We start from the raw sequence: 72,089 nt of genomic DNA, 5'->3' as shown, positions 1-72,089 counted from the left end.
AGGAAGAGAGGAGTCCAGTTGAATATGTTCAACAATTTGAAGTTCCTCCTCAACGACTGGCTCATCTTCTTGGATGGGAGTCTGATCTTCTTCGTCATCAGCTTGCACCCCAACAGCTGAGTATTCCTGCTCAATAGCTCGTATTCCCTAATCTTTAATTTTCTCCTCAGTAGTGATTGGGTTTTCAGTTTGTGCAGTGGTGGAGGGAATAGAGGAGGCAGCTGGATTTTGTTGTTGATCAGTAGAGGCAGAGACTCCTCGAGCCTGAAGGAAGAAGGCATTCTTAGGGACTGTAAAATCCAGAGGTGTTGGCTCTTGAATTTTGACCCTGAAGATGGTCTTCTTTATGAGTGACTGTTCATCTGCTTCATCATCATCAACAGATTCAGAGGCCGATCTCTTCTGTGGCTGCTCAGTGGGTTTTGGCTTAGGCTGAGTAGAAGAGACCCTGATCTTCTTTCCTACTGGCTTGGGAGACTTGGCTATTGACGTTGTATGTTCAACAGCCTTTCGCTTTTTCCCTTTGCTGGGTTGGTCAGACTCTTGTTGGTCAGCTTCAGCATTTTGGGCAGCCTTACCCTTTTTGTTCTTTGGCTTCAGCGGCTGACTGTGTGTTAGCCCGTTCAAAATCACCGAAGTGATTTCAGTCCCCACTTCCCTTGTTTCCTTTGCAAAGCTGACCTTATGGTCCTTGAGGATTGTAGTAATTAGGGATCCCATCCTGAGTAATCCATGGCTCCTCTGAAATACACCGATCAAAAAGACGGTCATGTTCATCGGCTTCTTCTCCAACATATGCCAGATGAAGCATTGTTCGAAATTGGATGTTGATGAGGTGGAGTTGACCTTTGGGAAGAGATAGTTGGTCAGTATGTAACGAGCTTGACGTTGGGGATGACCAAGAGAAGTTGTTGATAATTCACCAACGAAACCTTCTGGCTTGCAGTAGGTTGTATCATAATCGATGTACATCACATCGTTGACTCTCCTCATCTTTGTCCCCTTTTTCTTCAGCTCCAACAGAGTGGCAAGGTACAATGGGTTGATGATGATCTTGGTGCCTTTTACGTAGGTCACCATATAATCCATATCGTCATCAGCAACAGTCAAGTTTTGATAAAACTCAGTGACGAGCCTCAGATAGGTCAGCTCGGGTAAGGAAAACAGTTTTACCCATCCATTTCCAGCAATCCACTCATAGAAGGGTTGCTCAGTTTCAACGAAGTCCTTTGAGAACCACCTAGAGATGTTGATCTTAGGGTTCTCAAGATTTTTGTAGGCAACAGTAAAGGTCCTTTCCCTAGGCTCCTTGTTCTTCTTCTTTTTCTTTTTGGGCGTAGAAGACTCAGCGCGAGGATTTTGCCCCAGTATACTGACCTCAGTCATGGGTTGGTCGTGCTGACCATGAGCAGGTCTATCTTTGTCTTCAGAAGAGGTGTCACTGACCTTCTCCTGTTGGCTTCCCTCAAGCGAAAAGGGGTTTATTTCTGAGTCCTTGTCTTCATAGGTTTGAGTGTTTTCGGAAGAGTTCTGAGAATCTATAGACATCGTGTTCTTGGGTGTTCTTGAGAAATCGCAGAAGTATTTGAAGTTCGAGAGAGAGAGAGAGATTAGTGCGAATTATCAAGCGTAGAAGGTAAATAGTGAAAAACTTTCACTATTTATAGCCGAAGAGGAGTGATTTGATAGGTCAGGGAAACGGTGGGAATTCGAACCATTCATCGGCAGTTATTACTGACATTAATGACAGATTACGGTGCATGGTTTTCTAATGATGATGCTTACATCATCCTAGTCACTACTTAAATACGCGTGCAAACCCTAATTGTGCAAATTGCTTTACTCAGCAATTAGTTACTCAGCATGCAAGACATTCTTTATAGCTCAGCATATTAAAGTGATAACATTGAGATATTATCCTGAGGACCAAAAGGGATATTCACCTCAAAGTACGCTGCGTAGTGGTCTCCTAAAGGAAGCTGGTTGGCGGATCTCCCCAGATCAGCTCAGAGAGATCCGCTGGCGGACCTATGGGGCGAATCTCTCCCTTCGCCTCTATAACGGCTGGCCGCTGACTCTGCCATAAAAGATCATTAATAAGTTATTAATTAGCTAATCCGCCAGGTTCAGAATAACCCGTAACTGCCATTAATGAGGCATTAACGGAGACTTTCTAGTTACCTGAAGGTTACAACTTCCCAGCTATATATAGCTTGATCCCCTAGGTTATCAAGGTACACACACATTCTCACCATTCTTGTCAATTCTGTTGGTTTCCTTGATCCATCTTACTGACTTTAGCATCGGAGTGTCCCCGGCCGATCCCAACGGCACCTCACAGGGAAGTGCTCCGATCAAGGATTTTTCCTCAAGTTAACATTGGTGCGGTGAGCGTGGAATCCTTAATCAAACAAAGGGTTTTTTCGTTCACGCTGAAAACGCAATGACCAACGGAGGTGAAAATCCCTCCTCAGGGATTGAAGCACCGTTAGTTACACCATCTAGTTCTGGTCGCACCGATACAACCGCTCCAATAACGCATGTCGACAATAACATGCCTACCGCTGCTTTTATCAATATGTGTGCATAAGATATCGAGGCGCGATATGGACTTGAGATAGGAAATCGCCTTCGAACATACATGACTCTTCCTCCACGTTGGAGTATGACGTCTACTTCAACCGTTTCTTCTTTGCCTTTGTTAAGCTTTGGCCTTGGACCAGGTGCCCATAGCTCCTCGTTCCTTCAAGCTCACAACACAGATTCCATGTTAACTGCCACGATATCAGGTGGCGAGCGACCAATTAATCGGGAGTTATTCCCTGGTGAAGGAAGTCAAAGAAATGATACAACCCTTCCTGGCGGATCTGGGGGTCCAGGGTTGAATCTTGGTGGGTCCGATATACCTAGGCGTAGAAGCATAGAAAAGAGAAGGATAAGCGGATAAGGTCACCTTCGCCCCGACGAGCAAGATCCTCCCGTCGTGGCAGATTGCCCCCATCTACTGGTCGTAGGCGAAGTAAAAGGCCAGAAAAGGCATCCCATGCAAGTGGACCACCACCGCCGCCGCCTTCAGGAACTGTTGGACACATCACGTCAGGAGGCCAGGGGGGAGGAAGCGGTCCGACTCCCCCAGGTGGAGGAAATGGAGGGAGAGGTGGTGGTGGAGGAGGAGGCGGAGGAGGAAGTGGACGCGGTAATGAAGGAAGACGTTCGCCATCAGATCCATCGTCTGATTCAAGTTCTTCTTCTTCTTCTTCTCCAAGCAGATCGCCACGAAGAGGTCGTCCCAGGGCGGATCCGGAAAATTTTGATGATAGGGTAAGGGCCCTGGTGCTCCATATGAATGAAGAAAATGCCAGGCACAACCCGTTCGCCAATAGAGATTCGCCTTTTGCAGCTTGGATTGAGGCGGAGGAGACGGAAAGAGCTTTTAAGATTCCCAATCTCGCAATATACACAGGCAAAGATAATCCAGAAGCTCACGTTCGAAAGTATCGAATACTGGCCAGGCTCAACCGAGCCACCGAGCCCGTGCTCTACAAAATGTTTGTCACCACGCTGGGGGGCCCAGCCTATTTGTGGTTTCAATCTCTACCTCCGGGCTCGATAAACAGCTTCGATCAATTGAGCAGGGAATTTTGTGCTAAATTCGCCGGTTGTATTCCTGCAGTGGTGAAATCTGGAAAGCTTTTTGAGTTAAAGCAGAAAGCGAATGAACCCCTTCGGGAGTATGTGGACACTTTCAACCAATTGTGCATACAAATCATTGATGTGGTTATCTCCGTAGCTGTGGAATGTTTCGTAAGAAACACTACCTGCAAGAGTTTGCAGGAAGATCTCATCCGAAAGAAACCCACCAGCATGGCGGAGCTGATGGAGCGTTGTAAAGATTTTATAGAGGTGGACGACATTCGTCGAGGTTCACCATCATCGCCAAAAAGAGACAGGGGCGAATCTTGTCTTCGAGACCGGGACAAAGACAAGCGTCAGGATCCTTCCTCCCGAAGCAAGCGAAGAGATTCTAGGAATAAATCAACGTTTGTCACCTCCTTTACACCTCTCAATGCTTCTAAGAGTGAAGGTCTTATGTGGATCGAGAACAGCCAACACAAGCGGAGCATTTCATACCCCGAACCAAAGGGGGGGGGGGAAGTATACCAATAATGGTAAAAACCCTAAAAACTATTGTAAATACCACAGAAAAAATGGCCACGACACTGATGCATGCTGGGAATTAGCTCGAGAAATTGAGCGTCTCATAGAAAGGGGCAAATTGGATCGTTTCATCCAAACGGAAGGCAAAAGAGGAGAAGGTGACAGACCCAAGGAGGACCCAAAGAAGAAAGGAAAGGGTACCATCAATGTCATAGCAGGCGGACCTGGGTAAAAGCCAACGTTGAAAAAGGCAAGGACTACTGCCCTTGACAGGACGTCATTAAATCGCCCCTTTTCAGATGCAGGTCCTGAGATATCCCCCCATGCAGATGCTCTGGTCGTCACTATGATGGTTGAAGGCTGGGAGATGAAAAGGGTAATGATTGATACTGGAAGTTCATGCAATGTCATTACCCAAGGAGCTTTCGCCAAACTCAGGATTGATCCTGTTCAAGTAGAGCCAACCGTGGTCGATATCTTGGGAGTAACGGGACATACTATTCAAATAAAAGGCCATGTTACTTTGGACTGTGAGCTTACAGACGATGATCAAGTTTGGAGGGGAGATTTAGAGTTTTCGGTCTTGGATGGTCAGTTAGCTTACAATATCATCCTCGGACGACCTTTTATCTCTGAAGTTGCAGCTCTTATCTCCATTCGCCACTTAACACTTTACATTCCCACGGCCAAGGGAGGTGTGATGATCAGAGCCAAAAGGTGGCCCAAGAGACGTATTCGGCATTATTAATGATTCGCCCCCAATCTAAGGAGGAAGATGAAGAGGAGCGTGTCACAATGGCCTTGGGCGAGACCGAAATGTACCTTATGGCAGATGGAAAGCAGGTGCGAATGGCTAAGGGGCTCAAGGGCGAGATTAAAGATGCAATCACCAAAGTGCTCTATGAGGCGGAGGATGTCTTTGCATGGAAAGATGAAATTCTCCCCGGAATCAGTCCAGACGTAATCACTCACAAACTCAACATTGATAAGGATGCAGTTCCTGTGGCTCAGAAACAGAGAAATCATGGCCCGGAAAGGCAGAAGGTGATTGAGGAAGAGATCGCCAAGCTCTAGAGGGCGGATGCCATCGAGGAAGTACTTTACACTCAGTGGTTGGCGAACGTCGTGTTGGTGAAAAAAGCTGGCGGATCTTACCGTATGTGCATTGACTTTACAGATCTCAATAAAGCTTGCCCCAAGGACAACTATCCTTTGCCATGTATTGACATGCTTGTAGATGGAACCGCCGGACACGCAATGTATTCCTTTACTGATGTGAAGTCAAGTTATCATCAGATCCCTATGGAGCCCTCAGATAGAGTCAAGACCTCGTTCGTAACACACCAAGCCACTTATTGTTTCAAAGTTATGCCCTTCGGGCTTAAGAACGCAGGTGCAACTTATCAGAGGATGATGAACAAGATATTTGCAGATAGTAAAAGGGGTAATTATTCTGTCTATGTAGATGATATGATCATCAAAAGTACGACCGTAGAAAAGCATGCATATGATATAAAGGAGGTACTGGACGTACTCCGACGCCACAACATTAAGTTAAACCCAGAGAAGTGCACTTTCGGGGCAACCTATGGAAAATTCTTAGGGTTCATGATCAGCGAAAAAGGAGTTAGCCCAAATCCTGACAAAGTTAAGGCAGTCCTGGAAATGCAAGCGCCACGGAATATCAGAGAGGTACAACGCCTTAACGGGCGTATCATAGCCTTGGGCAGGTTTATCTCTTGTTTAGCTCGTAGATGCCAGCCCTTTTACGAAGTCATCAAGAAACAAAAAGCATTCGAGTGGAATGAGGATTGTGAAAGAGCCTTTGAAGGAATCAAGCAGTTCCTCACAGAGCCACCCATGATGAGTCGACCTTTGAAGGGAGAAGATCTCTACATGTATGTATCGGTCACGGACAAAGCCGTATGCACGGTCATAATACGAGAAGAGGATGGCCAGCAGTTTCCGATTTATTACGTGAGCAAGGTTTTGAAAGACGCCGAAACCAGGTATTCAAAACTTGATAAAATGGCACTGGCTGTTGTAACCACGACAATCCGCCTTAGGCCATATTTTCAGGCGCATACTGTAGTGGTTCGAACAAATATACCAATGAGAAAGGTGTTGCAGAAACCAGACACTTCGGGAAGGTTGATGGAGTGGGCAATTTGCCTTGGCGAATTCGATGTGAGGTATGAAAGCAGGCCAGCCTTAAAGAGTCAGGTCTTGGCGGACTTCGTGAATGAATTCACTAACGAAGGGATAGATCATCCCAAGCCTCCGATAGAGGAATGGTCAATGTACACCGATGGAGCCTCCTCGGCGGATGAAGCGGGTGCAGGCGTTGTGATCAAAGGTCCCCAATACATAAAATTACGATGCGCAGCAAAATTAAATTTCCATGCCACTAATAATGCTGCCGAATATGAAGCTCTGATATTAGGATTACGCCTACTCCAAGAAATCACCCCGGAGCGGATCGTAATCTATAGCGACTCTAAACTAATGGTCAACCAAGTAATCAAGAATTACGAGGTGAAAGACGAGGTTCTGGCCAAATACGTAGCGGAAGTCAAAAAGTTGCTGGATCACCTTGAAGCTAAGGAAACTAAATGGGAGCTGATTCATGTACCAAGGGAGTCCAACACAGAGGCTGATCATTTGGCCAAAATGGCCTCTTGTGAAGAAAACTGGACAGATCTGGATTGTCCCTTCGAAGTTAAAATAGCTCCAGCATTTGCCTCAAAGGAGGTATCCCTACTCACAACGGCAGAAGATGATTGGAGATCGGTCATTCGCCAATATCTGTTAAATGGAACCTTACCTGAAGACAAGGAAGAGGCACGGCGGATAGTCAGGAGAGCAGCTTATTTCTCCTTGATCAATGACGGCCTTTACAGAAAGTCCTTTAGTCATCCTTGGTTGAAATGCATTCTACCGGAAGAAGGGCAACAGATCCTCAAAGAGCTACATGAGGGATCATGTGGGGCACATGAAGCATCCTGAACAGATTCGCCTCCGTTTATTATCCCCAGTCCAATGGAATGATCGAAGTAACCAATCGAACGATTGTGAAAGGGATAAAAAAGAGATTGGGAGAGCATGATAAGAAGTGGGTGGATCAACTAACAAGTGTTTTATGGGCTTATCGCACCACCCCAAGGACGGCTACAGGGGAAACACCGTTCGCCCTTTCTCATGGCGTTGAAGCCGTTATTCTAGTCGAAATACAGGTCCCCAGTGACCGAGTGGCCTTTTATTATGAAGAGGATAATGGCAAACGACTAAGGGAGCACCTAGATCAGATTGAAGATCGCAGGGATCAATCCTATGTACATATGGCAGCATACAAACAGCGGATTGCAGCTTACCATGATAAAAATGCCAAACTTGTGGATCTAAATGTGGGAGATCTCGTGCTCCGTAAAGCTGATAAAGTCCAATCTCGAGAAGGCAAGGGCAAGCTAGGACTTAACTGGACGGGTCCATATCAGATAGTGGACAAGATTGGACCAGCCACGTTTAAAATACAGGACATGGAGGGTAATACACTACCACGCACGTGGAACCTCCAAAATCTCCGCAAATACTTTGTCAGAAAATGAAGTGTGTACACGGTCTTGAGTACTCTTTTTCCTTTAATAAGCTTTTTCCCATGTGGTTTTTCTTATTAAAGGTTTTAACGAGGCTCACTTATAAGACCTACTTGCTGTAATAAGGTTTCTCCCATTAATAAACATCATTTGTTCTATTATCTATGTTCTTTTTATTGTTTACTGCAGCAATATCAATATTCCAGTCTTAAAAAGAGGGGGGGGGCATCCAATGCTCTCCACATTTGCGATGTATCGCTATCTTAGAGATACGTCCTCGATGCCCTTAAAAACATAAGAAGATCAATCTTATGGGCGGATCCGCCTCTAGGCGGATCCCAATCTCCAATAGAGTTAAAACGATCCTTGGACGCAAGGTCTTTACACTCTCTTATCCTTCCCAGAAAGGAATTCACAAGTCCTACGGGCGGATCATTTCACCTCAAAGATAGGTAGCAAATCGATCCCCTGGGCAGCTTTACTTCCTCTAGAAGGAATAGAACAGCTTTGAAACCTTCACAAAGGTTCATACAATGGAGTATGGCTGGCCACCTACTCCAAATCCTAGGTGTCTATATATTTCCTTACGCAAACGTAAAGGCAAAATAACATAGTTTCCATAAAGGATCAAAACAAATTGTACTTAGAAATGTTTTTACAATATCCCAAATAAAAGCAAGCTAAACAACAATAGGAGCATCCTCCTTCGCGCTTTCTTCGCCCACAGTGCTTGCTTGGGGATCCTCCTTCTCCACATTCGCAGATACGCCATCAGGAGATATCTCCTTATTCGCCAAAGATGCGGGACCAAGTGGAAGAGCCCGGTCAGGAATTGGTTCTGCATCCGCTTTAAGGGGCACTTCATCAAGCTCATCCACCAAGACTGTAGTAGAGGGTTTGGTTTCCTCCATAGGTCCCTTCATCCATCTCCGAACGTAATCACGGAGGTACTCCTTAGCGTCTAGCATTTTATTGAACTTCGCCACATCTTCCAGTTCAGGGACGGCGAATTGCGGATCTGTGAAGTTAATCTCAGGATGCGCCAAGGAGAAGTACGCCATAAGCATCTCGCCGTAATAAAAAGCTTGCACACCCGCCGTGTATTCAGCTTCTCCAAGGGCGTCTTCGTGGCTCTTGGCATCAAATGCAATCTTTGCCTTTAGACTCTTAATCTCCTCATCCCTGAGAACTAAGGCGGCTGTGGCAGAAGCAAGGTTTGCATTCGCAGAAGCAAGACCTGCATTAATAGAAGCGATAGTGGAATTAGCTTCCACTATCTCTTTCTCCAACCTCTCAATAGTTGCCTTATCTGCCACATTCTGAAGGAGCTCATTTTCCATGGTGCGAAGGCGAGCATACAACTGTCAAAACAAACGATTCAATCAAAAAGCAAAAGGACTAAGGAACTAATACTTTCTACATCTTTTCTAAAAGAAACTCACCGAAAGGAGCTCCGTCTTCCCCTTTTGAGCATGAATTGAACCAGGAATCTGGTCATAGTTCCTCTGCACTTCGCCCACTTGACCCAAGGCCTCATCCAGATCATTTAGGATGGATTCCTTCTCGAAAGAGCCTTGGGCTCCCAATTTGGCGGACCAGTATCCACCAATATCAGGCTTCACCGACTACACAAACATAAAAGAGTCATACTCCGGTCCGAAACTTGATGAACGAAAGGAAATCAAAAGATAGACTACTTGTGCAATCTCCTCAGCAGGTTTGGCAGACCTCATGGCGTCCGCCATAAGCTTAAGGCCCCCAGTGGTGTTGGGCTTCCTCCTCTTTAGTGGCGGATCAACCACCTTCTCTGCGGGACGTTTACCCGTATCAGCTTGAGGATTCACCGCTTGACCTTTCTTGCGTGCTTCAGCCTCCAAAACTTCCTGCGTGTCTCTGCAAGAGCGTGATTGGCCTTAGATACACCCCTGCCAAAGAAAACATTAAAGTAATCAAAGTTCACGAAGAAATGAAGGGTACCTTGGTCAAATTGCGCAATCTTTGAGTAAATAAATTTATCCTTTTCCCGGCGAATCAATGGGATATCACTCATCATGAAAGCTAAGGCATCTGCATAAGTCCATGCATCCGCCTTAATCTGCTTCATGAGCTCCGCCACCTTCTCATCACTGTTCGTTAAAATTCGCATGTCACCCATCATATGTAGCGGCCTGGGATTCCAAACTGAAGGAAAGCCCAATGGTTCGCCATCCTTTATCTTCACGTAGAAGAATTTCTCATCCCAGCAATGAACATTAGACATTTTTTCGCTAAAAGGCGAATAAGCTCCAAACTTGGCGAACGTGAGATAGGATTCGGACTTCCTTTTTTAGGGTTTATGAAAAGCTCTAAAGATACGGCCCGTGTATACAACTCCTAAATTCGAGGCAAGGTAGCAGTCTAAAGCAATGTCCAACCAGCAGTTAGGATGTAGTTGGCTGACTGTGATGTCAAAGTAAAAGAGGATGTCCGCCATCATCTTTGGAAGAGGAAGTCGGAACCCTCTCTCGACATGACTACTATACATTGTGAGGAAGCCGCTAGGCGGACAGGAAGGACGTTGATGAGATGCGGCGAGCTGGGTCTCATAATTTTTGATCCAGGGAAAGCGATCCGCCAGATTCACTAGATCCGCGGCATTCATGCGAGACGGAGTGGACTCCGCTCGGGGATTCTTTTTCTTGGGAGGTATCGAAGAAGAGGCCATTGATCCCCGGAGCCACCTAGGGTCACCGGCCGGAGCAGCACCGGAGGTAAAAGTAAAAAGAGAGGAATTCCTAGTGGAATGAGTCTGGTAGTGATTACGCGCCGAGTTATCAAACTCAGCTAAATCGGAATTAACCGTGTCCTCGGAAGAATGGGAGTTCTCCGACGACGAGGTAGTCCAGCTAAAATCTACTTCAATTTCAGGAGGAGGAGAGGAATTAAAAAGTTCCGAAGTTGATCTAGAAGATGAAGACGAACTTCTAAACATCCAGGAAAAGTTAAACGAAAAGAAAATAAACTTACATGAGAAATCGGAAGCTTGGTGCAAAACCCAGAGGAAATCCCAGAAAAGCTTTGAGCGCAGGAGAAAAATGGGGAAATGAGGAGGAAAGAGAAAGCGTAAGAAGAAGAAAGAAGTGTTCTTCCTCCTGGGACAGTGTGTCCACTACACGTGTCAATCATCCAATGGCACGGAACAATGTGCTCATTAATGCAAGTGTCTATGACGGCGCGCGGAAGTTCAAAAGCCCTAAAGGACTTTAAGGACATTTTGGGGGGGCTTCTGATAACATTGAGATATTATCCTGAGGACCAAAAGGGATATTCACCTCAAAGTACGCCGCGTAGTGGTCTCCTAAAGGAAGCTGGTTGGCGGATCTCCCCAGATCAGCTCAGAGAGATCCGCTGGCGGACCTATGGGGCGAATCTCTCCCTTCGCCTCTATAACGGCTGGCCGCTGACTCGGCCACAAAAGATCATTAATGAGTTATTAATTAGCTAATCCGCCAGGTTCAGAATAACCCGTAACCGCCATTAATGAGGCATTAATGGAGACTTTCTAGTTACCTGAAGGTTACAACTTCCCAGCTATATATAGCCTGATCCCCTAGGTTATCAAGGTACACACACATTCTCACCATTCTTGTCAATTCCGTTGGTTTCCTTGATCCATCTTACTAACTTTAGCATCGGAGTGTCCCCGGCCGATCCCAACGGCACCTCACAGGGAAGTGCTCCGATCAAGGATTTTTCCTCAAGTTAACATAAAGTCACTCAGCATGCAATTTTACTCAGCAGGTAGTAATCACTCATCATAGTTTTATACTTGGAATTTATTGAAGAGGATTAAACATACCGATGGCTTCTCTCAGTATGCTGAACTGCTCACGAGCTAGTGGCTTAGTGAAGATATCAGCAAGCTGCTCATCTGTTGGGACATAGGTCAGCTTGATCTCACCCTTGAGTACATGATCTCTGATGAAGTGATGACTTATGCTGACATGCTTCATCCTGCTATGCTGGATTGGATTCTTTGATAGGTCAATGGTACTTTTGTTGTCACATTTGACTTCAATTGTTTCCGTTTTAACTCCATAATCATCCAGCTGTTGCTTGATCCAAATGACTTGGGCAACACAGCTTCCATCAGCAATGTACTCAGCTTTAGTGGTTGACAGGGCTACTGACGACTGCTTCTTGCTGAACCAAGACACAAGGCTGCTCCCTAGAAAATGACATCCTCCTGAGGTGCTTTTTCGTTCAAGTTTGTCTTGTCCATAGTCAGCATCAGTGTATCCAATGAGTGAACTCATCAGTGTTAGGATACCATAGACCTGCATTTACTGAGCCTGATAGATATCTAAGAATTCTCTTAACAGCTATATAGTGAGAATCTTTAGGGTTAGCTTGATAACTTGCACAGTAGCATACTGAGAACTGAATATCTGGCCTACTTGTTGTTAGATAAAGTAGAGAGCCAATCATACCTCGGTACAATTTACTGTCTACTGACTTACCATTTTCGTCAGCGGAGAGGACAGTATCAGTGCCCATTGGTGTAGATATTGACTTACAATTTTCCATTTTGTACTTCTTCAATATCTCCTTGGCATACTTAGTTTGACTGATGAAGATGTCATTCTTGCCTTGTTTGATTTGAAGTCTAAGGAAGAAGTTGAATTCTCCCATCATTGACATTTCAAACTCAGTCTGCATCTGCTTACTAAATTCCTTGCACATAGACTCATTAGTAGCACCAAATATGATGTCATCAACATAGATTTGTGCCAGCAGGGTATCTTTACCCTTTTTCTTAATGAATAAGGTTGTATCAGCTTTTCCTCTGACATAATTTCTATGTCAGCAGGAAACTGGTCAGTCTTTCATACCAAGCACGTGGTTCTTGCTTCAGACCATACAGAGTCTTTTTGAGCTTATAAACGTGGGTTGGGAATTTAAGATCCTCACACCCTGGAGGTTGATTAACAAAGATCTCCTCATTTATAACTCCATTTAGAAATGCACTTTTGACATCCATTTGAAATAATTTGAAGTTCATAAAACTAGCATACGCACATAGTATTCTAATAGCTTCTAGCCTTGCCATTAGGGCAAAGGTCTCACCATAGTCAATACCTTCCTGCTGACTGTAGCCTTGAGCTACAAGTCTTGCTTTGTTTCTGACTACGTTCCCTTGTTCATCCAGCTTGTTGCGGAAGACCCATTTTGTTCCTATGGTCTTCTGGCTTCTTGGATTTGGCACTAAGTCCCATACTTCATTCCTTCTGAATTGGTCAAGCTCCTCTTGCATTGCACCCATCCAGAACTCATCGTTCTCAGCTTCTGAAAAGTTCTTCGGAAGGCTACGTTGCTGAGGTACCTCTTGAGTTGACTTCTTGTCATGAGGTTTTTGTCAGCAGCATCAAGAATGTTGCTTTCAGAATGTCCTCTTGGGATTCTGACTTCTCTTGGTAGTGTAATGTCTTCAGTAGCTTGTGTTTCAACAATCTCTTCAGGTATACATTGGTCAGTGAAAACAGTTTGAGTTTCGTTTTTACCTTTGGTCAGCCCTTGAGGGAGTGACTCAGTGGCTGCACTTTGGTCAGCAGGTGCTGAGCTCGGATCATCCTCAGTTGGTTGATTGACCTTCTCTGCATGGTTAATTTCATCGAATTCAATATGTACAGACTCTTCTAAGACCCGAGTTCGTTTGTTGAAAATTCTATATGCTTTGTTGTTTATTGAATAGCCTAAAAAGATAGCTTCATCAGCTTTTGAATCAAACTTAGCAAGGTTGTCCTTAGTATTTAGAATAAAACATTTACAACCAAAGGCACGAAAAATAACCAATGTTGGGTTTTCGTCCTTTCCAAAGTTCATAGGGGGTTTTCCTCAGTATAGGTCTGACTAGAGCCCTATTGAGTATATAACATGATGTGTTAACAGCTTCTCCCCAAAAGTACTTTGGAAGCATATTCTCACTCAGCATTGTCCTGGCCATTTCAACCAGAGTCATGTTCTTCCTCTCAACTACCCCATTCTGTTGAGGAGTTCTAGGAGCAGAAACGTTATGGTCAATGTCGCTGGCCCAAAATTCATCAAACAACTGATTCTTGAATTCTCCACCATTATCACTTCGAATGTGAGCTAATTTTAGGTATTTATCATTTTCAAGTTTTCTAACCAGTGTTGAAAACATCTCAAAAGTTCCATCCTTGCTACTTAGCAAGATGACCCAAGTGTACCTAGAAAAGTCATCTACAATGACTAAGGAAAATCTCCTACCACCCAAGCTCAGCGGCTGGACTGGTCCGAAGAGATCCAAGTGTAGCAACTCTAATGGACGCTTGGTTGAGACTATATTTTTACTTTGAAAAGATTTCTTAGTTTGTTTTCCATACTGACAAGCATTGCATAATTGATCATTTTCAAACTTAAGTTTGGACAGTCCCTCAACTAATTGCTTTCTTGCTAATTTGGCCAGGAGGTCCATGCTTACATGACCAAGTCTCTTGTGCCATAGCCAGGAATTTTCTTCCTTTGACACTAAGCATATATTCTTTGAAAACTTCTTTTCCAAATTCAGCATAAAGACATTGTCAACACGGGGGGCAGTTAAAATCAATTTATTTGTTTTGCCCTCGAGTATTTTACATCCAGTGGCATCAAATATAACTTTCCTACCACTGTCACACAGCTGAGCCACGCTCAGTAGGTTATATTTAAGTCCACTGACTAGGGAGACTGACTCAATAGTAGGATTACCACCAACGGTTCCTGACCCTACTATCTTACCCTTTTTGTTGTCTCCAAAACTTACACTTCCTCCTCGTTTATGCACAAGTGTGATGAACTGAGTTTCATCACCAGTCATATGCCTCGAGCATGCGTTGTCAATGTACCACAACTTTGACTTCTCAGCACACCTCAGGCCTACCTGCAATATAACTAGTTGTCTTTAGGTACCCAAGTCTTTTTGGGTCCTCGTTTGTTAGGCTCAGCAGGTGATACATCATATTTAATTTTATGTCGGCACACCTTGGTAGTGTGGTCATTCTTCCCACAGAAGTCACACTAGACCTTCCGTTGGGGATACTTTACTTGCTGGTCAGCATCCGGGTGCTGAGCATGCCAACACACTTTTGTTGTGTGTCATTTCTTCCCACAAAAGTCACATTGGACATTTTGCTGGGGAGTCCATCTCCGCTGACCAGTACCTGAGTACTGAGCGTTCTGATAGTAATTTTTCTTATTCGGAACCCTGAGTTGGTTCTGAATAGATGTGATGTCCTTCATCAGTTTTTTAGAATCTGATTGGACCTCAGTGACAAACCTATGCATGATCTTTAAATTTTCAACTTGCCTGGTATTGTCCTGGAGGAGATGTCGAAGGTCACTGAGCTTGACCTCCTCAATCTCATCACATCGCCTGCTGAGTGCTTTTACTTTCTTGTTACATTTGTTAACAAGTGTGTAGAGATCACTCAGGGCATTTATCACTTCATTTCTGAGCAGAGGTAGAGACATTGCCTCAGTAGAGTGTTCCTCATTGTCAGATGCACAAGAGGGTTCAGCGTGCTCAGAAGCACAAGGCTCAGCAAGCTCATCAGCCATGAAGCAAATGTTTGCTGACTCAATGGCACCAGCTTCTGATGATGATGACTCATCACTGTCACTCCAGGTGGCCACCATTGCCTTTCTGCCGTTCTTCTTCTCCTTCTTCAATGTAGGGCAGCTTGATTTGATATGCCCAGTTTGATGACATTCAAAGCATATGATGGGCTTTGAGATTTCCTTTTTGTATTTGTTGTCGCTGGACTCAGCTTTGTACTTGTCATACTTCTTGTATGGCTTCTTTCCATACTTGTCATTTTTCTTGAACAGCCTTTTCATTTTTCTAATGAACATGGCCATCTCCTCATCATCTGTTGAGCTCCCATCAGTGGAGTCAGCTTTCATGACAAGAGACTTATGCTTCTTGTCTTCAGATTTTTCCTTCACCTCAAAGTTCTTCATGGAGATCTCATGGGTCAGCAGAGATCCAATGAGCTCATCATACTTGTAGGTGGTCAGATCCTGAGCTTCCTCAACAACAGTTTTCTTTGCTCGCCAGCTTTTAGGAAGGCTCCTCAGTATCTTCTTGACTTGCTCTTTCTCAGTGAAGTTCTTGCCAAGTCTCTTGAGCTCGTTGATTATGTTGGTGAATCTTGAGTTCATCTCAGAAATTTCTTCACCATCATTCATCTCAAACAGCTCGTACAGCCTCTTGTGCTGGTTCACATTGGACTCCTTGACCTTGCTGGTTCCTTCGTAGGTGACCTCTAGCTTCTTCCAGATTTCTTGTGCTGACTCACCACCTGAAATCTTATTGTACTCTGCAGCATCTAGAGCACAATGAAGCATGTTTATAGCCGAGGCATGATTTTGCAATTTCTTGAGATCATCCTCTGACCACTTAGCCTCTTCCTTAACGACCTTTTGGCCGTCAACAGTTTCATACGGAACAAATGGGCCTTGGACTATAGAAATCCATGCACTCATATTTGTTGCCTGAATGAAATTTTACATCATGTTCTTCCAAAAGGTATAGTTAGACCCGAAGAACAGTGGAGGCCTAGAGATGGATAGTCCCTCAGGGAGTATCTGAGTTGTCTGATTTCCAGGGAGGAAACGAGTGCTGTTCTCGGCCATTACAGGGATTAGCTCAAGATAGTTATATCTTGTGCATTGAGCTGGTTAATCTCTGATACCACTTGTTGGTCCCGTGTAACGTGACAAGATTAGTTCCAAGGGGGGGGGTTAGGAACTATTTAAAAAATGTCACGTAAGGCTGACTTATATTTTAAACTAAGACTTTTATGAAGTATGATAACAACCCAAATTATTCTTGAATAAGGAATAAGGGAAAATTAATAGAAATAATGGCAAACCATTATTCCTTCTAAAAGAGATATTTATACATGATTAATGTGGAATTAATGATAATTAATGCAGGGGAGAATATGCAAATAATGAGGAAAAGGAATGAGTCTCTAGCATTATGCCACGCCACGTGGACCATGGCGAGATACGCCATAACGAGATACGCCCGATGAGAGCGAGTAGCGGAGACCCGCCATAGCTCTCAAGGAGAGCGTACATACGCCTTGACGGATCAAAGAATACGAAAAGGGATATTCATCTTACTGACAGAATATTATCCCAAGGACCAAAAAGGATATTCACCTTGAGAACGTCGCAAGAAGAACCGGATGGCGGATCTCCACGGTTCAGCTCAGTGAGATCCGCTGGCGAACCTATGAGGCGAATCTCCTCTTTCACCTGATTCATCACAGTAACGGCTAACCGCCGACTCGGCCATAAAGACCATTAATGAGCTATCAATTAGCTAACCGCCAGGTTAAAGGTAACCAGTAACCGCCAGCTTAAAGGTAACCAGTAACCGCCATTAATGGAGCATTAATGGAGACCTTCTAGTTGCTGAAGGTTACGACTTCCTAGCTATATATAGCCTACATCCCTAGGCTATCAAGGTACACTTTTACTTACCCTTTGTCAATTCAGTTTGCTCTCTTGTTCTTCCTTACTGACTTTGGCATCGGAGTGTCCCCGGTCGATCCCAACAGCGCCTCACAGGGAAGTGCTCCGATCAAGGATTTTTCCCCGAGTTATCAATTGGTGCGGTGAAGGTGGATCTCTAACAAACAGAAGATCACAATATCTTGAATGTATAGAGTTTCACAAAGAACAAAACAATGGAGTCAACGGAATAGAAATCACAATCTCAAACTTTGGCTCAATCAGTACAACAAATCTATCCAAATATACAGTTCTCCATATATTGGTGGGAAAGAGTTTTCTACATTGAATCTGGAATTTTATGATGAAAAAGATAAGTTTCCTCCCCTTTCTTATTCCATTTTTAATTAAAGAAAATTGAGATCCCTCACTCTTATAAAGTGCTATGAATATCATTACATGTTATTATGATAAATCTAATAAACTGTGAAAGATGAAGTCATAAACACAAATCTTTCATTAAATCTTGCATGCTTACTATGCCCTCATATTTTTATGCATGACAAGTGTAATATGATATTATCATTGAATTAGTACAAACGCATGTATAAGACCCGTAATCTTGGGATTTACAAAAAAAAATCATCCATTCAATGTGATTTTGTCATTTGATATTAAAATATCATAAAAGGGCTCATGTAATTACAAATGATTTAAATCTGGTCGGTCTTTTGGATGAACATGCATATAACTATTAGAAGAAATTACAAAAAAATCATATTTGGTTTTTCCTTGTACTATTCACCATCTATATATGGCTTTTCTTCCATATAGTACTTTTAATATCAAAAATTCATATTTTTGAATATTGTTTTGTCAAACAGTTATTTCATTCCCTTTTTTACAAGGATGTGTCTATTCATATAAAAACTGTTTATTTGACATTGTTAGAATTTCTGTTACCAATACAAGAGACTTGAAAATATTGAGTCTATTTGTAATTATCCTGTAATTGTCCCTAACTATTAAGGCCATTATGGGTTGATGAATTACCAAATTGGATAAACAAAACTTTCATGTCCTGAGCTAACTACAAAATAGTGCAAGTGTCGGTTTCGGACCAGAACATTAATTTATGCAAAATTCTTAGGATATACATGAGAATTCCTTAAAAATTGGAGGATTGTATGTGAAGGTAGGTGAGAGTGGATTTTTCTTCCAAAATTACCCTTTCTCTTTTATTTTATTCGTACAAATGAAATGATATAAGAGTAATTTTATATATAACTATATTATCACTTACCTTTCTTTAATTACACCTCATTCAAATGAGGCTTTAATGATCTCTGAATGCCATTAATGTATGAATGCACAATATTAATTGCAAGTAAATAGCAACTATGTAAGATATCTTACCCAATATAGAATGTCATAACTTTTATGACGTTTAAAATAAATATGCTATCTCGGATATTAATGGGCATTGAAATACAAAAGGCCATTATTCTTAAACCATTCTCATTATGGTTACTTATTAAGAATTCATTATGATATTCATGTGCAGTAGCAATCTTTATGGTTATGACCGTTATACGTGATATTATTATTAAAACAAGCACGATTAAAATTCTATTATGAATTTGTTTGACATATAATATTTACTCGGTTTTATCCTTTGACTAAGTTCATTCTAGAGTCAGGGACCAGCGTGAAGGAATTATTAAGTTGATTCCAAGATGAACTAAAAATTCCATAAAGAGAATTGCATCATACATGATATTTGCCAACAAGGCAAATGCAAACATTCTTTTGCTATGAAGTATGTTCCATGGATCAAGCCATTGATCCCCAAGGTAAGTGAATATAGCTTTTATGACTTACCATAATCTTTTAATAATGGACAGAGTATGCCCCACTTCTGGAGTTCTTTCAGTGCTAACCCACAGGTACAAGGGAGTTGCTAATACTACAACCAGTGCAAACACTGATATGAAAAATAAAGCTCAATCCAAAGAAGTGTATATGCAAAGTCACTTCAGAAAAATTCCTTGACTATGTCATTGGCCAAAAAGGAGTTAGAGCAAATCCAGATAAAATAAAAGCCATGCGAGGAAAAAGGTGAAAAGAGCGCCTAAATGACAGCCCCACTATGGGTGAGAAAGATCCAGAGGTTGAACGGGCGGATCATCATACTAGAAATATTGTCAACAAGCATATCAAGGTATAAAACAATTCCTAGCAGAACCACCCTTGATGAGCAGGCCAATCTGAAGGGGAGACCTGCATTTGTATCAATCTGTCATGGATAAAGCTATATGCACCGTGGTTATTCAAGAAGAAGAAGGCCAGCAGTTCTCCATCTATTATGTTAGCAAAATGTTGAAGGATGCGGAGACAAGATATTCGAAGCTAGATAAAATGGCTCCAGGCGGTTGTGACAATATCCATCCGCGTCAAACCGTAGTTCCAAGCATAATCTCAACATGATCAAGATCAAGATCAAGATCAAGAGTTGGCTTCACCACCACGATTCAACACTGAACGCACGGATGATGAGATTGAAAGGCGAGTGTATGCCGCTCTATATAGACAAGAGAACAATGCAGAAAGGTACGCCATCAAGTTAACATGAATTCGCCATTCACAGCACGGATCCTGGGGTACGAAGCGGACAGAATGTTTAAAGCTTCCAACTTGCCACAATATAAAAGAAAAGATTCAATATAAGCGGGACATTACATATCCCGAACCCAAAGGAGGGGAGCATATAACCGTTGGAAGAAACGCCAAAGCGTACTACAGGTTGGCCACCACATTGGTTGGCCACCACACTGAAGCTTGCTGGGAGCTGGAAAACTAGATAGCTTTGTCCAGAATAACAAATAACAAGATGACAAGCAGAAGACAGATCCCAAAAATAAATTCAAAAGTGTCATTAATGTTATAGCAGATGGACCAGTGTATCAGCCACCAGTGGAAAAAGCAAAAATATCCGCTCTAGATAAAACATCCCTCCATTGCTCCTTTTGCAGAAACAGGTCCAGTAATCTCTCCACATACAGATGCGTTGACAATTGAAGGATGGGAGATGAAATGAAGCGAGTAATGGTAGACACGGGAAGTTCTTGCAATGTCATCACCATAGGTGCATTCGCCAAACTAAAGGTTGATCTGATCCAAATAGAAACAACCATTGTTGACATCATTGGAGTGACGGGTCACACTATCCAGACCAAGGGCCAGAGGTTGCAGCCCTAATTTCCATCCGTCGTCTGACAATGTACATTCTCACCAGCAAAGAAGGAGTAATGATTAGCGGGAACCCAAAAGGTGGCTAAAGGGACTTATACTCGGCGTCACTATCAATCTGCCCACAATCTAAAGAGGACGAAGGTGAGAAATATTAACTTGTCACTACAGCTTTGGGTGACACAGAAACGCTCCTTATTGCTGATGGAAAGCGGGTGCAGATCGCCAAAGGATTAAAACTTGAGATCAAATAGGATGTTAAAAAAGTTCTCATTGAGTCTGAAAGCGTATTTACATAGGAGAATGAGATCCCCACAGGAGTAAGTCCAGATGTGATTACTCATAAGTTAAACATCATTGAGGATGCGGTTCTAGTTGCTCAGAAAAGACGGAACCATGGGCCCAAAAATCAGTATTTTTACATATTCTTATATGTGCATTAAACTGTTATAGTATCCTATATTTTATAATTTATTCTTTCTCGCCATACTTCTTATATTCATTTGCCTAGCTTTTAGTGCTGATATACGCCCAGTGGCTGGCGAATGAAAAGTTCCACAGGTGGATCAATTACCTCAAAGATAGGACAATTGATCCCATCACGGGCGGATCCCCTTTCCATAAAGATAAGAAGCACAGACCCTCAGGAGCTTTCAAATGAGCTCAACTCTCTCCTCAAAGACAGGAAAAGGATTGACCACCATCAAAAGCGGGTTAAAATCGTCTCAAACATGAGATCATTACACCCTCAACTTTCTCCTCAAAGATAGGAGAACACTCTCATGGGCGGATCCATCTTTAGATGATCACCATTCGAGAAAGAGTTAAAACATTCCTTGGACGCAAGGACTTTACACTCTCTCACTCCCTTCCCAAAGAAGGGTTCACAAGTCCTACGGGCGGATCGCTTCACCTCAAAGATAGGTAGCAAGTTGATCCCCTAGGCAGCTTTACTTCCTCTAGAAGGAATAGAACAGCTTCTAAACCTTCACAAAGGTTCACACATTGGGGTACGGCTGGCCACCTACCCTAAACAATCGGAGAAATCCTAAACCAGATTCTAGAAAATTACTTGCTAAAAGATATAATGCATTAGTAAAAATAGTTCTGGAAAGCAAAGGGTTCATCTCCAAATAATGAAGCCTCGTCTTCATCTCCAAGTAATGAAGCCTCGTCTTCATCTCCAAACAATGAAGCCTCGTCTTCATCCAATCAATGAAGCCTCGTCTTCATCCAACCAATAAAGCCTCGTCTTTATCCAAACAATGAAGTCTCGTTTTCATCAAAGTAATGAATCCTCATCTTCATCATAGAAATAACAAAGTCTCGCCTCCACAAAATGCACAAAAGTCCCTAAATGGCTGATCATTCTTACTGATCCCTAAGGGCGGGTCATTCTCCTCAATATGGCAGAACTGAAGAAAATAAGTCCCTAAAGGCGAATCATAATCCTACGGGGTAGGAACAAATGGTCCCATAAAGGGCAGGTTATTCCTTTCTAAAGGAAATATAAACTCTCAAGAAGCCCCTAGAGGCTAACAATGGATACGGTTGGCCACCTATCCACGAAGAAGCAAAATCCCCTAAAAGCGTATCATATCCATATATGATCCCACATAGGGCGGATCTTGTTCATAAGATCCCGCATAAGGAAGCCCCAAAAGGCGCATCATTTCCATATATGATCCCCCATCTAGGGCGGGTCCACTTTCCTCCAAGATAGAAAAATAAAACACCATTTAGACAGCCCTAAAGAGCTTTTTATACCTTTAGGGGGGGCTTCTGATAACAACCCAAATTATTCTTGAATAAGGAATAAGGGAAAATTAATAGAAATAATGGCAAACCATTATTCCTTCTAAAAGAGATATTTATACATGATTAATGTGGAATTAATGATAATTAATGCAGGGGAGAATATGCAAATAATGAGGAAAAGGAATGAGTCTCTAGCATTATGCCACGCCACGTGGACCATGGCGAGATACGCCATAACGAGATACGCCCGATGAGAGCGAGTAGCGGAGACCCGCCATAGCTCTCAAGGAGAGCGTACATACGCCTTGACGGATCAAAGAATACGAAAAGGGATATTCATCTTACTGACAGAATATTATCCCAAGGACCAAAAGGGATATTCACCTTGAGAACGTCGCAAGAAGAACCGGATGGCGGATCTCCACGGTTCAGCTCAGTGAGATCCGCTGGCGAACCTATGAGGCGAATCTCCTCTTTCACCTGATTCATCACAGTAACGGCTAACCGCCGACTCGGCCATAAAGACCATTAATGAGCTATCAATTAGCTAACCGCCAGGTTAAAGGTAACCAGTAACCGCCAGCTTAAAGGTAACCAGTAACCGCCATTAATGGAGCATTAATGGAGACCTTCTAGTTGCTGAAGGTTACGACTTTCTAGCTATATATAGCCTACATCCCTAGGCTATCAAGGTACACTTTTACTTACCCTTTGTCAATTCAGTTTGCTCTCTTGTTCTTCCTTACTGACTTTGGCATCGGAGTGTCCCCGGTCGATCCCAACGGCGCCTCACAGGGAAGTGCTCCGATCAAGGATTTTTCCCCGAGTTATCAAAGTCTTTTAGCACAGCAATGCTGAGTAAGGTTAGAGGAAGATTTAGTCAACTGCTGACTAAAACTGTTTCTACCGTGAGCCAGGAGATAGCACTTAAGTCTATTCCTGAACTCAACTCTCAGATTACTCAACTCAGCGTATGTTCGTTAACGTTTTACTAGGCAGTACTTAGCAAGCAATATATATAAAGGAGCAAAGGGTTAGAGATATGTTACTCAGCAGACTTATCCTGGTTCGGCCTCCTTGCCTACGTCTAGTCCCCGAAATCCTTCCGAGCTTTTTGAATCCTCTACTGAGCTCTTTAAAGGTAGAGCACAAACAGTTTACCAATAGCTACTGAGTATACAAGAGTACATTCCTCTATTCTTCTACTTAATACTATAACTACTCCTGAGTGCTATAACCGAGCAACTCAGCTTCTCCTTTTTATTCTTCTAGAAATGATAAAGTGTTTGTTCTAACAAAAGCTAAGAACACTTTAGATGAATGAATCACTCTAGATTTTTACACAAAGATATGAATTGGTGTAAGAATTTGCTTTGCTTTTCAAGACAGAACTTCGAGTTGGTGTTTGGTCAGCGTTTCGACTTAATGAAGATCTGCATCGAATGAAGCATTTGAGAGGCCTATTTATAGTGACATCTGAGGCTCCAGTCATTTCGAATTTCGAAATAACCGTTGGAGGGAAACGGCTTCCTATCGCTTTCACTCGGTCAGTGCTCAGTGTCTTCGGCCAATAAGAATCATATATCTTCTGTCTTCGGCAGTGCTCAGTTGCTTTTCTTCAGGCTGGTCAGAATGTCTCCCCATTTTTGGCAAAGTCTTCCAGACAGCTTTCTGTGTCTTCTGAACTTTACCCAGAGTGGAAATACTTTGTCTCCAAGTTGTTCAAGTCAGCTGCTGACCTGACTTGGTTGTCTACTGACTCAGCAGCTTCGGCATGAAGCTGTTGAGAGCCTTCTTCTCGATTGTTCTTCCTACTGGGCTGAGCGCGTTCTGCTAGGCCGTAAAGGCAGGGATCTGTTGACTGGGCTTTGACCTTCTCTTGTGGGCTTTTGGGCCTTAATCTTTTAATGTCTTTAAATCCTTATAATTCAATTTAACTCAACATTGAACAAACACATTAGTATGAATAAATCAAATCATTCAAACTTAATGTGTTGGAATATTTTTATCATGGAAATTAACTGTAATTTAAATAATTTTGTCAAATCAAAATCATGTGGAAATGTGTTTTAACATTTTTGACTAATGGAGTCTTCTATTTATAATGGAAAAATTAGGTCTTAACCTAAATACGAGTGAATGCATTCTAATTACAAAAAATTTAGACTATTTGATCACGAGTCGCAATGCATTCTAATTATAAAATTTTAGACTATTTGATCACGAGTCGCAATTCATTCTAATTATAAATAAAATTTAATTTCATAACACATATAGCTAATTACATTGGGTATCCTATAGGTTACATTGAGTGAAACATAACCAAAATCAACCAAAAATAAATAAATAAACAATATATATCATATGAAAATGAAAATTGATGAAATTGGTTGGAAGCGACTAAAACTAACTGAGCTTAAATGAAATTGACTAAAAGTGTGTGAAAGAGACTGAAATTATATCAAATTTCTAAAATTTTGGTGAAATTGATTAAAATTGATGAATTTGAATGAAATTGACTGACATTTGGTGAAATTGACTGAAATTGGATGGAAATGACTAAAATTGGACTAAACAAATAATACTAATAATAATAATAAATGAAAAATAGGTAATGTAGCAGCTATTTGATATAATTAAATGAAAAAAAAAAAGTAAATAAAAATACGCAATAAGAATTTTATTATATTAGTTTTTATCTTATTTAATAACACAATTTTGATTTAATGGCCGATAAACTAAAGATTCTAGATTTGCTTGTCGATTATACGTAGCAACGGAATGATAAGTAATTTTCCTTATTTATTTCAGACATGATATTCCATAAAAAAAATTATTATGAAAGAATGATAAGTGATTCTATTTATTTATTTCAGACGAGACATTTCGTCTGCAAAAAGTATTATGATAGGAATGATTCCCTTATCATTTCCGTCTACAGTGCTAGCGTCGACCGTTTTATCCATGTTTTCGTTCCGTCAATGAACCATTTTACCGATGGAAATTGGTCGATGTCTAACAAATTTTCCATCTGAGATCAAGAATTTCTAATGATGAGTATAACAACTCGCCTGAAATTGGTGGCACATAGGTAGAAACTTGAGTAAGAAAGTGGAGAGAGTGCGACTATGGCTTATTAGTAAGGTGAATTAATAATACATGAAGCTGTGAAGCCGAATGTATAGGATTTAGACCAAAACGGACAATAACTACGTGGTATTGGACCAAACTGTTAAAGATGCACAGTAAGAAGTCCAGTAGAAATTAATGGCAATTAAAATTGACAATACCAACGATTATAGATCTTTATGATCAAGAAGTCAACTAAAGATTTATTTAAGGGTTAATTGCAAAATAACCCGAAGGTCTAGGATTTGGACCTGGTGCAATGACACTGCTGATGGAAAAGCCAATTGATCGGCAATTCAACAAAAGTCGAAAATTATAACTTTTCAAGAAGAAGAGATATTTTTAAAAAGTACCCAGACTAGACATATACATATTCACAAAAAAAGAACAGAAACTCAAACAGGGAAACAAAATTACAGATCCATGTTAAATTTTCCTTCTTTGTCAAACTCAAATCATCCCCTCCTCACCCACGTCCATCATGTCCAAAATGGACCAGTGGCTGCAAAAAACAAGCCAATAACCACCATAGTGCAAAATAGTCTGTGCGTATGATCAGAAAGAAACCAAAACACTAGTCTCTTGAGTCTCAAATCGATAGTGCGCACACTAACATTGAAGTTCCGATGAAGAGTTGTTACACGATCTACATGACCTTGTACGAAATCAAACCATCAATGGTGTCCACAACCAAATGATTCATGCGCACCAGCAGTAGGATATAAGTTCTCGCTAGGGGGCCTATGCCAACAAATATTACAACAGACACATTAGAGAGTGAACATAAAAAAAACTATTTTTCAACGGTTAAAAGTATAAATTTCAAATATAAATGAGATGAATAATGTTAATTAAGTTTTAGGGATAAGAACACAAAAAATGCATGTGGTTTACACGTTTTACAAACTCGAACCTATGGTTTTTTTTTTTTACAAAAAGAGGTATGTGCTAAACGCCGTTAGCAAACAGAGGCAAAATTGACTAACGGTGTTAAAATTCAAAGAGAAAATAGTTAATTTGGTCCTTATATTTATTTATTTTATAAATTAACGCCCCTAATTATCTAATTATCACAAATAAATCCCAAAATCAAAAATAAAAATAAAAAATACCATCTTCTCCATCCCTTTTTAATTTTTTATTTTCATTCTTCTTTCTGAAAATAAAAAATTAAAAAGGGATGGAGAAGATGGTATTTTTTATTTTTATTTTTGATTTTGGGGTTTATTTGTGATAATTAGATAATTAGAGGCGTTAATTTATAAAATAAATAAATATAAAGACCAAATTAACTCTTTTCTCTTTGAATTTTAACACCGTTAGTCAATTTTGCCTCTGTTTGCTAACGGCGTTTAGCACATACCTCTTTTTGTAAAAAAAAAAAAAAAAAACCACAGGTTCGAGTTTGTAAAACGTGTAAACCACAGGCATTTTTTTTGTACTTATCCCTAAGTTTTATGCCTAAACGTGACTTTTCTAGTGATTAAGGACCTAATGTGACAAAAAAATCTATAGCTAAATCTAACAATCAAAACGATTAAGGGTCTCAGTTAGTTTTTTTTTTTTCTTTTTTTTTTCCTTTTTTTCCCTATTTTAATTGCAGCTAAATGTCACGGGGTCATGTGTGAGCCATGTCAAAACCCTGTGTGGCGCCAAGACTTTCCCCAAGTCTCAACCAGCCAACTCCTACCGAAGAGGCTTATCCCTTTTAGTGTCCCGTCAATACGTATGTTGGTATTCCGTCCCGGAGTGTCTCCCTGTATATAAATCTCGCCCTATAAGGCACACACACTATAGGCTATCTCCAATCCATAATGTCCATAGAGTTCCACCCTACGGAGACATCTGCCTCCCTTCACGAAAGTCGAATGCCCGACTCTCCTAGTCCCTAGGATGGATCACTTAAGCCGGTACCGACTACTGACCTAGGGGGTGATGGATATCCAGCGCTAGGTGTAGTCTTTGTCCCTATATTGTTCTTTATACTAACTCGGCCTCCACGGTCAATGCAGATTGATATATTCCATTCACCACTCCTTGTCAAAGCCTCCTCGTAGCCTTGCTAATGCTTGAGGTTGAGTTTACCTATGCCAAACTCCCCCCCTCTCTCCTTACATTCTCCCCCACTTAGATTATCAACATCTTTGTTGATCAAGTTTGACTCCTCCGAATAGAGTTTCACTGTCTACTTTAAACGTTACTGAGGTTCTGCCCAATTCGTATTCACTCTTGTTTTTTCAAACTGATCTCCGCTCGCTCTTGAACTTTGCTTGAGTTTCCACGATGTTACCATATCTTTGAAAAATGGTTTCAACTTCAGCCATCATTTTGTTGCTCCCACAATCTTTAACTTGAATGCCTTCGACCGAAGAACTTCTCTCGCGTTGCAATCATAAGCTCATTTCTTATTAATAGCAAAAGAAAATTTTCAAAGTTTTCTGAGGTTCTTTATCTGAGTCTTCTTTCTCTAATCAGGGTCTTTCTTCCCATTCGTCTTCTATAATTCATCTCAAATCATTTCATTCGTGGACAAAATGACTTGTGCAGATTCAGTGTTCCTCATACGATCATAACTGACAATGGCAAGCAGTTTGATTGTAAGGCATTTCGATCATACTTTGATAACCTACACATCAAACTTCCCTTTACTTCGGTTGCTCATCCACAAACAAATGGGATGACCGAAGTAACGAACAGGACGATTGGACACGGCTTGAAGAAGAGGTTGGGTAAGGTAAAAGGCTCTTGGGTAGATCAACTTCAACACGTCTTATGGGCATATAGAACTACTCCACAAGCAACTACTAGCGAAACGCCATTTTCCCTCACATATGGAGCTGCAGCCTTCGTCCCAGTTGAAATTTGGGTACCCAGCCCTAGAGCAACTTACTATTCAGTTGATGGGAATGAAGAAGGTATGCGCCGAAAGCCAGACTTCTTAGAGGAAAGAAGAGAGCAGGCTTCGATAAAAATGGCAGCATATAAGCAAAAAATCAAGGCAACTCATGATAAACAAGTACGGCCTTGACAATTTTTCCAATGAGATCTTGTGTTAAGAAACGATGAAGCTTCTCAATCCAGAGAAGACCAAGGAAAAGTGGGACGCAACTGGGAAGGCCCATTTCAGATTGATGAATGTGTTAATACACACACATATCGACTTTAGGAACTCTCTGGAATAACAATTCCCCAAACTTGGAATGCAGTTTCATTACGAAAGTTTTATCAGTAAAGATTGTTGTAAACCTACCTTTTGGTAGTACATGATTCATATCTTGTAATTCATGTCATTCGACAGTCAAACACAATGCAATACAGTTTCCTTTATACAAAATTTTACTTAGAATCCTTTTTTATTATATTAAAGGTTAATCTTATGCACACTATAAGGATTTTAATCAAAATCATTAAGTCGATACATTCTAAAAAAGATACTTAGTTTTTCTGACATTTATATAAGCCGAAAAGTAGACCTGGCAATTATCGTGTTTCGTGTAAAAATCGTGTTATCTCATATTTATGTTCCATATGGTTTTATATGTTATAAATGCTAGAAAAATGATTTTCGTGTCAATCGTGTCATGTCAGTCGGATTGGCTCTGTAATCGTGTTTTCGTGTCAGAAATTGCCACTTCTACCGAAAAGTAAGCGAATTTTTTTCATATATTTCAAATAAAGTGACTTACATACATTCGGTAAAAAGATATATAAAAAACTGAAAGATTACAATGAAAGGTCAGGAAATTCCCATAACAAAGGAATTTCAGGAACATCATCTATATCTTCGGGAGGAAGAAACTGAACCCAGAAGTTGAAGTTTGCATTGGGATAGATTCGTTTTAGGGTGCGTAGAAAAACCACCCTAAATTTTAAAGATCATTTAAGTTCCAAAGCTTTGGCCTCTTCAGTAACAGTAGCTAGGGTATGGTTCATTTGATCTTTCAAATCTTACAAGGAAAGGTTAAAAGCAGCTTAAGATGTTTCCTTCTCCATCTCTAAAGGCTCAATCTTGCCACGGAGAGAAGCGCTAGATTCTTGGGCAACAACCTAGCCTTTATTTAACAAATCAACCTTCACTTTCTCTTGATATGTTTCAATTCAGGACTGAACCAACTCTGCCTCAATTCAGGACTAGTCGTGCTATGTCATCAGAGATTGCGGGAATCTGGAGGCTAACGTTATCCCTATAGTGTTTGCGCCACAATTGTACAATTAACATAAGATTCTTATTTAGCGAAGGATAAAAGTGATAGAGAAGAAACGAAAATAAGTATGAAAATCTAAGTTACCTAGGGTCAGTCATATTTCTCAAACATGTCAAGCATTTCTTGGTTGACATTCGACGAAGTTCGATTCACTATCTCATTCGCAACTTTGCTAGTAAATTCTTATTTTTGCCTTTTCGTTCCAGCTCATATTTATATGTTCTGAGTCGTTTGGGAGCAGGTTCGGACAATGGTTTATAATCTATGTCATGCACTCTTTGACGTTTTCCAACAATTTGGGGTTTGTCACCCATAGGCACTCCGGTTCGTTGAAAACGTCGAATGCGTGCTATAAGATCAGTTATGCTTAAATCTTCCAACTCCACCGGCTGCTTCAGAAATGCCCAAATCTGAAAAGCCGGATTCTTCGCTAATTGGTGAAGTGGGTATGAAGTCATCCGGGTTTACTTGATTAGAGTTAAGAATTGGATGGGAGCTTGGTGGCTTGATTCTCAACAGATTTAGCTTGTGTAGTGTTTCCAGCTTTATAAGATGAAGGAACATATTGGACTGGAAGAGTTTGTTGTTGTTGTTGCTCCTCTTCACAAAGAAAAAGAGTGAGCAAACTCATCCATCGAGGAGAGCCTTCTTCATCCTCTCCGATAACTTCATTTTGAGGCAAGAGTCTGGAAGAGGGAGCAGTAATCGGGAGTAAGGCATCAGCTTTGGTTGTATCTTCAGTCGCTTCGGCGGTGGCGAAAGGCAGATCTTCGCTTGCAGATTCATTTTGCTCTTCAGCAATAGCAGTTTCCTCAGCCTGGACTTCGGTAGCAACAAGTAAAGTGGTATTCACTGTAGTTGAATCAGCTTCAACACTGATTTGAATGACGACGGGATTAGACGAAGTGCCTGCAACAGTGATTGTTGGGCAGCACTTAGCTTGATTCGTTATGCGATTTGTGCACGAAGAGACATTGTGCCATAATACCTACATCAAGAGAAAATCACAAATCAACAACTAAGAAAGAAATTCACCTTCCATGAACCTTTTAGAGCCCGGATATGCAAGAGGCCGGTTTCGTGGGTGTTTTGTTCCATTTTGTGGCAAAAAGAAACCCACAGATATAGGGATTATTGGGATCTACACCATTCGGTGCTACCTAGAACCAATTCGGCTTGAAATTTTTTACATTTTGCATTTTCTCTTTTAGAAAGGGATGCAAAAATGCATGTTAAGTCCAGTATACCATGTCTTCATCTCCTTTCTTCGTGGGCCGCCAGAAATACCAAAACAGATGTACGGTCAGATACACGTTCAAATCAGTACAAACCTTATCAAACATAAGGAGTTCCAGCCACGAATTCAACGTAATCTGGCAAGGGCTAAGATTAAATTCGTTCAAGACGGCCACAACACCCCTGGGTAATGGAAAGGTCATTTCCCACTTTAAGTACCGAAGAAAAATACCCAATTTTCTAAAAGGTGGATGCTTGGCTCGTTCGTCTTCGTTGGGAATGGTAATAATCATCTGTTTCAGCCAGGGGTATTGCTCTTCGGCTGTATTCACAAGCTCTAATCTCGTTATCGAAGGCTGGGCAGGAACCTTCGGGTTTACTCTACAAACTTTAGCAGGAGCTTCTTCTGCTGGGTTTCGAGACAAAGAGGGTTGAGCACCCTTGGAAAGGCGAACCTTTTTCGAACCAATTTTTTAAGATTTGGGAGCCATGAGAAAGAAATAAAAAAGAAAACAGCAAGGAGGAAGGATCAAGAAACTTACGATTCAGATCGTAGAGACAAAAGCAAGGAGGTAGTGTGAAATATGCGAAAGCATCTTCTCTATTTATAATGAAGGAGTAGCGAAAGGTCTTTCATCATTATTCTCTTAGGCTTTTCATTTGTCCCAAAGCCAATAATGATGAAATTCAGAATGATGGCTCACGTGTTGTTTCAGCTAGCTGTCATCATTAGGGAACGTTCCGAAATTAATAGGGTAAATTACATCCATGGCCACTGAACTTTTACCCATTTTAACATTGTGGCCACTGAACTTCAATTCTTAACGATATGACCACTGAACTTTACACTTTTTAACAATGGTGGCCACTATGACCGTTGACCAACACATTTTACCTTTAACTCTCCTTTTTGACTGGTTCTCTCTCTCCTCGTCTTTTTCTAAAATTTTATATTCCTATTTTACCCTTAATCTCTTTCTTTCTCTCTTCATCCCTTTCTTTCTCTCTATCTTTCTCTCACTTCATCAGCCATGGCTTTCTTCTTCAGAGTTTGTTTCCTTTTCAGGAAACTTGAACTTATTATAGCTTGGTCTCCATTCAAGCTTTTCTTCAAGAAATTTACTTTCCAGCCTTCTTTGAACTCCTCAGTTGTGAGTTGATATTTCTAAGAAAGCATGATGTTAAAGGGTGAAAGGAAAGGTATGGAAGCCATTGAAGAATGATACTAAGCCAACTTTGAGATTCACGTATTTATAGAAGAAAAATAGTATCATTTCTTGCTATTTTGGAATCTTTGATTGGCGAAATAGCTTCACACTACAAGACATGCTTACGTTATCTATTATATGCATTGCTTCCTCTCTTATCATCCTATATATTTTTGTTTCAACACCACACCTTATATATTTTAGCCATGGCTAATGAAGAGAGAGAAAGAAATGGATGAAGAGAGAAAGAAAGTGATTAAAGATAAAATGGGAATATAAAATTTTAGAAAGAGATGAGAAGAGAGAGAACCAGTCAAAAAGGAGAGTCAAAGGTAAAAAAGTGTTGGTCAACGATTATAGTGGCCACCAATGTTAAAAAGTGTACATTCCAGTGGCCATACCGCTAAGAGTTGAAGTTCAGTGGCCATGGGTGTAATTTACCCAAAATTAACGTCATCATCATGTCATACGCCTAAACCCTGAAAAGCTTTTTTCAGAAGCTTAAGAAGGGGCATCTGATATAGGATAAATAAAGTAGGGTCAGAGCAAAGGCCCAGCCAGATCAGCTTATTGGGCCTAAGCTAATACCCCATATCAAAATGAGCTAATGAGAAAGATTGGAGCGGTAAATAGAAAGCTTCAAGGAGAAGGTATATAGTTTCACACGTGGACCAATTGGAGCTTCAAACTTCAAGGTCACGCTCCTAATCCCTAGATCACGCTAGAAATTGCAGAGTGACATAAAGGGATTAGAGTTCGAACCCAATCAACGGTACACACGTGAAAAGGTGTTTGGCCGAACTTAATCAATGTAGGAATGGCAATTTCTAATACGAAAACACGATTTACAGAGACAATCTGAATGACAAGACACAATTGACACAAAAATCATTTTTCTAACATTTATAACATATAAAACCATATATATGAGATAACACGATTTTGACACAAAACACGAAATTGCCACCTCTAAATCAACGGTCTTCACGTGGAACGGTGTTTGGCCGAACCCAACAAGAGCTGACACATGTAAAGTACATTATTACACTTTAGGTATGGAATTATCTATAAATAGCCTTGGACATCGTGCTCCAGGTATATTAACTATTCGTAACTATTCACTAATTGCTTTCAAGTTATTTCTTATGCCTAAGAACACCACTGACTTAAGTATCGGAGAGGGGACACCAGATTATGGCCCCTCTCTGATTGTTTGCTGTCGATTCAGGTTATCGAAAAGCAATTCAAAGATTGTATTCAGTATTGAAGACATCACTTAGTTAAGGCTCACTCGCCCACTCAGCAAAGACTGCGCTTGGTTTAGGCTCTGATACCAAATGTCACGGGGTCAGGTTTGAGCAAGGCCAAACCCCATGTAACGGTAAGACTTTCCCCAAGTCTCGGTCAACCAACTCCTACCGATTGGGTCTGTCCTCTTTTAGCATCCCATCAATATATCTGTCGGTATTCCGTCCCGGAAGGTCTCTCTATATATAAACCTCGCCATATAAAGACACACACTATTGGCTATCTCGGAGCCCATAGAGTTCCACGCCATCCACAAAGGTTGAATGTCCAACTCTTTTAATCCCTAGTGGACTAGGGTGGATTGTTTAAGCCAATACAAGCTACTGATACATGGGTGGCGGAGATCCAACGTCAAGTGTAGTATTTGTCCTTTATATTGTTCTTTATACCAACTCGGCGTCCAAATTCAGCTACGTTGATATGTTTCATTCACCACTCCTTGTCGAAGCCTCCTCATAGCCTTGCTAATCTTTGAAATTGAGTTTGCTTATAGTCAAACTTTCCCTTACACTAAGCAAACGTGCCTTTTTAAATGTAAAGACAATAGTTTATTACTTATCTTGTTTTTAAATCTTAGGGACTAAATGTCAATTTTTATTTTATTGAAGCATGTCTCACTTAAAAGATATGCGTTAAATTAAAAAACAAGATGGTTCAAAATTTCAAGTAATATTTCTAATAACAACTGAAATTGCCATTACCTAATCCCAATGATGAAATTTCGTCTTGGCAGAAGTAGTTAAATCCATTTGTATTCTTCTTCTTTGTCAAGCTCGAGTTAATTTTCTCAACAGCAGCTAACAGATCCTGCAATATTAATATTAAGTATGGAAGATGAAACATACGTTAATGAGTGACCAGACTGATTAGGAACTCAATGAACTATACGAAGTTAGAAGTTGTCTGAAGCTAGTTGTTTTAAAAGGGCCGCTGGATCTATCTAGAAGCTGCCTGGGCCGTCGAGCCAGCCAAAAATTCTACTAACATGTAATATGGACTCCATATTTTAACATGCAATCAACCATTGTGATGTCTGCGTTTTGTTAAAAGTTTGCTGCTTCTTTTTTAACTAAAAGTGTCTAATCTAACGGTGAAGGTTAAACATTTATCTAACTTTTTTAAAATCCTAAAATAACCATGTGACAAATAGGTGCACTTCTTATAATCACAGCTAGACATACAACCTTTAGCAGTGGTCCGAGTGAAAGCTTACGCCTTTAGGTGAATTCTCTCGATTAAAGTTTATTATATTAGTATTTAAAATTTCTAACTTAAGCGACTTGAAGCTCTTACCATTCGAGTCAAACTTAATTGCTACGTGATGCATTTATAATCTATAAGTGGTCAAACTTCATCATAATTCTTTCTTTAAATCATATATCAGTTTGAAGACTGTTATAGAATAAGTCAATGTAATAAATGTAAGCATGGCTAAGTCAACTAAGGCATTGTTAGAGGCTGATGTGGGCTTACTATGTCTCCTTGATTGAAGGAGAACCTTGTATATATATATGTGTATTGTTCTTAAGTAAAATATATCAATGTAGTCTCTTAATCTTACATGGTATCTCATGGATTTCTCTCTATTTCCATGGTCTGTTACATGGTATCAGAGCCTTGTTTGGTCTCTGTTTTGGGTTTCTGGATTGAGATTCCAGAATTTGTTTTTGGCTTTATGAGCAGAATTTCTGCGTTTACATTTCTGGGTTGTTTCTTTCAGCATTGTTTGCCTTGTGAGCAGACTGTTTGGACCTAGGGTTCGAGTTTCAGTTCTTCCACCGACATCGCCTCTCTGTTTCCAACGTGTCTGTTTGGTCAGTTTTCCGGTGAATCTCCTTTCTGTTGACATTGTTGGCAGCCTCTTGCCCGATGTTTATATTGGCATCTGCCTCTCCGTTTCCGAAAAGGATTGTTGTTCTGTTGTCGTCTTGTCATCTACCTTCCGCCTATCCGATTTGTTGTTCTTCTGAGTTGCATCTCCCGGATTATGTTTTATATCCTGAAGTATCTCGAGTTTCTTATGTTTTATTTTGTTTTTAGTAGTATTGTCTTAAGACTATGTTATCTCTATCTGTAGCAAGCTGAGCATGATTAACATCCATGCTTCAGCTTGAGGGGGAGTGGTATAGAATAAGTCAATGTAATAAATGTAAGCATGGCTAAGTCAACTAAAGCATTGTTAGAGGCTGATGTGGGCTTACTATGTCTCCTTGATTGAAGGAGAACCTTGTATATATATATGTGTATTGTTCTTAAGTAAAATATATCAATGTAGTCTCTTAATCTATATGGTATCCCATGTATTCTAGTGTATTACATCGTCTATTACAAAGACAAACACCATAGACCTGCTGGCCCAAATACACCTCGTAGTCTGACTATTGGACCAAAAGTATAAATACAGACCAGGAAAGCAGTAAATGAATTATTTGAACATAGGCTCGGACGTACCTCCCACGATGTAAGATTTTTCATGTAGGAAGGAAGACTTTCGTACCCATCTTTTGATACTTCTATAACAGATTTAACAACATCAACTGGCTTTAGAGCACCTTCTACTTCCCCTAGTTTTCAAGAGAATTGATGGAAAATGTTATTGTTTTTCTAATATACCTTGAATGTAATGAGTATGACAACCTTAACTTGAAAATATTAAGGAGTTTTAACCTCCAATTCCTTCAAAAGTCAGCTCAGCTGTTTGGTCCAGACTACTTGCACTCTGTAGTTTGCCATCATAATGCCTAAGAAGTGAATAATATATATAGCATGAGTAAAGAAGAAACTAAAAGCTTCTTGTGTATCATAAATGAATTGAAAACTTCTACTACTTACTTCATTGGTTCTCTCATAAACGTATACGTATCATCAATATTACTGTTTGCTGCACAGGATGACGAAGTGGGCAAAAACCACAAATTAGTGAAGCAAAAGGAAATGTTATATAATAGGCTTAATATATAATTCCACTTCTAAACTTGTCACAGGTTACCGTTTGGCATCCTGGATGTACATTTAAAACTGTCGCATCTCTAAATTTGTCAATTTCGAACATCCACACCCTTATTTATTGACATGGTATGAAGCTTGTTTAAGTGAAAATTGGACTGTCGATACTATTTTAACTTTAAAGTCTGCTAAATCAGCAATAAAGGTATCGAAAGTTTAAAATTGATAAATTTAGGCGTGTGATAAATCCTACAAGTTCAGAGTGGGACATGATAAAAGTGAAATGTTTAGGCCTGTAATTACCTACTAAACTTAGATAAAACATTTCAGACTAGATGTGCAAGCTACGAAAGCCATATAGCATAAAGAAATATCACTAGAAGCGCAGTATAAGTTTGTATTTGAAGGGTGTGATTGTGTAGAGCATCCGGAATGGGCATCGAGAAACAGACAGTAACACTCACCTTCAGATGCTAAACTGGCAAGACAGACGTCTGAAAGTCCAAGATTTTTCAAATTCATTGATTCATCCATTCTGTAAAAAATCAAGGAAGAAACAATCCACACCTGGTAACCATGCATTAATTAAAACCACAAGTAGTTATTGACAGTTACTATTGAGGAAATATTTGATCATTTGTCCTCAATCCCTCATTGAGTTCAAAATCTCACATTTGCAAACTAGTCGTTTTGATAGTAATTCTTCTTAGGTTTTAGTTTCTATTCTCCTATTATCTAAATTAAGCTCACTGAAAAAATAAAGAACACTTGTTGTGGCCTTCCGTCTATTTCTAACTTTCAGGCAAATCAGTAATCAATACTAGCATTATTTGAATGTGAATTATTTCCAAAAAAATTACTCAATTCTTATCCGATGTGCATCAACGAGATCCTACATATCACACAAATTATGAAAGCTCTTTTTCCCGGAAAAATAAATATAGCCGAATAGAATAAACGGAGACAAAATTAGGATACAGAGAGTCCTCTTCCAAACTCCTCATAATTGAGCTCGTTCCAGATAGAGGATAGCAATAAGAAGGAAGGTCCAGGTCATCCTTCTTTTCCAAACCAAGAGGCGTTAATATGCTGGGATCATCATCGCCATCAATCTCCAGCCCTAATTTCAGCAGCAGCAAGAAGAATAGTTTTAATACTTCGTTTCAAAGAATTTCTGAGCTTTTGCCAATTTATCAGAAAGAGCAACTAGTAAGAAAGGAAGAGGGAAATTAAAGTACCAGAGACATATCCAAAGCTGTTAAGACGATCTGCTAGTTGAAGAAGATCGGTCTCATTCGTCTTGTAAACTTCATTACAGTGACCTAATAACTCCTCAAAAGATACTGTACCAAACGACATTGATTCAAGCAGGCTAAGATCCGTGCCGGCGGTAGAAACACGACGGTTAAGGCATTGTATGAAAGTAGATGAAGCCGAATCTGTTGAATAAACGAAACAAGTAATTGAGATACCGATAAGAAAACTAGTATAACATAATTGCTGCGGAATCAAAACAAGGAATTGGGAAGTACCAAGAGGGATGGGACGGCGGTCGAGTGAGAGCTTGAGAGCGTCGCAGCTGGACTGAAGATGGTTGGAGAAGGATGTTAAGCTTTTGCTGAATATACTGATCTGTTCTTCCATTTTCTTCTATCTTTCTATCTCGCTATTCGATCTATCGATTCAACTTGTTTTGAACTTGTAGTAGCTTTTGCCGCTCTTCTATCCTTTGAACTTTTTTATATTTATTAAATGTCTAAAACTTAGATGAGCATCAATTAGCGCCTGTAGCTCAGTGGATAGAGCGTCTGTTTCCTAAGCAGAAAGTCGTAGGTTCGACCCGTACATGGCCCGTTATTTTTATTTTTTTCTTATATTCCAAATATAGTTAATAATATTAGTCCATCCATTATGTGATTGGTGCTAGCATCTCTAGTGGTTTGCTAGCCATGTTTGGTTTTTATATTCATTTAAACAATATATATATATAGTATTTATTTTATTTATTTTAAATAGTATTAATTTCTTCCATTAAAACCATAATAGAAATTTTAATGTTTTTAATCTAATGATATTCTGACTATAATATTTTCAATTTAATGATATTCAGATTTTTTTTTTTATTCTAATAGATATTGAAACCAAAATGATATTCCGATTTTAATTTTTAAATCCAATTAAATAAATTATTTAAATTATAAATATACATTGATTAATATTAAATACTAATAGATTTTTTTATTCAATTAATTTAATTCATTATAAATTTTATTATTATAAAATAGATTATTTGATTAAAAGTAAAGAAAATTAAATATTATATAACGTGTAGGACTCGTGATGGTGACTAACCACTAGAGAGGATTTTGGTTAGAGTTGTTTTATGGGGAGAGTTGTTAGAAATTGGTGAGGTGGAGTGGTTGGAGGGTGTGCAACCCTCCAACCACTAGAGTTGCTCTTATGTGATTATATGTAACTAATTGGTACTTGAAATTAGACAATTCAGTGTGGATCAGTAGACAATTCAGACAAAGCAGCTACACATTAAGTCAATCTTTTTTCCTACTATAAAACGTGGGTTTGTGAAAATTAATTAGAATAATTGACTTATTATAGAATAAATAAATAGTGGAATCAATAAATAAGAGGTAACAATGTCTTTTCTCTAATATCCTTACGGGGCGTTTGGTTCACAATGGGTAAGGGAAAAGGAATCAAGAAAGGGAAACTGAAGGAAATGAAAGGAATAAGCATTAATTCCTCTATATGTTTGGATATGTTTAGCAATATATGTTTGGATATGTTTAGGAAAGGGAATGCAATTCCACCTCATTCCCTTTGTGGATGTTTGGTTCAAATAGGGAATCAAAACTATTTTTTTTAACTTCATATATAATAATAATAATAAAATCAACTCTTTTACTACAGTTTCTATAAAACGTGAAATAACTTCATATATAATCCCAAACAATCCAAAACGTCACTCACTTGCTACCCTTACTGATAATAACATAAAGTTCATAAAAGTTAAAATTTAAACTTAACAAAGTTCATACAAATTAAAAAAACAAAAATAAAAACAAAAGCCAATAGTTTTCTAAGCATAATACTTCATCACCAGAAAGAGTTTAAGCATCTTCATTGTCCTTTTCACCAAGAAAATCTTTAACAAGCATGACTTTCAAAGCATCGGGACAATTAGAAAAAAGCAGGAGCTTGTTCGGATCTACAGTTAGAATTTGAGCTACTTTCAAAGCTCGTTTTTTAGTTATACCTTCCAAAACAAGCAGCTCATCCAACACATTTTCCTCTTTCTGAATTACATATTGCTCACGTTCATCAGTACGGGTCATTACATTAGCCATGGTTGAAAGACGTGCATTCATATCTTTCATAAAACTTTGTAAGCTTGCTAATTCAGAATTACCAGCACTAACTTTCTTCTTACCTCCCTTATGCTTTGAAGTGTTCTCTCTTTTCATTTTCTTTGACGGAGGGGCAGATTCCACCATTTCACCAACATTATCACTAGCATTAGTATCTTCCTCATCACTTGAATCAAGCACAACTTGATTGGGTATAGCAATTTTTTCCATATTGCCAACCGCATCAACAAAACCCTCAGCTGATTTGCCAGTGGCATAATCTTTGCCATAAATCTCCATCAAAATGTTCAAGTGAGGAAAAGCTTTTCCATACAAATTCTTACAACTAGGATGACCCTAACAAATTAATAAATGTCAATTCAAATAATTAATCGCTTATAAAGAAACATTTATCAACAAATACTTATAATGTTAATTAAAAAAATATAACTAATACAAAATAATCATACCTTGCAATACTCATCGTATACGTTTCTCTCTACAGAAATAATGTGTTTTTCATCATCCCACTTGAAACCACTTGTATTTAGCATTTGAGCCATAGCTCTAAATTTGGCAACAATTGTTTTGATCCTTGAGTCAATATGTGGTGAAGCTTTCAAACCACAATTAGGAAGGGCCTTTCCAATCATCTCTTCCAAGCGAATCATATATCCATTTCTGAACCCATTATCACACTTCTAGTGTGGATCAGTAGACAATTCAGACAAAGCAGCTACAAGTGCATTATCTTCCTTCGAACTCCAAAAATGTTTATTCTTACCTCTCCCACCTCCACTTGACATACTTTCATCCATCTAATTAAAATATACAAAATTAAATTTTTAATTCAAATAAAGAAATTAATACGCTCTTGAAATTTAAATAAACACACTAGTTCAAGTCCAAGTATAACTAATACAGTTCAAGTTAAAGAAAACATACTAATACAAGTCCAAATAAAAAGAACAAATACAAATAAAAGAAGACAAGACAATAGAAGTTCAAATATAATAGGATATCACAAGTTCAACTTAATGATTTCTAGCTCTCCAATTGTTGAACATGTTTTGAGCTAATGTATTTCTGAAAGTTGTCCATGGATCGGATACATCAATGGAGGTTATGTATTCTTCCTCATCGTCTTCATCACTGTCATCACCATCACTAGCAACCTCTTCAAACATTTCATTGTCATCAAATGAAGGCATGTATCTCTTTACCAAGTTATGTAGTAAAGCACATGCAAGTACAATGCAACCATGTGTTTCTAAACTAAACCAAGAAGGGCTTCTAAGTATTCCCCATCTGCCCTTAAGTAACCCGAAGCATCATTCAATCACGTTTCTAGCCGATGCATACCTTAAGTTGAAATACTCCTCAGCGCTTTGAGGTTGACGCGGACCACTAGTCCACTCCCTAAGATGATAAAAATGTCCTCTATATGGTGCAAGGAATCCCTCTCCATTAGTATATCCACCATCGCATAATTAATAACAACCTTTGCACGTTAAAGAACTATTTATTATACACTCACTCATTTAAATTGGACTCAATGAAACATTTTTATCAAGTAAATTACCTTTTGGAACTTTTAAACCATTAGGTCTAGAGATAGCATCTCGAAGAATACGATCATCATGTGCCGATCCCTCCTAACCAGGTAAGACGTATATAAATTCCATTTCAGGTGAGCACACTCCTAATACATTCATTGCTAGGTTACCTTTTCTCGTACGATATTTAGACCGATCCTCAGAAGGTACATTTACACTAATCATTGTACCATCAAGTGCACCTAAACAATTCTATAAAAAAAGAACTTTAGATCATGTAATGTTTATATTATTGTAATGCAATAAGTGTTAAATTGTTGTACCTTGAAATACTTCCACCTATCATCATTGCAATCCTCTGGTATTGGGGTAGGTTTCTTAAGCAATACAACATGTAGCTTCAAGATTGACATTAAACAAGCATGAAATTGTCTACTAACCGTCTCACCACTTCTATAAAAAAAAAGTGCACCAACCATTCTATTCTTTTTATGGTGAGCTAGTGTGTATAAGAAGCCTGCAACAATCTCCTCTAAACACGTATTTCTTGTCTCACTCGAACCACCAATATCTCTAACCAATTCAAGAAGTGCACCAAATGTTCGCCGATTAATATGAAGAAAGTTTCTACACAGTGTGTCACTTTCTCTAATCATTCTATTTAAGTTGCGCAATCTCATTTTTCTTCTAGTTTGTTTATCTAGTCTTAGACGTTGACCATTATGTAATGTTTTTCTAATTGTGTACAACATTAAATGGACCGATACAATACAATTAATTAATGTAACGACATATCGAATAAACTCGTAAACTCTTCTCCTTCTCAAGGAATGAGCAATACGTGCCATTTCTGTACAATAAAACATCAATAAGACTTTCAATTGCTGAAATATGAGTTAGAAAAACACATAACACAAAAAGACTATCATAATATACATCAATTAGAAAAAAGCAGGAGCTTGTTCGGATCTTGCTCACGTTCATGATACATCAATAAGGCTATCATAATATACAAAAACACATAACACTATCATGTATAGTTAGAAAAACACATAACACTATCATGTTTAGTTACAAATAATCAGGGAAGTATATGCATTGCCTTCAAGTTCGTGAATCAATCACATTACAAATAATTAGAGAAGTATAATCATTTAAATGTAAAATACCTCTCGACGGAGTTTAGCCTCTTCACTTATAACCTCAGAATTAGTGATTGTTTCACTATGCTTCTGGAAGAGGTAAGGTTAGTATTAGGACACACATTTGACTTAAATAATGGCAATCACATATAACATGAAAAATAGAAATAATTAAAAAGAAATAATTAAAAAGAAATAATGAAAAGACCTTCTCATGTTCAATGAAAAAGAAATAATGAAAATCATACAAAGATAGACACTCCACAAAGAAAATAGTTTTAGATTTCAATAACAATCAAGCAATAAAAAAAGAGGTGCTAAATTTCAAGAATGATCATAGCTACCATGTAATCACAAGCCTAAACTGAAAAACTCAGAAGGTAAAATATGCAAATCTAAAAAATCTCATATATCCTTGAACATGAACAAGATAACATGAAAGACATAAAAACTTATGTTTCTCCTTTCCTTGTAAAGTGATGTAACAATTTTGGCCTCTTTTATTCTAGAGCACTGTTTTCTTCTTCATATCAAGGGAAAGTACTGAACCATATTTCTCTCAGGCAAAGAAAAAAAATTCATGACCCTCCATCTTGGTTAGTTACAAATTAAGAACACTCAAAAAATGGTACTCAATTTCCAGTTTCCACACAAACAATTCCATGACCATGAACTGGATATTCAAGCCCAAACAATACCTTAGGTCAGGCATTTTGAACAATCTTGAAGCTGCCAATGCAAGATCAATGAAAAATAGGGGAAAACAGAAAATGAGTATGGCTCAACTCTTCATAGAAAGAAGACTGGTTCCATGGAAAAATTTCCCAATTCTAATGATAATTTCTATTCATACAGTGGCTGGTTGCAGTTGTAGAAATCAAACAGATTCTAATGACATTCTATATCAAGGGTTATGAAAGAGGATTTAACTTACCCGTGCCGGTGTGAGAGGCGACCGGAGAACGGAGAAGAGGCGGTCGGATATTGGAGGAGAACATATTTGGATATTGGATGTTGTCAAGAAGAGGCGTGTTTTATCTGGGAAAGGGAATCTAATTCCCGGGCCTGGGGTAATGAGCTTAATCTAAAGTGGGGTAAACTCATAATCTAAAATGGGTAAAGAGAATGAGTTTTTTTTAAAACAAACAAGAACAAAGGGAATGAAACCCTCTCATTCCCATTCTCATTCCTAAAGACCCCGAACCAAACGCCCCCTTAATTTCTATACAACTCTCTAAAACGACATGTAATATGAAACGGAGAAGTATTATTTTTGTTCTATATATAGTTAATACTAGTAGAAAGTTATTATAATAATTATTTAAAAAAATCAGTGCTTTAAAATTAGTTATTGTTGTCCTAAAATGTAAACATTAGCACTTGCACTATGTACAAGTAATATAATGATAAATAAGTAATCGTCTCCACGAGGATAGAACAACTGAATATAATTATTAAAATAACGGAAACAACCATATCTTAATGTGGCTAGTCATTTCAGTTAAGTGTGTGTGTTTGATTTGATAAAATAAATTGATAAAGCAAATTAAATAGTTACTTTCAGATTTGGAAGACCAGACAGATAGCATGGACAGAAACAATAGTGAACATGCACTTCTCTCATTGTTCATTATCTATAACGACCACATGTTTAAGGTATCTCTCATAAAAATCAGTTGAGTCAGGTGTCCATTATTCCCAAACATTCTTTAGAAACAATTAAACTAAGTCTCCTTAAATTTAATACATTTCTAAGCATTATGTTTGAGAAAGCATTTAATAAAAACTGAAACATTTAACATATAATTATTTATGTCACCATTACATAATTATATGTCCTTAATGAGGTTTCGATTTCTCAATTAGAGTCTCCTCATAATTGTTCCACTATGGTAATAGGTTAGCTACGCCTATTAAAACTAATCACTCATTAAACAACCATAAAAATGTAGTTAACTAACTAAGAGAGAAGTAGACATGTCCCTTACCTATTTCGAACCAGTTGATGCATGTATAAATATTTACTCACTCATGATTGAATGAGGAAAGACAAAAATAATAATAAGGAAACAAATAATTCATTCAAAGTACTATAAATAAAATTACAATCTAAAGTTTCAGATCTAAAAATATGATGATTACAAAACATAAAATGAGGCTCTTTAAATAGCCAATTGTTCCAGCACAAATCATTGTTCAAGATTGATTAAAATATTAGAGACATGGACCTGACAGACTATTCTGACAGATAGGGAACAGTCTGTTGCATAGTCAGACAGCCCATGCTATATCATTTCTTCAAAATTATGGCTGTTCTGAAGCACAATTAATTTCTTCTTGAGGAAAGGTCTCTTATAATTTGGTCAAAAGTGATTACATAATTTTGGACCCATGTTTCACCCAACTAGTGGTTCTCACTCTTCTCTGGTTGTTCTTCATCTTTACGCCCTCCTTTCCTCTTGCGCACAGTGTGGACTCTTCCGCCGAACAGGCAGTGTCCCTTTTACGAGCAGTCTGCACAAAAAGCATGTATTATTAGATTTTAAGCTCCTTGATTGGTTAATTTATGCCCAAAAATGCTAGTAAACACCCTTAAATAATACATACTATTTGCACCTATCAAAATACCCTCAAAAGAGGCCATTGCTTATCCTCAAGCAATGTTAAATTAAGGATACCAACTAAGGACAATTTCAGCAGACGTTTATGCAGGTCTCACAAGCTTAAAGATAATTTTAAAAGCATGGAAAATACATTCAATCAAAGAAATATTTAATTTTAAATGTTCTACACATAGACCATTTCTTCTTTTTTAGTATTTGCAATGAGCCTGAATTTCTGGTTTGTTTAATTTTCATAAATTCAACTTGGAATACATGTATGAGTGAGTGTGATTTCTTCTTAAATTCCAAGGTTTTAGTGTTTTCACTCATTCAACCATGCCATGAACAGTTAATATGTTGGACTTTAGTGTCCTAAAGACAATTGTTTTAGGATATAAATATTAATGAATAAATTGTTTATATAGTCATTTGTTTAATCAGATATATAGCATTAATATGTAACTATATATAAGGCACAAATCTTTCATAAAGAAAGTAATCCTAAGTTTGTTTAATAATTATAAAGTGTTCATACAAGCATGAAGTGAGACTGTACTTTATAACAAGATCAATAAACTTAAAATCAACCCAAGTCAAGTGATATGTTATAGGGGTTGGCATATCACTGTTGAGACTTGCATGTAACAGTGTTTTCTGTCGAAACAGAAAGCTGATCTCACAAGCTTTAGATATAGAGATATCTAGACAGTTACATGGATCCGGTGAAGGAGTTCATTAGGATTGGGACCCGACTTGAGATAACAGTATGGATTAATTTATCTAAATGTGTCAACTGTTCATCTCATTGGTATTAGTAGGTATAACTAATCCTCAAACTTAAACATTCATTAATTAGTGATTCTGGATCATAGAGTGTGATACTTAGATTCTGTGCGAGCACGATCCACTACAGGTGGGAGTCTGGGGTGTGTAAGAGCAGGGTTGGGTATCACACAAAGTGGTTGCAGAATAGTTAATGTCCGATTAAGCATTTATCGCTCCTGATAAATGGGAGATATATCCAAATGGCCGCTTGTGGTGAATTAACTGAAATCCTTGCAAGGTGATAGAGTTAAGAGTAAAAATAGAAATTTCACTTAACTTATCTTTCAGAGTGAATTCAACATGTACAAGTAAAACGGACTCTTCATTATATGTAACCTTGACACGTTCCATGGTTATAAGGAATTGACCAACAGGATATAGTTGATGAAGGATCGTATTATACTGTACCTAATGCAGAAAGGTTAACGTCAGTTATCAACCTGACTTCTTAATTGCTCTGGGAGAATATCATAGGTTCTGCTAGTAACAGCTCGCGACGGTATTCTGTTATATATGTGTTGAAATAATCGTGATGATTTAATTTCAAAGGATATATACGGCTAGTAGCAATAAAGGACCTAATGGGTCGCATATGGGACTTGGAACTAGAGGACAAAAAAGTAATTAGCCAAACACTACACATGGGCCGAAATTTATATAGTAATTAGGGATAAATTAAATTAATGGATTATGTGATAATGTTAATTAGAGATTTTAATGGGAATGAAACTCTAATTAATTATCCCTAACAATAATTAGATTATTAATTTGATTAATAATATTATCTAGATATAATTAGTTATTATTTAGATAATAACGAAGTGTTTATTTAATTATCTAATTAGCAATCCTATTCCGAATGAGATTCTGATTATTTAATTATCTAACACAACTGGGATTGGGTTTAGAGAAGTCTATAAATAGACTCCCTAACCCCAGAATTTCGACACACACAAAAGAAGAGGAAGAGGAATCGTTCCGTCTCCGTCTCGGCTAATTTACATTCTTTCTAACTCTCTCTTTGATCTCGTATCGATTCCGTTAGAGACAATCATTGCGATTATTTATTATTAAGGTTGATTACTAATCGATTATTGTTTTCTGTGTTGAATAAACCATTCGTGGATCTCGGATTTGATAAAAGAAGTTGTGGGCACTTCGTTTGCAACTGTAGATAGAACTTCAGAAAAGGTATTTCCTACTATCCCTCCTTATATGAAATAACGGTTAACAGATCTTGGAAAATGGAAATAGATAAAATAGATAAAATTTTATTATTCCGCTATGCCTAGGCTTGTCTATTTTCCTACATTGGTATCAGAGCCTATGTTAATCTGTTATTTCATATATGAAAATAAAAGTGTTTCGATCAAACTGAATAAATATTTATTGTTAGGTTAATTAATTAATTGGTTAGTTTAATTAATCTAAAGATAAATAAGTTTTGATTACTTGATAATTAAAATTGATTATGCATAGTTCCTGATTATTTCGGTTGATAATCGTTTAAACTTAACTTAAAGGTTTTATAGTTAGATAATTAAAAACTTTTGTTTTTACTAAATCTAAAAGATAAAACTGAATTCTGATATTCTGAAAATTGTTTTGAAATTGTTTTAAATCAATTATATGTATATTAGTATATAGTTATTTATTGAAAAAAATATATATATATATACGAACAGCTGTTCGGGGTCGCTGCCGCGAGGCAGCAACCCTGAGCGGTTGTCGCAGTTGGTTGCTGTCTTGCGCAGCAACCAACAGCGGGGACGCCGCTGCTGTTACAGCAGCGGCTCCCTGTGTTTTGCTGCTGCTGTTGTCTCCTGAATGGACTCTAGCAAGTGTACTAGATACAAGTAATAAAGTGATAAGTCAAGTATCGTATCCACAGGGATTGAGGACCAAAGTTTATGCGAAATACTCTGTAGAACAGGGTGTTCGTGGTGTGTGTACTCTTTAAATTGAGAGATGTTGTTTAAACAGTAACAAAGTCAATGATTTAATTGATTAAAAGAAGTACTAAATGATGGTAAGAGGCAGAACATGTTAAGCACATCGGAATAGGTTACTTTCAGTCTCTAAACGCCCTATTTATTCATGAATGACGTAAAGTGAAGCCAAGGTCTCTGCTTTAATGCTCACTTAAGTCAACTTTCGTGTGTTCTTAAGATTCTAAGACGTACTACAACCTTAAGCGTCCCTAAAGTTGGTTCTTTCTTGCATTACGATCGAAACAGCATTTCTATTAAGAAAACCCTTGATACAACCTCCTGACATCTCTGTTTCGGGGTTGAATGCTTGACAAATAGTTCCGTGAAGATGAAAGCAGTTTCCTATCATGCATCTAACACTAACATACATGCCTTAAGCAATGGAGTTAAAGATTCATCAAGCACAATATAATATATCACCATTCATTCATGAATAAGATAATAAAAGACTTACATAACCGGACCTAACTGGCCAAACCCATTCAAAATGACTACTCACTCATGGTATAGAGTGAACAGCCTAAGTTAATTCCACAAACCTCCATTGATGGAGTCATCTTCCTTAGAGAGCTTCCTCTCTCTCCAAGAAGCCAAAATTCTAGTTAAACGATTATCCACAGTCAAAAGGTACCCCCTCCTTCTCCCCACTATGTCTATATAAAGGGAGAAATACGATCCGTACCACAAAATATTACAGGAAGATTGTTTTTCTACAGCTAAGTTACTAGGAAATAATTAATTCTAGTTTGACCCTTGAACACTCAAGGGGGTGATCCATCTTGTCATCATGTTGCTTTCTGCCTTTCCTACGCCTGCTACCACTGCCACGCCGCTCCTGCCACTTGTCCAGTCGCCATCCGTCATCAGGTACGCAGCGGAGATCCGCTGGATCAAAAGTTGCTCTACTCCTCAAGGTTCGTTGCAAAACAGGCTGTGTGATAGCCCTTTTGACTTAATCAATACAAATCTGCATAAAACACTTATAAGTTCTTTTATTTAAGAACATTTCGCCTAAATCACACACAAATTGTTATTAACATGCTGTTTAATTGCAGTCATATTCATGCCTAACAGCTGCCGCGAGGCAGCAGCTGTTACGACGGGTGGGCCGATTAAATCGCTAATGAGGTTTTTTTTCGCTAGAGTTAAAATTTTTCATCCCTTTCTTATGAAGTTCCTCAAAGCTTCAAGTTGAACCTCAATCATCATTTAAACCACCTGTCATGCTCCAAGCCTCACTAAGTTCAGGAGGATTCACTCACTCTCAAATGGCCTTTGTTGCCATAAGGGAAGGGATCATCACTCCTCAGCTTAGTACAATCATCGTTAGGTTATGACATTGCTTATTGGCCATATCTCGATGGATCAAAAGTTTCCCGAACATAGTCTAAAGGACTTACACATAGGTTGTAACGTTAAGCTAAGGCCAGGGTATGGAAATGAATGACTATTTGAGTGTAAGAATTATGTCCACATGCCAAGCGATTCAACTTAATTACATTTTAAACATTTAGTGAACTTGTTTCACTTTATTACTCTACACAATTTGTTTTACAACATTGACCAAACTAACCTTCAAACACACAAGAGGCCACCAATTCAAACATTTCATTTCAGGCTCAAAATATGAACATATGTTTTGAGCATACAACAAAACTTCACTCAATCATCATTCCTCAGATGTCACCAATTCAACAATTTTATTTTTATACACTCAGAAATTCTTAAAATTGTATTTTTCTTTAACTAGAGCAACTTGTTCTGAGGCATGAGATAAATTCAAGGTATTTTGGGATTTCAGTGAAGGGAATTGGTTCCTTTTCGTAGTGTTTAAGAAAGAATAGGCTCAGGCTCAAGTTGGATATCCTAAAAATGTGGGTGCAAAGCACGGGTAGGCTTTTTGTGGAGTGAATTTGGGATCTAAATGCCTTTTTCCTCCTATGTTCTTCCACAATTTTACCATTTTGACTAGGCAACCAAAGCAATACCTACCTAAGGACAATATGCACTAGCCCTCTCATGGAGAAACAATGCATTTTCATGCTAATGTAGGCTCAAGTTCTCACATTTTAGGGCTTTTGCATTGGAGCAGGAGATTCTTTAAGTGAAGATTGAGTTAAAACTTAATTTTTTAGAACTTCTCGATTTGGGAGTTCAAATAATTGCACAAAGCTATTACCTCAAAACACAATCACAAAAGCATAAACAGCTAGGAATGAGATAGTTACAAGCAAACAATTAACGGACAATTTGCTTAAAGCGGACGTCGAGATTTATTGGAGGGTATTTGTTAAACATATCATTCTATAACAACAGCATGATTCATCTTTTTATCATGTTATGCACAAAAATTTTGTAGTTTAAACGCATGCATCCCATCCCCAAATAAAAATCAACATTGTCCCCAATGTTACACTAAAAACGGGAGAAGAAGAATCATAACATGATCGCATCGGAGTGTGACAATAAATGTAAAGAAGGGTTATAAGTGTTACCGGATGCTTAGATAGCGACATGTGTGAAGGTTTAGACAAGTGGGGAATGAGAGGACTCAACCTCTCGATCCTTAGCAGGAGCAGTACCATCCCCTTTCGAGGAGGTAGCGGTATGTGTTTCAGGGGTAGCAGATTTCGCTCTTACCGGACTTTTGATCGAAGTACCCGAAGGACTTTCCCACCCATGCTCTTCTACATAGAGGTGCTTCAGCATATCCACCTCACTTTGCAGAATAGCAGTTTTATGCTCAAGGGCATGGATCTGGTCTCGGTTAGCTACATTTTGCGCAAACAGGGCATTGAACTTACAGACAATATCATCATTGGTGAGCTTTGCACATTTCATGTAAAAGGCCAGGTCTTTTTCGTGCTCAACTTGCTCGGACTCAGAGGAGACAGAGACAGTAGGTTCATTCTTCCTTTTTTGCCTTTCGACTCTTATTGATTCAATAAAGTCTGCCATCCAGACCCATTTCCCATTCACCATTTTCCCAAACAACATGCTCTGTAAGCTCCTTAAATCAATCTGGTCAGGGTGGTTCATAACAGTGAGCCGGGTGCGGTCCTCTGGCTTAAAAACTCCAATCTCAGCTGCAATCCGAGTCACGATACTCCCACAGCAAATGACCAAGGAATTCTTCTTTCCAAAGTTGGCAATGTACTCCCCAAACCAATAGCCTAGATTCATTCTGGGCCCGGTTGTCATACTCCATAGAGCCGTAAGGTCGGCATGGGGAATAGTGGCCTGGTTTTTACGGGCAAAGATGGTGCCAGAGACCAGTTTATGTAGGTAGCAGACGGCATAATCATCAATATTCGATGCCTTGGAAACACTACCATCATACCTCGGCTGGTTCGAAATAGATTGCCAGAAAGCTTGTGGATCAAACACATCAGGGGTTTGAGTGAATGCCTCCTTGTAACTTTCTGACTCTAGGTCATCGTCATCCGTGGCACCCAATAAACTGTTAAACATGTTCAATGAAGGCCGCTGGGTGTGGGTCATTAGTCTGAAACTAAACTTTCCTTCTTCGTCCGGGTCTGTGATCTTGGGATGATGTTTAAATGTAGCCAGGAATTCCAACGTGAGTTCCTTGTAGGCCGGCTCCATTATTTCAAAGAAACAGCCGAAATGGCCTGCCTCCATGAGTTTCTGCACACGCACGTCAAGTTTGAGTTTCTTCAAGGTCTCCCAGCAAACTGTTCTCACAGGCCCGAATTCCAGTTGCGCAAGTTCCTCGTAGTATGTCTGCACTGCTGCATCTTTGAACTGAGACAGCTTTTTCACCAATTTTTCGTCCGGAATGAAAGCAACTGTGCTTGTTCCCGTCATTTTGCCCTTAGCTTTTTCTTTCTTCGTTGATCCTTCGATTTTTACCTGCTTGCCCGATCCACGAGTTCTCATCCTGTGCTCAAGTCTAAATAAGGTTTCCCAATGATAAAGAGCACAGAGCATGTGGTGAACCGTGAAATAAAAGTGTGAAAATAATACAAGTCGAACGAGGGGCCCTATTTTTGGTTGGTCTCCTTAAGTAGGGAGAGGAAATGAAACGTCATGTTGCCAAACCGCCTTTATGAGAGCGGTCCAAAGGACGCCACCTGGACAAGTGGTTGGCAAAGGGCGCGTTTCTCCGAAGAGACCTTAGGGCGACGAACGGTCACGCTTTAAAATTTGAATTTATGACTCCCCTATCTGTTGGATTTTATCGAGGAAAGGAGAGCATGTGAAAGAAGTACCTAGTGGCCTATGATGAGACATTTTACTTTTTCAGACTTTTAGTTCGCCTCCCAGTTTCCAAGGACATTCTGTCCATAGAAAGGTAAATCAACTCCCTATTTGAACAAGTAAAAATGTAAAACTCGACCCTTGTGGAAAAGGAATAAGTGTTACATCTTTGCTTGCGTCGGAGGTACATATTACGGACCATTGCACGACACTAAATGAATCTAAACTACCTTTAACAAAATTTAACAAAATTTGAAATGCAAACTAATTTAAATGCGAAGTTACTTGTGCTACAATTGGTGTTTGTAGCGAACACCCTGTTTGTGCTTCTACTGGCTTGGGGGGTCTTGGAAGTGAACTGTATCGATTTTCCTTGTGTGATCGTTCTCTAGATAGGGTTTCAATCTTTGCCCATTCACCTTAAAAGGTTCCTGACCCTCTTTGCCAATTTCAACTGCACCATGACCAAACACCTTGTTCACCAGATAAGGTCCTGTCCATCTTGATTTCAGCTTTCCAGGAAACAACCTGAGTCTCGAATTGTACAAGAGAACTCTTTGTCCTTCGTGAAACGTCTTTATCTGAATTTTTTTATCGTGCCACATCTTGGTCTTGTCTTTGTAATTCACCGCATTTTCATATGAAAACAGCCTGAACTCCTCCATGTCACATAGTTGAAGTCTTCGTTGGTCTCCCACAGCCTGTTGCTCAAAATTTAAGAAAGTTAACGCCCATGTGTTCCATTTCAACCGGCAAGTGACAAGATTTGCCGTACAACAATCTAAACGGAGACATTCCGATTGGTGTTTTATAAGCCGTCCTATATGCCCAAAGAGCATCGTCAAGCTTGTTTGCCCAGTCTCGCCTAGAACTGCCAACAGTTTTTTCTAAAATTCTTTTGATTTCACGATTGGAAATCTCCACCTGTCCACTTGTTTGTGGATGGTAAGGTGTGGCAATTCTGTGAGAGACTCCAAGCTTGCCCATCAGCTTCTCAAATTTGGCATTGCAAAAATGGGTTCCTTGATTACTAATGATCGCTCGTGGGACACCAAATCGGGCAAACAGCCTTTTTAGGAATTTTACAACCACACGGGCGTCATTGGTGGGACTAGCCATTGCTTCAAACCATTTGCTCACATAATCAACAGCTACTAAGATATATTTATGCCCAAAAGATGTAGGGAATGGACCCATAAAATCTATGCCCATATATCAAAAATTTCACAAACAACTATGTTGTTGAGGGGCATGTCATTTCTAGCTGAGATATTGCATGTTTGTTGGCACTCATTGCAAGTGCGAACGAACAGATTGGCATCTTTAAAGAGTGTTGGCCAGAAAAACCTGATTGAAGTACTTTTGCTGCAGTTCTGCTAGCGCTATGGTGTCCTCCAGCTTTTCGGTCATGACAATGGCTTAGAACAGTCTGTCCCTCCTCTTGAGATATACATCTTCGAATAATTTGGTCGGCACACAACCTGAAAAGATAGGGGTCTTCCCAAAAATAATATTTAATTTCAGCATAGAACTTCCTCCTTTGATTAGTGGACAGGTTGTGAGGCTTAAGTGAACTGGCTAGATAATTGGCAATGTCAGCAAACCACGGAGCAGGCTGTGCAATATAGAGACGTTCGTCTGGAAAACTCTCCAAAATCTCAGGTTGTTCTTGGTTGCTTTGGTGAGGAATTCTTGACAAATGATCAGCTGCTACATTTTCCGTTCCCTTCTTATCCTTAATTTCGAGATCGAACTCTTGAAGTAAAAGCAACCACCGTATCAGCCTTGGTTTTGCATCCTTCTTGGCGAACAGGTAGCGTAGTGCAGCATGGTCTGTGTGAACAATGACTTTTGATAGCACCAAGTAGGGGCGAAATTTGTCGAAAGCATACACAACTGCGAGGAACTCTTTTTCCGTCGTGGTGTAATTCTGATGGGTCTCGGTTAATGTTTTGCTTGCATAATAGATAGGCCGAAATTTCTTCTCAACCCTCTGCCCCAGAACAGCTCCCACACATGTATCGCTTGCGTCACACATCATCTCAAAAGGTTGTTCCCAGTCGGGTCCTGCCAGTATAGGCGAGTTGATCAGCTTGCCTTTCAACAGTTCGAACGCCTTTAAACAGCTTGCATCAAAAGAAAATTCCGCATCCTTATGAAGTAATGCTGACAAGGGCAGCACAATCTTTGAAAAATCTTTGATAAACCTGCGGTAAAACCCTGCGTGCCCCAGAAAACTTCACACATCTTTTACATTGGTCGGAACAGCCAGCTTTTCTATCACTTCCACCTTAGCTTTGTCCACTTCCATCCCCTTTTCTGAAATTTTATGCCCGAGAACAACTCCACCTGTAACCATGAAGTGGCATTTCTCCCAATTCAAGACCAAGTGGGTCTCCTTGCATCGCACAAGTACGGCCTCGAGGTTGTTTAGACAGCTCTCAAAAGAGTTTCCATAAACAGAGAAGTCGTCCATGAATATTTCTACAGTTCGCTCCACCATATCATGAAATATAGACATCATGCATCTTTAAAACATGGCTGGAGCGTTGCACAGTCCGAAAGGCATGCGCCTGTAGGCATAGGTCCCGTATGGACATGTGAACGTTGTCTTTTCCTGATCCTCACAATGAATTGCAATCTGATTGTACCCCGAGTAACCGTCAAGGAAACAATAGAATACATACCCCGCTAACCGTTCTAACATCTGGTCAATGAAGGGCAAAGGAAAGTGATCCTTCCTTGTGGCTTCGTTGAGCTTTCTGTAATCCACATAAACTCTCCATCCTGTTATGGTTCTTGTAGGAACCAACTCATCTTTCTCGTTGAGTACTACGGTTGTTCCTCCCTTCTTTGGTACAACGTGAACAGGGCTGGTCCACACACTATCAGAAATTGGGTAAATAATGCCAGCATCCAGCAGCTTGATCACCTTCTTTCGCACGACTTCCTTCATGTGGGGGATCAATCTGCGCTGCGGCTAGACAGATGGCTTGTGCTCCTTCTCCATCAAGATTCTATGGACACAGACTGCCAGACTGATACCTTTGATATCATCAATTTTCCATGCGATTGCATCCTTGTTCCTTCGCATAACTTCCATGAGTTGCGCCTTCTGATCATGAGTTAACTTTGAGGATATAATAACTGGACTCCCACTGGGTGGTTCCAGGAAAGCATACTCGAGGTGTGCAGGTAACGATTTTAATTCTGGTTTAGACACTGGCACAGTTGGTATCTCCGGTGGTTCTTGATGAGTGGGAATAGTAGGATCGAAAGGAGGTGTAGGTAAGTGGGATTCAATGGAACAGCATGTTCCTTCACATAAGTTCACCTCTTCTCCCAATAGAGTCTCCAGAGTGTCCTGTTCCTGCAAAGTAGAAAGACTTTGAAACTCATCCAAAAAACAGCATGTGTCATCATTATTGTTAGCTCGTCTCATTGCCTCGTTCATTTTGAAAATGACTTCCTCCCCATTAATCCTTAAGAATAGTTGTCCCTCTCCCACATCTATCAATGCTCTACCCGTGGCTAAAGACGGTCGACCTAGGATAATAGGAACATGCAGGTATTCATCTATGTCCATTATGATAAAATCAACAAGCAATATGAATTTTCCTACTTTGACCAACACATCCTCCACCACTCCCATAGGGTAACATACTGATCGATCGGCCAATTGAATAGACATTCTGGTAGGTTATGGCTCTCCTAATCCTAGTTTAGCATATACAGAATAAGGCATTAGGTTTATGCTAGCCCCTAGGTCACATGGTGCATTTTCAATATTTAGCTTTCCGATTGAACAAGGAATAGAAAAACTCCCTGGATCTTTTAGCTTTTTCGGTAGCTGCTGCTTGTTTTGGAGTATTGAAGAACAATCTCTGTTGAGTTGGATCATTGATATTGAAGGAAAATAGGCTAACGTATGGCAACGGAAATATAAAAATTTTAACCTATTTCCATTAACCCAAGATCTGTTAATCGTTATTTCATATAAAGAGGGATAGAAAGAAATACCTTTTAGAAGTTCTATCTACCATTGCAAACGAAGTGCCCATAACTCTTACTTCGAGTTCCCAAGCACAAAACAAAACAATTGAAGATCAAGTTAGAATCAACCGTATATAACAACCAAAATAGATTGTCTCTAATTAATCAACACAAGATCAAGGATAAAGAGAAAAGAGATGTAATCAATTGAACGGAAGGAAACGGTGGATAATCTCGTCCTTATGGTGTGGGTCGAAAATTCTCTCTCCCGGTTTGCTATGTCCATCTCGAAAATTCACATATATGGGGTATTTATATTCTCTTGTATCTAAACCCTAGTTAGATAGAATTAGATTACTGAATAAGAATTTAATTCGGAATATAATTCTTATTTATTATCTATAATTATATCTTAAATATAAAAATAATAATAGTAACCTTATAGGATAATAATAAGAGCAATTTAATCTAATTAAAACTCCTAACTTATTTATCCTTTAATTAATTTAATTCACAATTATAATCTAATTAGAATTGTTTAAAATCAAATTAAATGTTTATGTATTTTATATACATAAAATCGCCCCACCCTATATATTGGGCCTTAGTGGACTCAGTTGGGCTTCCATCAATTAATTAACATCCGTTTCTCTTTTGGGTTCCAAGTCTTATGTGTGACCCATTAGGTTCTTATTGCTTCTAGCCGTATGCAACTATTAAATTAATTTTCACAGAATTATATTTAATCTTTGCATAACGGAATGAGTACGCAAAATGTGATTGGCAAATCCAAAACATTCCCCCAGAGCTATAAGAAGACAGATTGATTCTGTCGTTGACCTTTCCGTATTAGTTACAATATAATTCGATCCTTTATCAACTACATCCTTGAACTGAATCTTATGACTATGGATAATGTCAAGTCACATATAGCGAGACGTTCGTTTTACTTATACAGGCCGAGTCAACTCCAATTAGATAGGTTAAATGAAATCTGTATTTCAAGTCTTAAGCTATCACCTTGCAAGGATTTAGAGTCAAGTCTTCCACAAGCGATCCGTGGACGTATCTCCCATTTATCGGGAGTGATAAATGCTCAATCCAATGTATAACTATCCTGCAATTACTTCCTGTGATACCCAACGTCTGCCGTTCACACCCCAGAGTCATCTCTGTTATGGATCGTGTTACAACAGGATCAAAGCGTCACATTCCGTAATCCAGAATTACTAATTAACATTCCTTTGAGTCTGAGGATTACTTATACCTATTAATACCAATGAGATGAACAGGTGACAAGGATGAATCTACCCATCCTGTTATCTCAAGTCGGGTCCCCAATCCTAATGAACTTCTTTTCATTGGATCCATGTAACTGTCCAGATATTTGTATATATGAAGCTTGTGAGATCAGCTTTCTGTCTCGACAGAAGACATTGTTACATGCAAGTCTCAGCAGTGATATGTCAATCCTAAACATATTACTTGACTTGGGGTGGTTTTAAGTTTATTAGTTTATTATAAAGTTTCGTCTCACTTCATGCTTGTATGAACACTTTATAATCACTTTAAACAAACTTACGGATTTCCTTTTATTAGACTTTATTTAGTTCTTAAAAGGGATTGCCTTTATATAGTTATGAAACCATATCTCATTAAAACAAACGATATAAAGAACACTTCATTTACATTAAGTTTGTATCCTAGAACAATTGTCTATAGGACACTAAACCCCAACATACTCCCACTTGGACTAAAGCCAATTGTTTCTACAACTTATCCCAGTAGAAGTTAGATGACGATCATGTACCTTCTGGGTTAAGGGCTTTGTCAACGGATCTGCAACGTTGTCCTCAGTAGGTACTCTTTCTATTCTCACATCTCCTCTTGCCACAATTTCTCTTACAATGTGGTATCGCTTCAGGTAATGCTTGGATGCATTATAAGACCGTGGTTCCTTTGCTTGTGCAATGGCTCCATTGTTATCACAGTACAGTGTAATGGGATTTACAATGTCAGGCACCACACCAAGTTCAGTAATGAACTTCCTAATCCAAACCGCTTCCTTTGCTGCTTCCGCAGCAGTGATATACTCTGACTCGGTCGTAGAGAAAGCTACGCTTCCTTGCTTGGAACTCTTCCAGCTGACCGCGCCCCCATTCAAGATAAACAGGTATCCTGATTGGGATTTAAAATCGTTCTCATCTGTGAGATGACTTGCATCTGAAAATCCTTCTATTTTCAGATCCCCTTCTCCGTACACTAGGAACATGTCTTTAGTCCTTCTCAAGTACTTAAGAATGTTCTTGACGGCATTCCAGTGCTCGTCTCCCGGATTACCTTGGTAACGACTCGTTATACTTAAGTGAACGCTACGCCAGGTCTAGTGCAAAGCATAGCATACATAATCGAACCGATTGCACTGGCGTACGAGACTACAGCCATGCGCTTCTTATCATCTTCGGTTTTAGGACATTGATTATTGTTTAACTTTACTCCATGTATCATGGGTAAGTTACCTCGTTTCGATTCAAGCATGCTAAACCGCTTTAGCACCTTTTCGATGTATGTAGCCTATGAAAGACCAAGCAGTCTTCTTGATCTATCTCTGTAGATCTTTATACCAAGTATATAAGTTGCTTCACCAAGGTCTTTCATGGAGAAGTTACCAGATAACCATACTTTTACCAATTGTAGTAAAGCTATGTCATTTCCCATTAATAATATATCGTCCACATATAATATCAGAAATGCAACTGAGCTCCCACTTGCTTTCTTGTAAATGCAAGCTTCTTTGCAATTTTGTTCGAAACCAAATTGTTTTATGGTTTCGCCAAAACGCTTGTTCCAGCTTCTTGATGCTTGCTTGAGTCTATAAATGGATCTTTAAAGTTTGCAAACCTTGTTTGCATCCTTTGATATGAAACCTTCAGGTTGCATCATATATACATCCTCAAGCAGGTTTCCGTTTAGGAAAGTTGTTTTCACATCCATTTGCCAAATCTCGTAATCGTAGTGAGCAGTAATATTGAAATAAATACAATTTCATAGTCTGAATCTTGGGTATTAGATACCGGATGTGGATCTCATATTTGTATGAACATTCAGGGACTCAGACGGACTAAGGAATTGAAGAAAGGAAGCATAAACTTGCGAGTAGGAAATGGAGCAAGAGTTGTCGCCCTCGCCATTGGAGATTATGCTTTAAGTTTGCCCTCTGGGCTTGTAATAGAATTATGGAACTATTTGTATGTTCCAGAAATGTCTCGTAACATTATTTCTATTAGCCATCTTGTTGACGACGGTTTTCATATTTCAATAAAAGACAAACATTGCGAATTTTATAGAGATGGGATTTTCTATTTTTCAGGAATATCACAAAATGGAATTTATGTGCTAGATGACAAAATTTCTGTTTTCGCAATTGATACCAAAAGACATAAGCTAGATAATTCAACTTACTTGTGGCATTGTCGTTTAGGCCATATAAACAAAAGACGCATGCTTAAGCTACATCAAGATGGGCTTATAAATTCAATTGATCCTGAATCATTGGAAACATGCGAAGCATGTTTAAAAGGTAAAATGACAAAGACACCCTTTAGCAATAAAGGTGAGCGTGTATCAGACACTCTAGGATTAATACATTCCGATGTATACGGTCCTATGTCAGTCCAAGCAAGAGGAGGATTCAGATACTTCATAAGCTTCATAGACGACCATACCCGATATGGTTATATCTACTTGATGAAGCACAAGTCCGAACCTTTTGAGAAATTCAAATGCTTCAAGAATGAAGTAGAAAATCAATTAGGAAAGAAAATAAAGACACTTCGATCCGATCGAGGTGGCGAATATCTTTCAGATGATTTTCTGAATTATCTAACTGAATGTGGGATATGCTCACAATGGACACCTCCCTATGCACCACAACACAATGGTGTATCCGAGAGGAGGAACCGTACCTTACTAGATATGGTACGATCCATGATGAGCATAACATTACTTCCAAAAACATTCTGGGGCTATGCTTTAGAAACTGCCCTCTTCACCCTAAATCGAGTACCAACTAAATCCTCTAGTTCCACACCACATGAATTGTTCGTTGGTAGGAAACCCGTGTTCTCATTCATGAGAGTATGGGGTTGTTCAGCATTTGTTAAACGCATAGCGTCAGACAAACTAGATTCTAAATCTGATAAGTGTTTCTTCATTGGATACCCTAAGGAAACTGTGGGATATTACTTCTATCATCCATATGATCAGAAAGTAATAGTATCCAAGCACGCAGCCTTCTTAGAGAAAGAGTTTCTCGAAGAAACAGAAAAGGGAAGCATAATTGAACTTGATGAAGTTCAAGAACAAGAAACACCGACTGAGACAACAGAGGCGGTTGAGGAACCCGAAGACTAAAAGAGGGTCCAAATATGTCCATAACTCCAAACATGCATAGACTCAATTAAATAAATTTAATTGATTGATTACATAAATACTTTATGTAATATTTAGGTTAATCACATTAACACATCAAATTAACTTTTATCCAATTTTACTTCTAATAGTTTCGTATCTTCTATATTAACCTTTTAGATTAATACAACTATACAAAACTTTAATTATGCATGTCCCAATTATTTTGATTTCAATTCATTTAATACTTTTGATTTACAAATAGGTAAAACAAACTTTTAAATAAACTTTTCATTCGATAATCAAAATATAAAACTATTAATTTCTGAAACATATATATATATAAATATTTTTAAAACGATTTTAAAATAAGTGGGTCTCGGGCCGGGCCCGAGGACGCGGCTGCTGCCGTTTGGCAGCAGCCCTAACACGTCTGGCCAGCCGCTGCCTTGCGGCAGCGGCGGCCAGCCGCCACGCGGTTGCTACCGCGGGGCAGCAACTGTGCGACAGCAGCCGGGTTGCGCCGTGAGGCGCGACCGGAGCTGCTGTCCATTTTTTTTAAATTATATATATATATATATATAAGTTTTAAAATATATATTGGTTTTAAAACGATTTTCAGAAAGTAAGAAAACCTATTATAGATTTTCCGTTTTATCTTTAGAATCAATAAAATTAACTTTTATCAATCTAACTATAAAACTAATCGATTTTGTTATAATGATTATCAACCGAAATAATTAGGAACATATGCATAAACTATTTTAATTAACAATTAATTAAAACTTATTTATCTTTAGAACTAATTAATCAAAACAGTTTTGTTAATTAACCTAACTATAAATATTTATTCAACCTGATTGAAAAACTTCTAAATTTTAATATATGAAATAACGGATTTAACGCATGCTCTGATACCACTGAAGGAAAATAGGCTAACGTATGGCAGCGGAAATATAAAAATTTTAACCTATTTCCATTAACCCAAGATCCGTTAATCGTTATTCCATATAAAGAGGGATAGAAAGAAATACCTTTTAAAAGTTCTATCTACCGTTGCAAACGAAGTGCCCACAACTCTTACTTCGAGTTCCCAAGCACAAAACAAAACAATTGAAGATCAAGTTAGAATCAACCGTATATAACAACCAAAATAGATTGTCTCTAATTAATCAATACAAGATCAAGGATAAAGAGTAAAGAGATGTAATCAATTGAACGGAAGGAAACGGTGGATAATCTCGTCCTTATGGTGTGGGCCGAAAATTCTCTCTCCCGGTTTGCTATGTCCATCTCGAAAATTCACATATAGGGGGTATTTATATTCTCTTGTATCTAAACCCTAGTTAGATAGAATTAGATTACTGAATAAGAATTTAATTCGGAATATAATTCTTATTTATTATCTATAATTATATCTTAAATATAAAGATAATAATAGTAACCTTTTAGGATAATAATAGGAGCAATTTAATCTAATTAAAACTCCTAACTTATTTATCCTTTAATTAATTTAATTCACAATTATAATCTAATTAGAATTGTTTAAAATCAAATTAAATGTTTATGTATTTTATATACATAAAATCGCCCCACCCTATATATTGGGCCTTAGTGGACTCAGTTGGGCCTCCATCAATTAATTAACATCCGTTTCTCTTTTGGGTTCCAAGTCTTATGTGTGACCCATTAGGTTCTTATTGCTTCTAGCCGTATGCAACTATTAAATTAATTTTCACAGAATTATATTTAATCTTTGCATAACGGAATGAGTACGAAAAATGTGATTGGCAAATCCGAAACATTCCCCCAGAGCTATAAGAAGACATGTTGATTCTGTACCTTTCCGTATTAGTTACAATATAATTCGATCCTTTATCAACTACATCCTTGAACTGAATCTTATGACTATGGATAATGTCAAGTCACATATAGCGAGACGTTCGTTTTACTTGTACAGGCCGAGTCAACTCCAATTAGATAGGTTAAGTGAAATCTGTATTTCAAGTCTTAAGCTATCACCTTGCAAGGATTTAGAGTCAAGTCTTCCACAAGCGATCCTTAGACGTATCTCCCATTTATCGGGAGTGATAAATGCTCAATCCAATGTATAACTATCCTGCAATTACTTCCTGTGATACCCAACGTCTGCCGTTCACACCCCAGAGTCATCTCTGTTATGGATCGTGTTACAATAGGATCAAAGCGTCACATTCCGTAATCCAGAATTACTAATTAACATTCCTTTGAGTCTGAAGATTACTTATACCTATTAATACCAATGAGATGAACAGGTGACAAGGATGAATCTACCCATCCTGTTATCTCAAGTCGGGTCCCCAATCCTAATGAACTTCTTTTCATTGGATCCATGTAACTGTCCAGATATCTGTATATATGAAGCTTGTGAGATCAGCTTTCTGTCTCGACAGAAGACATTGTTACATGCAAGTCTCAGCAGTGATATGTCAATCCTAAACATATTACTTGACTTGGGGTGGTTTTAAGTTTATTATAAAGTTTCGTCTCACTTCATGCTTGTATGAACACTTTATAATCACTTTAAACAAACTTACGGATTTCCTTTTATTAGACTTTATTTAGTTCTTAAAAGGGATTGCCTTTATATAGTTATGAAACCATATCTCATTAAAACAAACGATATAAAGAACACTTCATTTACATTAAGTTTGTATCCTAGAACAATTGTCTATAGGACACTAAACCCCAACAGATATGTTTTCCAGCTTCTTTTTGTTTGACAGGAGATCTTTCAAGAACTATGCGTATGACGACATCTGTGCCAATGCTTCTACGAACTGAATGTTAATGTGCAATTTCCTTAAGGTGTCTAACACCTTAGAATTATGTTCTTCCAGCTTTTTGTTGATCAACCGCATTGGATATGGCACAGGCGGAACATAAGGCGGAGGTGGCTTGTACATCTTTCCGCTTTCCTCCTGATTCTGCTCACTCGTAGATTTTGTCTTCCTGGTTCCTTCTTGACTAGGAACAGTCTGTTCCTGCTCTCCTGCAGTTTCTTCGGATGTTTCTGCGCATTCAGCATTTTCATCAGTAGATATAATGGGTTAAGTTTGCTTACCAGATCTCAGGGTGATTGCCATGACATCCCCCTTTGGATTTGGCTCTGTGTTGCTTGGCATTATTCCCTTCCCTTTTGACGTAGATGCAGCTAATTGGTGGACTTGTGTCTCCAGACTTTTAATTGATGCTTGTGTCTGTTTCATGAACTGCATCATCATCGTCTTCATGTCTGGCTCTATATCTTCCTTTGGCGGAACAGGTTGTTTATAATGCTGCTGAGGTTGCCTCTAGTAGTGTCCTCCTTGCTGTTGTTGATATCTCGGTTGTTCGTGCTGGTTGGGCTGGCCTGTCCATCCGAAATTCGGATGATTTCTTATGGCAGGGTTATACGTGTTAGAATACGGGTTAGGTGGATTCCTCTGATTATACCCTGCATAATCACATTCTGCCTGTGCACCCTTTCCCTGCTTAACTCCGGGACAGTTGATGCTGAAATGAAGGCCTCCACAAAAATCACAAATGTCATTGAATGGTGGTTCGTTGTGGATCGAGGACACATTTATCTTGCCGAGCTGCCTGGCAAGCTGTTCTACCTGGCTTGTCAATTTTGACACAACATCTTCATTTCCTGCTCTTTTTCCTTCACTTCTGGCAGAGTGCCAGTTATAACTTGTGCTCACTACTCTCTCAATAAGGTCGTACAAGGCTTGTGGTTCCAGATCTTCGGGGTTTCCATTGGCTATGGACTCGATTTGGATCTTATAAATGTTGGTTACCCCATTGTAAAAGTTCTGCATTTGCATCCACATAGGGATGCCATGATTGGGGACTCTCCTTAGTAATTCCTTGTACCTTTCCCATGCCTCGGCTAAGGATTCATCCTCTTCTTGCACGAAATGGGAAACCTCGTTTTTGAGCTTAATGGCTTGCCTTGGTGGGAAATATTTCATTAAGAAAGTGCTGGCCATTTCTTCCCAAGTAGTAATCGTTCCTGGTTGCAAATTTTTCAGCCAATTGTTTGCTTTATCTCTTAGAGAAAAAGGAAACAGCTTCAGTCGGATTATGTCGTCAGCAACGCCTCTGTTTGATCTGAAAGTGTTGCACAGCGTGATAAATTCAAGAATATGCCCATTTGGATCTTCCGACTGGTATCCATTGAACTGTACGACTGCCTGCAACATTTGTATCATAGATGCTTTCACCTCGAACATGTTGTTCCCTTCGTTGGGCAGCACGATGCATGATGAATGTCCTTCCTTGGTTGGTCTCGAATAATCTTTGATTCGCATGACAGGAGGGTTATTATTTTCTCCCTCTTCTTCCTGGTTTGGTTGAACTGGTTGTTCGGGTGGTACCCTTCCAAGCATTCTTCTCTCTCTTTATCGTTCTCTTTGTCTTGCATGTCGATCTCCCGCTCTGTTTCGTCTACACGTTCTCTCCAATTCGAGATCGATAGGAAAAATAGGAGGTTCAGCTCTGCGTATAAACCGACAAAGATTCCTTCTGGCAGCACTATTTAGCAAACAGATTAAAAACACCTTGTTTCACAAAAAAGTTCGTATAAACGTTGTTGCTTTCAATCCCCGACAACGGTGCCAAAAAATTGTTGTCTCCTGAATGGACTCTAGCAAGTGTACTAGATACAAGTAATAAAGTGATAAGTTAAGTATCGTATCCACAGGGATTGAGGACCAAAGTTTATGCGAAATACTTTGTAGAACAGGGTGTTCGTGGTGTGTGTACTCTTTAAATTGAGAGATGTTGTTTAAACAGTAACAAAGTCAATGATTTAGTTGATTAAAAGAATTACTAAATGATGGTAAGAGGCAGAATAGGTTAAGCACAGCACATGTTACTTTCAGTCTCTAAACATCCTATTTATTCATGAATGACGTAAAGTGAAGCCAAGGTCGCTGCTTTAATGCTCACTTAAGTCAACTTTCGTGTGTTTTTAAGATTCTAAGACGTACTACAAACTTAAGCGTCCCTAAAGTTGGTTCTTTCTTGCATTACGATCGAAACAAAATTTCTATTAAGAAAACCCTTTATACAACCTCCTGACATCTCTGTTTCGGGGTTGAATGCTTGACAAATAGTTCCGTGAAGATGAAAGCAGTTTCCTATCATGCATCTAACACTAACATACATGCCTTAAGCAATGGAGTTAAAGATTCATCAAGCACAACATAATATATCACCATTCATTCATAAATAAGATAATAGAAGACTTACATAACCGGCCCTAACTGGCCAAACCCATTCAAAATGACTACTCACTCATGGTATAGAGTGAACAGCCTGAGTTAATTCCACAAACCTCCATTGATGGAGTCATCTTCCTTAGAGAGCTTCCTCTCTCTCCAAGAAGCCAAAATTCTAGTTAAATGATTATCCACAGTCAAAAGGTACTCCCTCTTTCTCCCCACTACGTCTATATAAAGGGAGAAATACGATTCGTACCACAAAATATTACAGGAAGATTTTTTTTCTACAGTTAAGTTACTAGGAAATGATTAATTCTAGTTTGACCCTTGAACACTCACGGGGGTGATCCATCTTGTCATCATGTTGCTTTCTGCCTTTCCTATGCTTGCTGCCACTGCCACGCCGCTCCTGCCACTTGTCCAGTCGCCATCCGTCATCAGGTACGCAGTGGAGATCTTTTGGATCAAAAGTTGCTCTACTCATCAAGGTTCGTTGCAAAACAGGCTGTGTGATAGCCCTTTTGACTTAATCAATACAAATCTGCATAAAACACTTATAAGTTCTTTTATTTAAAAATATTTCGCCTAAATCACACACAAATTGTTATTAACATGCTGTTTAATTGCAGTCATATTCATGCCTAACAGCTGCCGCGAGGCAGCAGCTGTTACGACGGGTGGGCCGATTAAATCGGCCCGGCTCGATGGGTACCGTTTTAAAATCATTTTAAACAGGCCCGATTTTTTTTTGAATATACATATATATATACGTTTCAAAATATTAAAAGTTTTGTTTTGATTATCAAAATGAATTTATTTAAAAGTTTGTTTTACCTAAATATTTGATATAAGTAATTCAAAGCGTTAAATGAATTATACGAATTAATTAGGACGTGCATAATGCTATTTTGTACATGTTATATTAATCTAATATGTACTTGCTACAATTTGATTAGATTGAATATAAAGGGTGCAAAATTGATAAGAATAAAATTGGATGTAAATTAATTTAAGTTGTTAATTCAATTAACTCAAATATTACATAAATAGTTTGTGTAATTAACCAATTTAATTTAATTTAATTGAGTCTTTGCATGTTTGGCGTTATGGACATATTAGACCCTCTATAATAGTTATTTAGTCTTTTGGTAATTTTTGAAATAGGGCCTGCGAGTCCTACCTCTCTTACTCTCTATTGTATTTCTCTTCTCATCCAAATCCCTTCAAGTAATTTGAAGTTTCTTAGAAATTGAATATTGTTGTAATTCGAGGCGCCAATGAGAAGACGGAGGACCCATGAGAAATATGTGATAGTTAATATTTCCCTAGGGTTGACCCTTTATTCCGTTTCTGGCTCGACGGAATAAAACTTAGGAATATGTACATAATTGTCAATGTTGAATGTATGAGTGTCTGATGTATGCTAAAGCAAATCAAGACTAGGTTAGAATATGAGACAGTAAAATTAAAATCCCTCACTAATCAAAAGGTTAAGTCAATAAACAAGAAAATAATGTCAGTTGCCCCCCTATTATTATAATTCAGCCGGCGATATCTGGGGACCTTGGGCGACTGAGAGTCTCAGGGCTTGGGGTCTTATGGGTAACACCTGAATTATCGAAAAGTGTTTTCATGAATAAATGAGGTCAATGACTTAAAATGGTTGAGAGTAGTTAGACGAGTCGTCTAGATTATTTAAAACCGTTGGGCAAAATGGTTGGGATTAATGTCAAAAGCATTAGTTACTAATGTGGTTAGTAACCCAACAAACCTAGGAATCACATGGTTGATGTGATTGATTACATGAATCTACCTATTAAAGGGAGTGAACTTGTTTGAGTCATTCAAGGTAAGCTTCACAAGATAGGATCCTAGCTCACTAAGGAATTTATATTAGATTCTTCGAATTAATATGGAGGGTTATTAATTTGGTAAAATAGTGGGAGCAATTTAAAATCAATAAAGTCCTACTACTTAAATTGTATAAGAATTAAACAAATGAATAAAATTCATCACCTTTTCTCACTCTCAGGTTATAAATCAAAATCTTACTCTAAACAATCATGTCGAAAACCGATTTAAGAAATATCCTTAACGATAACAAACTAAATGGTTCAAACTTCGCTGACTGGTTTCGTAACCTCAAAATCGTTTTGAAGTTCGAAAAGACTGGGTATGTATTGGATACGTCGATACCCGAGTTTCGGCTGATGATGCACCCATTGAAGAGATAGATGTTTATCAGAAGCATCGATCTGATGATGAGCATGCAGGATGCATCATACTTGCATCGATGACACCAGAATTGCAAAGGCAGCATGAGGAGATGGATGCCTATTCTATAGTCATACACTTGAAAGTTCTGTTCGGGAAACAGACTCGTTGTGAACGTTTTGAGATATCAAAACTGTTGTTTCGTTACAGGATGCAAGAGGGTACATCTATTATGGCACATTGTGTCAAACTGATTGGATACATTACCAAACTTTCTAGTATTGGCTTTGCGATGGATCATGAACTAAGTGTCGACTTACTTCTCGCATCCCTCCCAGAAAGTTATTCTCAGTTCGTGATGAACTATCAGATGAATGACTTACAGACCTCTCTTGAAGAGGTCGCCAATATGCTCAAGACTGTTGAGCCCAATATGAAGAAAGATAAGGGAATTTCCGCACTTGTCATCGAGGGGTCAAAGAAGAGGAAAAGGAATTTTCCCAATCCTAAGTATCCCAAGAAGAACAAGGGAGCCAAGTCAGCCCAAGCCAAAGGGAAGCAAGATAAGAAGCCCAAAGGGGAATGCCACTTCTGTGGTAAAGACTGGCATTGGAGGAGGAACTGCAAGGAGTACCTAGCTTCTCTCAAGAAGGGAAAGAATGGTGCTTCAACTTCTGGTATGTTCTATATTGAAATTAATTCAATTTCACATTCCGAATCTTGGGTATTGGATACCGGATGTGGATCTCATATTTGTATGAATATGCAGGAACTAAAACGGACTAAGGACTTGGAGAAAGAAGACATAAATCTGCGAGTTGGAAATGGAGCAAGGGTTGCCGCACTCGCAATTGGAAATTATGTTTTGCGTTTACCATCAGGACTTGTAATAGAATTATGGAACTGTTTGTATGTTCCAGAGATGTCTCGTAACATTATTTCTATTAGTTGTCTAGTTAATGATGGTTTTCATATTTCAATTAAGAACAATAATTGCGAATTTTATAGAAACAACGTTTTCTATTTTTCAGGAATATCGTTAAATGGGATTTATATTTTGAATGATGATATTTCTGCTTACACTATTGATACCAAAAGACTTAGGCTAGATAATTCAACTTACTTGTGGCATTGTCGTTTAGGCCATATAAACCAGAGACGCATGCTTAAGCTACATCAAGATGGGCTTATAGACTCGATTGATTGTGAATCAATGGGAACGTGTGAGTCATGTTTAAAAGGTAAAATGACAAAGACACCCTTTAGCAATAAAGGTCAGCGTGTATCAGACACTCTAGGATTGATACATTCAGATGTATGTGGTCCTATGTCAGTCCAAGCAATAGGAGGATTCAGATACTTCATTAGCTTCATAGATGATCATACTAGATATGGTTATATGTATTTGATGAAGCACAAGTCAGAAGCTTTTGAGAAGTTCAAATGCTTTAAGAATGAAGTTGAAAATCAAACTGGAAAGACTATTAAAATACTTCGATCTGATCGAGGTGGGGAATATCTTTCAGAAGAGTTTATGAATTATCTAAATGAATATGGAATATGCTCATAATGGACACCTCCTTATACACCACAACACAATGGTGTATCAGAGAGGAGAAATCGAACCTTATTGGATATGGTACGATCCATGATGAGCACCGCATCTCTTCCAAAGACATTCTAGGGCTATGCCTTGGAAACTGATCTATTTACCTTGAATCGAGTACCCACCAAATCCGCCAGTGCCACTCCATTCGAACTGTTTATTGGAAAGAAGTCTGTTTTCTCTTTCATGAGAATATGGGGATGTTCAGCATATGTTAAAAGAATAGTGTCAGATAAGTTGGATTCTAAATCTGATAAATGCTTCTTCATTGGATATCCTAAGGAAACCATAGGATATTACTTTTATCATCCGGATGATCAGAAAGTAATTGTATCCAGGAATGCAGTGTTTCTGGAGAAAGAGTTTCTAGAGGAAACACATAATGGAAGTATAGTCGAACTTGAGGAAGTTCAAAATGAAACACATGCTGAGACAGCGGAAGAGGAAGTTGAATCCGAACCTGTTTCACTAGATGAAGCACAAGTGTTATATCCCACACGTAGGTCTCAGAGAGTTCGTGAGCTCCTAGTTAGATATGGTTTTCTAGTGGGAGATAACGAACTGGTTCCCGTGTTAGACGACGAACCTGAAACCTGCGAAGAAGCTCTTGCTAGTCCATAATCTAAAGCATGGCTCGAGGCCATAAATTCTGAAATGGACTCCATGTATACCAACCAAGTGTGGACTTTGGTTGATCCACCCGAAGGGATAAAACCCATTGGGTGCAGGTGGACCTTCAAGAGGAAGACAGACATGGATGGAAAGGTTAGTACCTACAAAGCTAGGTTGGTAGCGAAAGGATATCATCAAAAGCAAGGAGTTGACTATGACGGGACTTTCTCTCATGTAGCCATGTTCAAATCCATCAGAATATTGCTTGCAATTGCCGCTCATTTTGATTATGAAATTTGGCAAATGGATGTGAAAACAGCTTTCCTAAATGGAAACCTGCTTGAGGATGTATACATGATGCAACCTGAAGGTTTCACGTCGAAGGATGCGATTAAGGTTTGCAAACTTCAAAGGTCCATTTATGGACTCAAGCAAGCATCTAAAAGCTGGAACAAACGTTTTGATGAAACCATAAAACAATTTGGTTTTGAACAAAACTCTGAAGAGGCTTGTGTTTACAAGAAGATAAGTGGGAGCTCAGTCGTTTTCTTAGTACTATATGTCGACGATATACTACTCACGGGAAACGATGTTGCAATGTTGCAAACGGTAAAAGTTTGGTTATCTGGTAATTTCTCCATGAAAGACTTGGGAGAAGCAGCTTACGTCTTAGGGATTAAGATCTATAGGGATAGATCAAGAAGACTGCTTGGACTATCCCAGTCTACATATATTGACAAAGTCCTAAAGCGTTTTGACATGCATGAATTGAAAAGGGGTAACTTGCCAATGGTCCACGGTGTCAAGTTATCAAATGATCAATGTCCTAAAACGGACGATGATAAGAAACGCATGGCTGTAATTCCTTACTCCAGTGCGGTTGGTTCGATCATGTATGCCATGCTTTGCACTAGACCTGATGTGGCATTCGCATTGAGTATGACGAGTCGCTATCAAGGGAATCCAGGATTTGATCACTGGATTGCTGTCAAGAACATACTTAAGTACCTTAGAAGGACTAAAGATATGTTCCTCGTATATGGACACAGAGAATTGAAAATTGAAGGATATTCAGATGCTAGCCATTTGACTGATGAAAATGATTACAGATCCCAATCAGGATACTAGTTTATCTTGAATGGAGGTTCAGTTAGTTGGAAGAGTTCCAAGCAAGGAAGCGTTGCCTTCTCATCGACTGAATCAGAGTACATCGTAGCTGCAGAAGCGGCAAAGGAGGCAGTTTGGATTAGGAAGTTCATAACAGAACTAGGAGTGGTGCCCGACATTGTAAATCCCATTACTTTGTACTGTGATAACAATGGAGCCATTGCACAGACAAAGGAACCACGGTCTCATAATGCATCCAAGCATTACCTCAAGCGATATCATCTCATTAGGGAGATTATAGCCAGGGGAGATGTGAGAATAGAAAAGGTGCCTACTGAGGACAACGTTGCAGATCCCTTGACCAAGCCATTACCACAAAGAGCTCATGATAGACATCTTGGTTCTTCTGGTATTAGTTACAAGAACAATTGGCTTTAGTCCAAGTGGGAGAATGTTGGAGTTTAGTGTCCTAAAGACAATTGTTTTAGGATATAAATATTAATGAATAAATTGTTTATTTAGTCATTTGTTTAATCAGATATATATCATTAATATGTAACTATATATAAGGCACAAATCTTTCATAAAGAAAGTAATCCTAAGTTTGTTTAATAATTATAAAGTGTTCATACAAGCATGAAGTGAGACTGTACTTTATAACAAGATCAATAAACTTAAAATCAACCCAAGTCAAGTGATATGTTATAGGGGTTGGCATATCATTATTGAGACTTGCATGTAACAGTGTTTTCTGTCGAGACAGAAAGCTGATCTCACAAGCTTTAGATATAGAGATATCTAGACAGTTACATGGATCCGGTGAAGGAGTTCATTAGGATTGGGATCCGACTTGAGATAACAGTATGGATTAATTTATCTAAATGTGTCAACTGATCATCTCATT

At 38.9% G+C, this 72,089-nt stretch overlaps 1 protein-coding gene and 1 non-coding gene across 5 annotated transcripts; one reads left to right on the top strand and one right to left on the bottom strand.

The window, feature by feature from the left end:
- Window positions 1-25,664: 25,664 nt before the first annotated feature.
- LOC136209538 (uncharacterized) lies at window positions 25,665-37,989 on the bottom strand. 4 transcript variants are annotated; one of them, XR_010677574.1, is made up of 10 exons: window positions 37,824-37,989; window positions 37,530-37,730; window positions 37,270-37,411; window positions 36,756-36,826; window positions 36,178-36,226; window positions 36,013-36,086; window positions 35,797-35,909; window positions 34,047-34,152; window positions 29,678-30,581; window positions 29,002-29,572 (listed from the first exon to the last, which is right to left on the bottom strand). XR_010677574.1 is itself a non-coding variant. In XM_066001033.1 (9 exons), the coding sequence occupies exons 1-9, from the start codon at window positions 37,933-37,935 to the stop codon at window positions 26,035-26,037; spliced, it is 963 nt and encodes a 320-aa protein (XP_065857105.1). In that variant the 5' UTR covers window positions 37,936-37,986; the 3' UTR covers window positions 25,665-26,034. The 4 variants fall into 4 exon arrangements, 3 of the variants coding, with proteins under 3 accessions (XP_065857105.1, XP_065857107.1, XP_065857106.1); XM_066001033.1 differs by lacking the exons at window positions 29,002-29,572; window positions 29,678-30,581 and adding an exon at window positions 25,665-26,129 and having other exon boundaries at window positions 37,824-37,986; XM_066001034.1 differs by having other exon boundaries at window positions 29,002-30,581.
- Window positions 37,990-64,255: 26,266 nt separating this feature from the next.
- Window positions 64,256-64,362, top strand: LOC136210259 (small nucleolar RNA R71). The gene has a single exon (XR_010677966.1). It is a non-coding gene; the product is annotated as a small nucleolar RNA R71 (small nucleolar RNA).
- The last annotated feature ends 7,727 nt before the right edge of the window (window positions 64,363-72,089 follow it).

This window comes from Euphorbia lathyris, chromosome 10 (assembly GCF_963576675.1).
Source record: "Euphorbia lathyris chromosome 10, ddEupLath1.1, whole genome shotgun sequence".
NCBI lineage: Eukaryota > Viridiplantae > Streptophyta > Magnoliopsida > Malpighiales > Euphorbiaceae > Euphorbia > Euphorbia lathyris.
Note: the sequence above shows the minus strand (reverse complement) of the source record. Positions and strands in the feature narration are given on the sequence as shown.

Bases quoted from the DNA above. Each gene is read 5' to 3' on its own strand.
- LOC136209538 (XM_066001033.1), bottom strand. From the start codon at position 37,935: ATGGAAGAACAGATCAGTATATTCAGCAAAAGCTTAACATCCTTCTCC. The intron at 36,827-37,269 runs GTATCCTAATTT...GATTTTTTACAG, and splicing joins AGTTTGGAAGAGGACTCTCT to AATGGATGAATCAATGAATT. The intron at 34,153-35,796 runs GTACGTCCGAGC...TTAATATTGCAG, and splicing joins AAAATCTTACATCGTGGGAG to GATCTGTTAGCTGCTGTTGA.